The following is a 69636-nucleotide window of genomic DNA, read 5'->3' on the forward strand; positions in this document are numbered from 1 at the left end:
GGTGACATCATGAGGAGGTGACAGCATGGGCAGGTGACAGCATGGCCAGGTGACAAATGGCACAGGGAGGTGACAAACACCATGACCAGGTGACAGCATGGGGAGGTGACAGCAGCATGGGCAGGTGACAATGGCATGGGGAGATGACACCATGGGGAGTGACAAATGGCACAGGGAGGTGACAAACAGTACAGCCAGGTGACAAACAGCACAGCCAGGTGACAGCAGCATGGCCAGGTGACAGCATGAGGAGGTGACAAACAGCACAGCCAGGTGACAGCACGGGCAGGTGACAAACAGCACAGCCAGGTGCCAGCACGGGCAGAATCGGGAGCTGGCTCTGCCTCGGGCTCAGCTTTGGGTGCAGCCCTGGCACTCCCTGTTGCTGAGGAGCTGGAAGGGTTCTGTGTTTTATAAAAAAGCAGAGTTTTATTTTGTCACAAAGTTTTAATGATAGGAGGCACCAGGTGTGTCACAGCATCACTTAATTTCATTCACCCATCTGTCTATGAATTTCTCCCTTTCCTAATGTGTTTCTCTTCTCTTTATTGTTGGTTACACATTACCTTTGCTCTTTGCCTCACGAGGAACAGAAAGATAAACCTCACTTGGGTGATTTCATATTCCAGCTGGCACACAATAACTGCACCATTAGTGCAATGAGGGTCAGTGCTTTGGTGGCACTAAAATGTGAATTCCTCTATCAGCAAGTGCACAGCTTGGACAGTGCTTTACTGTAGGTAATGTTTGTCCTGAGGGACATTGGAAAAGTCTGCTAAAACCAATTTAAAATACAGAGGTGGACATCTGTCACATTAACCTCTCAGTTAAAAATACAATTCCCTCTCACTATGGTAATGTCAGAATTTATCACACTGCGGGTTCTTGTTTCTTCCCATCTATTCAATACTGAGAATTCACAGAGCAAGAGCTCTGGGTGTGTGCACTGCTGCTCTCACACAACAGCCCCAGCACAACCCAAAACTTGCTGTGAGGGGCTGTCTCACTTTTGGCACATTTAACAGTGTGTAATCCTGGCTGAGCACCCTGAAAAACCTTTTGTTTCTCTCCTTGCATAAGAGATTCTCTGAGGTGTTTTTCCCTGCACACAGAGGCTGAGGATGGGTTGTGCAGTTTAGATTGCATTTTATTGTGCAGAATGTGTGAAACTACAGCTTTGGACGTGGAGGTTGGAGCGGAATTCTGACAGAGTTAGGGCTCAGCCCTGAAGGGGAAAGCCTGCCTGAATTAATTTATTCTTTTTCACCCTTGAGAGCTGGCCTGAAAAACAGGGCAAGTTCATCCAAGCACACGGGGCTGGAGGAGTTTGTGAGTTCTGCCATTCCTGGGATGGTTTTTAGGGGTTTCTGCTCCTGGGATGGTTTTTAGGGGTTTCTGCTCCTGGGATGGTTTTTAGGGGTTTCAGTTCCTGGGATGGTTTTTTAGGGGTTTCTACTCCTGGGATGGTTTTTAGGGGTTTCAGTTCCTGGGATGGTTTCAGGAGTTGCCGTTCCTGGGATGGTTTTTTAGGGGTTTCAGTTCCTGGGATGGTTTTTAGGGGTTTCAGTTCCTGGGATGGTTTTTTAGGGGTTTCAGTTCCTGGGATGGTTTTTAGGGGTTTCTGCCATTCCTGGGATGGTTTTTAGGGATTTCTGCTCCTGGGATGGTTTTTAGGGGTTTCTGCTCCTGGGATGGTTTCAGGAGTTGTCATTCCTGGGATGGTATTTAGGGGTTTCTGCTCCTGGGATGGTTTCAGGAGTTGCCATTCCTGGGATGGTTTCAGGAGTTGCCATTCCTGGGATGGTTTTTTAGGGGTTTCAGTTCTTGGGATGGTTTTTAGGGGTTTCAGTTCCTGGGATGGTTTTTTAGGGGTTTCTGCTCCTGGGATGGTTTCAGGAGTTGCCATTCCTGGGATGGTTTTTAGGAGTTTCTGTTCAGAAACCTCCTGTGACTCAGAGGAGGGCACAGGTAGTGAGTGTAAATGCAAAATAAACTGGTATTGAAGAGAGAAGCATCACAGATCAAACTGTTCCCGCTCCTGCCATGCAATCAGAGCTGTTCCTGGTGCTCTATGTAGGTCAGCTGGGTTTGCCACTGGGAACATTGATGTTTTGAGATCTCCCTGAGTAATTCAGGTTCATGCATACCCCATATGTGCTCAGCCAGCCTGCTTGGAGAGAGCATTAAAGGCACATTTAAGAGCAAATGTTGTCTGAAAAAGAAAAAGGAAATTATAGATAGTCTCATCAGGCTTCATGGTGCCATCTGGGTTACACAAATCCAGCATTCCATGTAATGCAGGATCTCAGAGGAGCAACTCCTGGTGGGAATTTCCTGTAGAAATATTGAGAGATGTCAGTGTTGCTGGGAGTAACATCAGTAATTATCCAGAGGAGTTTGGTGGATTTGGTTCTGTCCTTCCCAGTGCTCAGAATCCAAACCTTGCTCAAACACAGAAGAGCAAGTGGAGAAATTCCCAGTGTCTGGTTTGTTCCTAAGCCTGACCCATGCAGGCAGGCACGTTGGGATCCCAGATGACAGACCCTGAGATGTGTAAAATTCCTGCAGTTCCACCCACCTAACCCAGCTCTTCCCAAAATTCCAGAGCAGCCTGGAGAGAGCTGTTTGTTCTGAAAGCCCTTCCCTGCCTGCAGGGAGAAGCTGCTCCCCTGCTCCTTAAAATATTCAGACTATAATGATCAGTGAGTTTTAGAAAAACTTCTTTCCAGAGGTTGGTGTGAGGGAAATCTAAATTCTGACAAAAATAAAATAACCTCTTCTTGTAACTTGCTCAAAATATTGTGCTTCATTAATCCTGAGGAAATGAGTCCCAGACAAGAGCAGGATTGCATCATTGATCCTGGTACCCCCCTGTTTCCTTTTTCCACCCCATTATTCCTCAGCAATACAGACTGACTGATCTGAGCAGTGCAGTGCATGATGCAGGAGTTAATAGATGCTGAAAATCCATTGTTTAATAGTTCCCTTCATTATAAAGAACTGAGAGGAAGGGAAAAGAAAATTCTGTGCACAGAAAAAAAAAAAAAATCCCAAGGTTGACAATAATTGCATCAGTTCTTGTGGAAAACATGATTTGTTCCCTTTTCCTCTCTTTTTTTCTAGTCCACTGCACTCCAAAGAGCTGAGTGCAAGGGCTGGCTGCAACCATTTACATTGTTTGGGCCATGGCAAAATTTGCAAGTTAACAGGCTGCAGCCAGAAGGCAAATGAAGGGCTGAGTCAGCTCTGAAAACAGGGATGAGAAAAGGGCCAGCAGGGATATCCACGCCCAGGACTGCTCAGTGCCATTGCTCTTACTTTAAAAAAAAATTAAAAATATAGTAATTAAACTGGGGAGGTGGGGGAAGGAACTTTTCACTCCCTCAGTGGAGTCAGGAGGAAGCAGGAGCTGCCCAAGATGAAACCCTGAGCACTGGGGTGCTTTGCTTTACCCTGCCAGGACCTGCCAGCCCCAGAGGAAACAGATGCTCACTGGAAATGTTATTGCTTCCTTTCCTTCTGTAAACACTGCAGAAAGGTGGCAACAGAGTGTGGAAATAATATTGGGGTTTTTTTAACCCAGGTGTTTTCTCCTGCTTGATTTTTTATTAATGTCAAGATGCAGTTTCTGATATGGTACAAGCTGTAATAATCCTGTTATGCAGCAATACAGATCTCATAAAGTGATCAGGGCTAAGAAATCAGATCTGAATTAAAGAAAGAACTTTTCCATGGCAGGCTAAAGTAATTCAATGTATTTTCTTGTTTTCTGTGTCTGTTTATGAAGTAGTCACTATCACTGATGATTCACAAAATCCTGTATAAAAATACTTGATCCTACTAAACTGATTAATGTAGGACCAAGTGAATTAAATCATAAAACAAATCTTATTTTGTGAGCATCTGATCCTTTAAATACCATCTGTATGTAGATGTTTTAAGGGAGAGCAAGGGGTTTATTGCAGAAGAATACTTATTTTTGAATTACAGGTACACTGATTCCAAGTGTTAACACGGGCTGATCGTGTGTATTTGAGTTTATTCTGAAGTCAGTTTACACTTAAGAGTCCAGAAGAAATGTAAATTTGAGTTTTATTTTTTATTTATTTATATATATGTTAGATCTCTGCCTCTTTATAGAGCACACCCTGAGGCCCCGAGATGCAGAGAATTGAGAAATGTTCTGTCATTGATTTTGTGCATGATAGAATGTATTTGTTTCAATTCCCATGGCTTAACTCCAGTTTGGGTGCCAGACTGGAGTCCCTGCTGAGAGATGCTCAGTGTGTGTGACCACCCAGATTCCCAATGCACATTCCCAATGCACATTCCCTTTGGGGCTCTGGGCTTTCCTCCTGCTCCCCTGACCCTTCCCCTCCTGCTCCCCTGACCCTTCCCCTCCTCCCTGAACATGGAATATTTGTGCCTGCACTCCCTGCAGTGTGGGCAATAACCCATTTTATTTTCTCTAGGTAAAATCAGACTATGCCCATCTTGGAGGAGCCCTCCTCAGGGTGAGCCAGGACCGAGATTTGGCTGTGAGGGGAAAACACCAGCTCCAAGCCAAGCTGGAGAACCTAGAGCAGGTCCTAAAGGTGTGTATAAACCCTGGATTGCATTAGTGCTGATCCCACGTGTGGGATGAGAACTCCAGGTGCTGGCAGGATCCCAACCCAGCACAGGGACATCCAGACACCTTTATCTGGCACTTTATAATTCACTGTGCTCTTAGTCAAACCAAAATGAGAAAGAGAGGATGAGTACATTAACACAGGTATTTTGCTTCAGAGAGCTGTGTCTGCCAGTCTGCAAAATATTCCTGTGGCCTTTACATTCTGTGCCTCTCACTGTTAAGAACTTCTTCAAATTTTTTCCCTTTGCTGAAACAGAGACTCTCAGGTGGGTACAGAGATCCTGGCTTTTCGTGTTCAGTGCTTTTGTGAGCTGGCAGAGCACCCTGAGCAGCCTGGGAGCCCCAGAGCTCCTTTTCAGCACCAAGCAGAGGCAGTTCATGTGTTCAGGTGTTTCATGTGTGTCCTCACATGCTCTGCCAAAATGAGTTTGGGAAAACGCCTTGCAGCTTTCCAGCCATTGCAAAAAAGTTTTGAGAAACGTTTAGCCTAGTTTCCCTGTCTGAAAAGAAGTTCAGTTTCTCTTTTGAGAAATTGAGGATGCATCAGCAGAGCAGAGGAATGGAGAAGTGCTGAGCTGGCAGTGCTGTGGTACAGAAGGGCTCTGATTTCCTGCTGTGTGCAGCAGCTCCCATTCATCCCTCGGTGCTGCCCTGCCAGCTGCAGCACAGATCCTGTCTGGGGATTGACTCTGCTCCTCCTGCAGCCCTGGGCTCAGCTCTGCTCTGGGCAATAACTGCTCCTTACAGGTCACAAATGTGCTCAACAAAACTCTCTCCTGTAGACAATAATGGATATTTTGGGCTCTTCTTGTCAGTTTTCTCCCTGCATTTGTTTTCCCAGGTGCTGATTTCCAGCAGGTCTGTGTGTAATAACTCAGTGCTGCAGATAAGGCATTGTGCCTCTGCTCTGAGGCTGCTATGGGAATAGAATGTCATTTGGAAAATGAAAATCTTTAATACCAGGCTCACCAGGGAAGAGATCAGAATCTAGAAAGAGATCTTCCTTAACTCCCATTTATTAAGGAGGTGTTTTGAAAGTTGCAGTGGTGCTGGGGGAGTAATATTAACCTGTAATGAAAAAGATTTCAATCTGCAAAGGGTGTCTTGACATTGTGCAGCTTGTGCTCTTCCCAGGAGCCTGTCTCATGCTGCTTTGAGTCATGAGCATCAAATATCCTGCAGAGGTTGTGTGTGAGCCCTGAGCAGCCCCTTCTGTCCAAACCCCCTGTGTTAGCTCTGCTCTGCTCATTTCCTGTAGATAACAGGCAGAGATCAGCAAAGGCAAGATGTTTCTTTTGGGTCAGCATTTGCAAAACAGATCTCAGCAGCACATCCTTGGTAGAGGGGCACTCAGGGACTTGGCAAGGTCATTTTTCCACGCTTTGGTTTGTCACACAGTGCTCCCAGAACTGTGCCTGCGGGGTGAAATGGGTCCTGCTCACCTGAGCATCCCCAGCGCTGATCCTGGCACTGCCAGAGCCCTGGAGCCTGCCAGGGGCTCGTGTCCTGAGCCTGAGCTGCCTTTGGCTGAATTCTGAATTCTGATTCTTCTGAATTCCAACCCCACCTGGCTCCCCTGCTCCTCTCAGGGAGGTTTTTGGGAGGGAACATCTGCACCCCTGGCCACAGCTGCCTGAGTGGGTGCAGCTGGGGCTGCTCGGTGCCCTGACAGCTCCTGTCCCTGTCCCAGCACAGTGCCCTGACAGCTCCTGTCCCTGTCCTTGTCCCTGTCCCTGTCCCAGCACAGTGCCCTGACAGCTCCTGTCCTTGTCCCTGTCCTTTTCCTTGTCCCAGCAGAGTGCCCTGACAGCTCCTTGTCCCTGTCCCTGTCCCAGCACAGTGCCTTGACAGCTCCTGTCCTTGTCTCTGTCCCTGTCCCAGCACAGTGCCCTGACATTGTCCCTGTCCCAGCACAGTGCCCTGACATTGTCCTTGTCCCTGTCCCAGCACAGTGCCTTGACATTGTCCCTGTCCCAGCACAGTGCCCTGACATTGTCCCTGTCCCTGTCCCAGCACATGCGAGAGGCTGCGGAGCGGCGGCAACAGCTGGAGCTGGAGCATGAGCAAGCCTTGGCTGTCCTCAACGCCAAACAGCAGGAGATCGAGCTGCTGCAGAAGGTAGGGGGTGGGGACAGGGATGGGGACAGGGACAGGGATGGGGATGGGACAGGGACAGTGATGGAACAGGGATGGGACGGGGACAGGAGATCGAGCTGCTGCAGAAGGTAGGGGGTGGGATGGGATGGGATGGCACAGGGATGGGACAGGGATGGGGATGGGGACAGGGACGGGATGGGGACAGGGATGGGATGGGACAGGGATGGGATGGGGAGGGGATGGGACAACGATGGGATTGATGGGGACAGGGACAGTGACAGTGACAGGGCCAGGCGGGAATGGGGCTCCTGCAGGACATGGTACTCCCAGGTACCTGGGCCAGGGCCAGGCAGGTGCAGCAGGAGCTGCAGGGACACAGCAGACACCTGGGGTCTCTCCTGGCCTGCAGGATTCCTGCTCCTGCCCTGCTGCCTCCCTGGCCCTGCTGCTGCCCTGGAACACGAGGGGGCTGGCTGTGCCCATGGATTCATAAATGAATTTATCAATTCATTGCCCTGAGCCCAGGGTACCTGAGCTCTTTTCCCAGCAGGGATGAGAGTGGCACAGCCTCATGCATTCCTGACACACCAATGTTGTGTCAGGATTTCTTTGGCCTCCTCTTCCAGACCTGCAATTCTTGCTCCCTTTCTCCTGTAAATGGGTAAAAGAAACTCTTGTCAAGGTCCTGGCACGCACAGTGGATCTTCCTTGTTTGTGTGGCAGAGTTTGGTGTCCAGCCAGCATCAGCCCACCACAGAGCCTGAGCAGTTGCTGAAACACCTCATTTCCAGGGTCATTCTCTAATCACAAAACACTTTCAGATGTTTTTTTTCACTCTGCAATTTCTCAGTATTCATTATAATACAAAAACCATGATGTTGAGTTTCAGTCTTGCCAAAGTCAGAGCTGCAATTGTCTCAGTGCTAATGTTGATTTTTCCAGTTGCTGGATGAGACTGACACACAGAAATAATGCTGCTAATGATAATTTGGTAGAGAATTGGCACAGAGGGACCTTCTCAGCAGAAGAAAAGATGTATCTAATATAGATGCTTGAAGTAGAAAGCTGTAGCTGACCAAATGAAAACTCCCAGTTAATTTTCTTTTAGTTGTTCTCAATAAGTGTGCTTAGGCACACTGCAAAATGCCACTTCTAGTTATATTCAGCTGTTATTATTAGAACTGCCTCATTAATTCTGGACTTAAATTTCCTGGCAAAGGAAAGAAATCAAAGGAAGATACAGCATTTCTTGCTAATTTTTTGTGCATTCTTGTAATAAATCCTCCTTTGGACTGGCAGGAGACGAATGTGTGAGCTGCTGCTGTCAGCCCTGTGCTGAGCTGTGGCAGGCACTGAGCTCAGCCCAGGCTGGGCTGGTATTTCACCCAAGCTCAGCAGAGAAATATTTTAAATAAACCTGTTATCTGTTATAACACATCACTGCCAGCTTTGAGAGGAGCTGCTGCTCACATTTCATCCAGAGCTGGCTCCCAATGGACACTGCATGTGTGAGTTAAATTATTTACTCCCTTTCCTTTTTTGTGGGAGTCATCTTTACTTGAGGCAGTGTTTCCAAAGGGAAGCAGAAATCCTGGGCAGTAGCAGGAGGGCATTTCCCAGCTGTTCTTGGCACATTTTGAGGTGCTGATGAACCTCCAAAATGTGCACTACAGAGCAGAGCCAGTCCCTGCTACAGCCCTGTGCACTTGCTGTCACACTTTGAATAGAAATAAAAGTTCCTTCTCTTTTTAGTACATTTTCAGCCTGGAAGGAAGGACACAATATTGTCCATCAGGGTTTGGTGGATGGTTTTTTCTTTAGGAAAACCTGAGCAGGGCAGTTTGATGTTCAGCAGAGATAGCTGTTGATGCAGGTCCTGCCATCCTTTATCCAGAGCTCAGGTTTTATTGAACCTGTCCTGATGGATGACTCGAGGCTTTGTTACCTGCTCTCATGGCTGCTGCTGCTCATGGAGCCAGCATCTCGGATTTATTGTTATTGTTTTATGGTTATTGTCCTGCTGGCAGGCAGAGGTGTGGCTGTGGCACAGGCAGGAGTGGGGCTGGGCTGGGGTCAGGGGGCTCTGGGCTGGGCTCAGGGGGCTCTGGGCTGGGGTCAGGGGGCTCTGCCACCCTGCAGGATGGGAGGGGACTGGGGTGAGCTTTGGGGATGGGTTTGGGGCTGTGGTTTGGGTCTGTGGTTTTGGGGTTTTGGTTTTGGTCTGTGGCTTTGGGTCTGTGGATTTGGGTCCAAGGTTTTGGGTCTGTGGATTAGGGTCTGTGGGTTTTGGGTCCATGGTTTTGGTCTGTGGTTTTGGTCTGTGGTTTTTGTTTTGTGGTTTTGGTCTGTATTTTTGGGTCTGTGTTTTTTGGGTCTGTGTTTTTTGGGTCTGTGTTTTTTGGGTCTGTGGTTTTTGGGTCCGTGGTTTTGGTCTGTGGTTTTTGTTTTGTGGTTTTGGTCTGTGGATTTGGGTCTGTGGTTTTGGGGTTTTGGTTTTGGGTCTGTGATTTTGGGTCAGTAGTTTTGGGTCTGTGGTTTTGGGTCCGTGGATTTGGTCCGTGGTTTTGTTCTGTGGTTTTTGTTTTGTGATTTTTGGGTCTGTGGTTTTTGGGTCTGTGGCTTTTGGGTGTGTGGTTTTGGGTCTGTGGATTAGGGTCTGGTTTTGGGTCTGTGGATTAGGGTCTGTGGTTTTGGTCTTTGGTTTTTGGTCTTTGGTTTTTGGTCTGTGGTTTTTGTTCTGTGGTTTTTGTTCTGTGGTTTTGGTCTGTGTTTTTTGTTTTGTGGTTTGGGTCAGTAGTTTTGGGTCCATGGTTTTGGTCTGTGGTTTTTGGGTCTGTGGATTTGGGTCTGTGGGTTTGGGTCTGTGATTTTGGGTCCTTGGTTTTGGGTCCATGGTTTTGGTCTATGGTTTTTGTTTTGTGGTTTGGGTCAGTAGTTTTGGGTCCATGGTTTTGGTCTGTGGATTTGTTCTGTGTCTTTATACCTGACCCAGCTCCCACTGGAGGATTGGGGCAGCCCTGAGCCAGGAGGGAGCTGAGGCTCCACAGGGCTGAGGCTCCACAGGGCTGAGGCTCCACAGGGCTGCCCCTGTGTCCATCCTGGCAGGGATGGACATGGATCCAATTTAATGTCTGGCAGGAGCGGGAGGGGTTGTGACTTTTCTCTGGTGAGGAATGTGCACAATCACACAGGGGCTGACAAAATCCGTGCTTATCTTGGGCCAGCTTCAACAAAACAGTGAAAACTCACATGGGAATAAAATGAGGATAACCCAAAGTTACTGAGTGCTGTTTATTTCTGTTTATTTGGTTTTAAGGTTTAGACTTTTCCCAGCCCAAATTTGATAGCTGAATTTCTGAGCTACATAAAATACACTTTTCTGGCCTTCTTTATTTCCTGTTTTGTCTTTGACTCAGCTGGTTGGGCCTGCAGTGTGGCACTGCCATGGAGCCTCGCTGAGATTCAGCCTCCCAAAATAAACATTTCCTTCTGAGCTGGCACAGCCACCCCTGCTGGAGGGAAGCTGGCTCTGGCTTTGTGCTGCTTTATGTGCTCACAGCACATCATATGTGCCATGACTAATTCATTTTCCTTCTTCCTCCTTCCCCCTCTTTTTTCCTTTTTCCTTTTCTCCACAAAACCCAGGCTCAGGTTGAAGCTAAGAAGGAACATGAAGGAGCAGTTCAGTTGCTAGAGGTAAGATCCTCTGGGTTCCCTGGGCAGGATGATTTACAGCACCATCACTTGTGGACATTTCAGGAATATGCAGGCACAGAGGGGTTTTTTATCTCTTCTGATATAATTGCATCCTGTAAGATTTATAATTCAGCTGGAGTGCATTAAGCTGAGCTGTTGGAAGTGATGTGTGTTTCTCTTTTCGTACCAGTTTTTGTAAAATGCTATTAAAGGGAGTGATTAATGATGAGGATTTTGATTTATTAGGCTGGAAGTACAGCAGCAAATACCAATCAGTTACCTAGGGTTCCTAATTAAATCCTGTCTAATAAACATAAAGCAACATGTTAAAGAGCCAGAAACTGTAAACCTAATGAAAGAATTGAGATGCTTCAAAAAACCCTCAAAGGGTGGAAGAGAACACTTCATTTTTCTGCCTGAGGAAAAGGCATTAAAAGGTTTTAAGTGTTAAAGTGCATATCCTAAAGAAGGTGCAAAAATATGAGTTGATAATAGCAGGTGCACTGTCAATATTTCATTTAGAAATGTGCTTTTGTCTGAAGGGAATTTCCAGTCTTTTTACCTCCCCACAGTATTTCTATATATGCACCATGCCTTGGTGACAGGTGATTTTTTAAAAAATAAAAAACTAAAGCATTTATGATTATCTGTAAATTTGAAATTCCCACAGAATGTTTTACTCAGAGGCTTCCATCACTACCATGTATGTTCAGTTTGTTTTAGCTGCAGTTATTATTTAATGCCTGTGACACAGGAGAGCAGAAACAAGGCAGGCAAGAGATTATTCACCCCCTCGAGCTCAGCACAATTCCAATTTAGCTGATTTGTCTGCAACCTCTGATTTGCATAACCCCAACAAGATTTCCAAAGCTTTTGCCTTTTGTTGCCACGAGCACATTATTTTTTAGCATTTTATTTAAAGTGCCTTTTGCAGTCTGAGCTCAGCAGCAGCGCTGGTTTCCAGTGTTGTTTGTGTCAATGCATGTTTTTACACGTGTAACTGTTCTGCTAGACTTTGCTTTGAAATGTAAAAGAGTATTCAAACCTGGTTTTATTTCTTTGTTTTATTTCACATCTCTGTGTTGACTGTCTTGTTTGGGATTTGTGGCTTTGCACCTCACCCAGAGCACCTTGGACAGCATGCAGGTACTTCAGGGCATCATCCCCTCCCTGCCCTGCTCCCTGATGAGCCCCAGAGCCCTGCCTGCCCTGCAGGGGCTGTGCCACAACCATTGCCATGCCACAACCATTGCCATGCCAGCATGCTCTGCACTCATTGCTGCCAGCTCACCAAGTCAGGATCCTCTTCTACAGAAACTCACCTTGGTTTACTGAGAGCTCGGATCCTGTTCCAATCGATTCCTCTCAGCATGCCCAGCAGGAATGGTTTGGGAGCTTCCCCACATTGTGACTTTCTGGCTGTGTGGGTTGTCTGAATTCAGAGGTTTTGTGTTCTGTGGATGTTTCCAGCTGTGAACAGCTGGGCTGTGAGGTGGAGCTGGTCACTCTCTGAATTCAGACCTGCCCTGCTGGAGCTGCTCCTCCCTCCCCTGTCCTGTGTGCACGGTGTCTGCCTGCCGGGGATGCAGTCTGCTTCGCTCTCCACCTCTGAAATTTCCAATTTCAGCAGCAGGGCTGGGTGCTGTGCGAGGAGCTTGGCAGTGCCAGGTGCCAGACACCCCATCTGCTGAGAGCAGGAAGGGCTCAGAGCCCAGCCCAGCCCAGCTGCAGGGACAGCTGGCACTGCTCTGTGCCTGTGCCACCTCTGTGCCACCTCTGTGCCACCCTGGGCACCACAGCTGCCAGGCAGGGACCAGGGCACAGGGTAGGAATTCACAGTTCTGAGAATGTGAGCACAGGTTCAATGGCAGGAATGCACAGTTCTGAGGCTCTGAGCACAGATTAAAAGCAGGAACCACAGCACAGGGCAGGAATTCACAGTTCTGAGAATGTGAGCATGGGTTCCATGGCAGGAACCACAGCACAGGGCAGGAATTCACAATTCTGAGAGTGGGAGCACAGATTGAATAGCAGGAACCATTGCACAGGGCAGGAATTCACAGTTCTGAGAGCACAGGTTCAATGGCAGGAACCACAGCACAGGGCAGGAATTCACAGTTCTGAGAATGTGAGCACAGGTTCCATGGCAGAAATTCATAATTCTGAGAATGGGAGCACAGATTGAATACAGGAACCACAGCACAGGGCAGGAATTCACAGTTCTGAGAGCACAGATTAAATGTCAGGAATCACAGGGCAGGAATTCCCAGTTCTGAGCCCCTGAGCACAGATGCAATGCAGGAACTCAGGGCAGGAATTCCCAGTTCTGAGAATGGGAGCACAGATGCAATGCAGGAACTCAGCACAGGGCAGGAATTCCCAGTTCTGAGCCTCTGAGCACGTCTTGCTCTGCAGGGTCAGACCCAAATTTGCAGTTTTCTGCAGTGAGGTGGGTCTGGCTGCTGGCAGCAGAGCAAGAACAAGGCTGGATCGAGGCACAGGGCTGAGCATGGAGATCCCTCCTGGTGGCTCCAGCGTGGCTCTCATGGCAAATTTTCTCTATAAAGTGCCAGCTTTGTGCTCACTTCTAACTCACAACCCCACCTAAACACTGCAGGAAAGGAATTTTCCTTCAGGCTCCCAACTCTCATGAGAGAATTTGAAATTTCCACGTGTTCAGAAGAAAAAACAAAGAAGGCATTTACTGCAACACAAGTAATTTTTAAGTTAATAAATAATATTGATACTTTTTCAAAAGTACTTTTAAGGCAACCTTAGCTTCCTGTTGAGGTCTGGCTTGTCATGCTTTTATTTTTTATTTAGTGCTGGAGTTCCCATAACTGCTTGTGGAAAGGTCAGTAATATTCTTAGAGAGTTGAAGAGCTCATCCTTAAGCTTTCCTTTAGAAAGTGGGGACCAAAAAACCCAAGCCAGTTTTCTCCCTTGTTTGCTTGGTGTCCTTCTGAAGCTGTGCATAGTTGCCATTTCCATGCAGCAAATTAACAAGTAGCCAAGTCTGACATTTCATGTGCTCAAAACCAGAGTGAAAAAAATGAAAGACAAAACCTCCAGGCCTTTAATGTTTGTGCAAAACTCCCACAATGTCTGATCCTTACTGTTCTTCATTCCATAATCAGATGGATACCCCGAGATTTCTTTTGCAGAAATAATTTGTGTGTCATGAATGCAAAGAAATTAAATCTTTAAAATTCACTCTAACTTTAAAAAAGTATTTGTTACAAGAAAAGGAACAAACAGTACCACCTTGTGTAGTAGAATTTTGAATTTTTGGGTTCTTCTGGGGTGCTGTATTTTCCTTTAGCTAGGACCTTTTTATAAGTGGTATGCAATATGTGTTGTCTTCCTGGGCTATAAAATGTACAGTTTTTCTTATCCAAACTGAGAATATTTTTTTTCTTTAAAGAAACCAAAACTGTTAGTTCAGTTGAATGATTTTAATTGCCATCCAGACTTCCTCTGCTAGTCCAGTTGCTAAACTCAGCACAAGAGGGGTTTTCAATGGAGGGAGGTGATGTTTGTTCCCCATAAAGCCCCAGACTGGGATACATTATTATATAATGATTATATATTATGAATATATCCTTTATAAGGATACATTATTATATCTTTGATTGAGCTGGTCCAGTGAATGTGCAGATTTGGATAAGAGGTTTCATTGTGCAGTGTTTTCTCTACTCTTGATGTGTTTGGGGTCAAACCCCCTGAGTTCCCCCTGCCCCTGGTCCCTGTTTTCAGCCAGGGACTGTGTCTGACACCCAAAATCCATCTCCCATTCTGTGTGGGCAGATTCCCAGCTCACAGCTGCTTCTCTTAGCTTCTGTTTTGTTCAGGCCTGCTGCCTCAGAATCCAAACAAAACTGTTTTATTTTGGTACCTGTCCAGGCTTGCAGAAGCTGTTAGAGGTGCCTGGAGCAGCTCAGCGTGGTTTGGCTTTACAGGGAGCAGTGCTGGATTCAAGGGCAGCTCAGCCAGGGCTGGGCTCAAATTCTGCACGAGCCACTGGGGCTTTTCTCGTTCTTGTTGGGTTTTAATCACAAATGTGAATGCAGAAATTCAGTTAATGGCAGAGGATGGGCAAACCTCAGAGGTGCAGCTGATTTCTCGAGGAGAGCACACAAAAGTGACCCTCAGATGTGTGAAAGCTGCAGGATGTCCTTGCAGGTGCTCTGGCAGTGATCTTTTAGCACTGCCAAGGTACAAGATGAGGAATTGCCCCTTTGGTGAGAGCAGAACCCCCCAGAGTTGGGGGTGTGGGGGGTTTGGAGGGAGGTGCTGGGGCTGTCCCCCTAAATCCCAAAACACCCCAAAGCAGCCCCAGGAGCTGCAGGTGTGTGCGAGCCGGGTCTGGGCTGTCCCTGCAGGCCAAGGTGAGGGAGCTGGAGGAGAAATGCCGGACGCAGAGCGAGCAGTTTAACCTGCTGGCGCGGGAGCTGGAGCGGTTCCGGCAGCAGGCGGGCAAGATCGAGCTGCTGAGCACCCCCCTGGCCCCCCCGGGACCCCCTGCCAAACCACTGGGGCAGCTGATGAACGGGATAGCCACCAACATAGGCAAAGGTGAGCGGGGATGGGCTGGGAATGGGATGGGGATGGTACTGGGGATGGTACTGGGACTGGGGCTCGTGCTGGTGCTGAGACTGGGACTGGGCTGGGAATGGGACTGGGATTGGGGCTGGGGATGGGACTGGGACAGGTACTGGGGCTGTGGATGGGACTGGTGCTGGGACTGGGGATGGGGCTCGGGATGGTACTGGGACTGGGAATGGGAATGGGGCTGGGACTGGTGCTGGTGCTGGTACTGGGACTGGTACTGGGCTGGGCTGGGGCTGTGAATGGGGCTGGGGCTGGGGATGGTGCTGGGACTGGGGCTGGGGCTGGGCTGGACTGGTGCTGGGACTGGGGATGGGACTGGTACTGGTACCGGGACTGGGACTGGGACTGGGGCTCGTACTGGGGCTGGGGCTGGTACTGGGACGGTGCTGGGACTGGTGCTGGTGCTGGGACTGGTTCTGGTACTGGTACTAGGGCTGGTAATGGGGCTGGTGCTGGTACTGTGCCGGTGCCAGTGCTGCTGGTGCTGGTACCAGGGCTGGTACTGGGGCTGGTACTGGTACTGGGACTGGGGCTGGCACTGGTACTAGTGCTGGTACTGGGGCTGGTGCTGGTACTGGTGCCGGTGCCGGTGCTGCTGGTGCTGGTACCGGGGCTGGTACTGGGACTGGGACTGGGGCTGGTACTGGTACTGCTGCCGGTGCTGGTACTGGTGGTACTGGGGCCGGTACTGGGGCTGGTGTCAGTGCTGGTACTGGAGCTGGTACTGGGGCTGGTACTGATACTGGAACTGGGACTGGGCTGGTACTGGTGCTGGTACTGCTGCTGGTGCTGGTACTGGTGCTGCTGCCGGTACTGGGGCTGGTACTGGTGCTGGTGTTGGTTCTGGTGCTGGTCTCTAAGGACAGGATTTTCAAAGCAGCAATTAATTTGAAAGGAAAGGTAATTAGGTACTGAGCTGTCCTTCAGGCAGAAGTGAAGGTCCAGCCTGTGTCACTGCGATTGATTTAATGGAAAGTGAAAATCAGCTCAGCATCTTTCAGGTACTCAGTCAGACTCTCCAAGCTAATTTATACTTATTCTTATGCTAATGGAAAAACCTTTTTAAAAGCTTCAAAACATGCCAAGCTGAAATGTCCCAAGTGAGCCTTGGTGAAAGCACAGGGAGCAGATCAGCTCTGTACCCTCTGTACCCAAGGCATTTTCTCAAAACCCCCTGATTTCTGTGGGATTGGAGTGCAGGGCTTGCAGTACTTGTGTCTAAACATCAGAGCTGCTTGTCCAACATTCATCCTCAGTGTGAATGCTCTGGCAACAATAAACTCCTGTTTGAGCAAGTGGGCAGGGTTTGTAATTACTGAAATCAGCCCTTGCTCAATAATGATGGCAGAGTACAGCAAGTTCTTCAAAGCAGGAGTGTAATTATTTTTATTATGTGTTCAAGAAAGAACACAAGAGGGAACACAGGGACAGCTTTCAAAGCAAAGCAAATGATGGAAATGAGATCAGTTTATGACCAGCTGCTTTGCCTTAATTAGGGATGTTTGAATGTATCAGGAAATGAAATAAACCTACCCAGGATGGATTAGAGCATAAAAAGTTCACTTTAAACATACAATAATGACCCAATCAGATAGAGAAGCCTTAAGATTTATTATTCATCAGTTAAGAGGCTCATTTAAATGGACTTTCTAGATAATTTAGGTGGTCCATATGGAATCAGCAATTGCAATAAATAAAATGGAGAGTCTAATTTTAATGCAAGTATGGACAGATTTAATTCTCCTGAAACATTTAAATTAGATCTGGTGCTCTTCCTTTTTCCTTGATAGGGTGTTCTTCACTCCTTAACAAATATTTGCCAGTCATAGGAAAATAAAGGCCATTTTAAGCATGTGTGGATTTAAAAATACTTCACTGACAAAATCCCTGTGGCTTTATAAGGTTCTTCTCTAGTGTTTGAAGAAAAAAATACAAAAAATCAACATTTCTAGATGCTGCTGTGTGTTCTTATGAGCTGACCTCTTGTATATTTTATTTTTAACTCTGTTTTTTTTTCCAGAGGGAAAATATAAAAGGAAAGGTGTTTTACTGTGGTTTTTGTTTGTTTTCTCTTGTGTGGGTTTGCAGTTAACAAGCTTTAGAGCAGTCTGCAGGTCTGATTGCTGCTCACTGTGCTGCTCCCAGGGCTCTCAGTGTAACTGCCCTGGGTGAAGGACAGAGCCAGGTTTATCCAGCTCTCTTTGGAGGCAGGGAGAGGCTGGTTTGAAATGCAGCCCGTGGTGTGTGCTGGGCTGCAGGGCAGTGCAGGATCAGCCCAGGGCTCCAGCTCTCTCTGCACCTCAGCTCTGCTTCGCTTTCTTGGCTTTGCAGAGGCACTGCTGATGGTGCCTGTGTTTATTCTTCAGTCCAGCTGTGGCTCTGCATACGTAGAAACACACGAATTTGCACAGAATGTTTGTCTGATAACCTTTTTAAAGGCTCCTGTGCAGAAGCCAGACTCACTGCTGGAGGGTGACAGGGCACATTTCTGGCACAAAACCCTGTTCTTCCCAGTCTGTGCTGCTGCTGCTGGATATCCCGTGCCTCTGCTGGGGCTGTGTGGAGTTATCAGCACTAATTACTGAAACCAGCCCTTTCTTAGTAGTGATTTAGAGTACAGCAGGCTCTTCAGACCAGAAATGCAATTATTTGGAGCCAGAGATGTGCCAGGCCCTTCCTGCAGCCACAGCCAGCACTCACCATCCTCTCCTGTGCTGAGGACTCAGGGTCAGTCTTAGGTGCCTTCTCTTCCATGTAAAAAATAAATACAGATCCATTTCTTCCACATCCTGATATTCTGAGTCCCTGACAATGTGTGCTCCTGTGCTGGTTGTGATCCCATATGGGTGCAGAGCAAGGGCTGCACTGCCCCAGAACCTTCCTCACATTTTGTACCCAGTAACTCAAAAACAAAGCCTGGAGAAGGCAGGAGGTCTGAGACCAACCAGGGCTTCCTTTGAATGAATAATCACAGTTGGCCCAATTATTTATAGCTTGGTGCTGACAGGCTGAAATGGCAAACACATTAACAGCAAACAGAAGGAGCTAAATTGGCTGAAGGTTCCTGAATGGGGAGGACTTCTCTGTTATGGATGTGAGAAAGGCTCCAAGAATAAAGAATGTGCCCTTTTCAGCCTGGGGATTGCTCTGTAATTAATCCTTAGTGTGGTGAGTTGTGTTTCCCTGCTGTCAATGTGCTTAAGCTGGCCTGCTGTAAATTACAGTGATGCAGAGAAAATTAATCATATTGGACTAATGAGCACACCAGAAAAACCCTCTGATGGTGTTCTTGGAGCTTTTTCTCCTCTGCAGAGTGAACAAAGAGGTTCCTCTGATAATTCTGGTGCTGTGCACTGGGGATCTTGCAATTCAGTAGCAAAACATTTCTGTCCAGACTTCTGGCAGAACAGGAGAGGAAATGCTGAACCCACACAGATTCAGGGGCTGGAAAATTAGAGCAGAGGCTCATTATGTTAATGAGAGGCAGAATGCACATCTGGATGTGTCAGCAGCTCTGCTCGTGCTGCAGGTGAGATCAGCTCAGTTAATCCCTGCTTTCCCCTGCTTGGGACTAACCTGGCAGCAAAAGGTAAAATGTACCAGGGGTTTTTACTGAGTTTTTGTGGCCTCTCCTGCAGCCTTGACAGCGTTGTCCTTGCTTTGTCAGCTCTGGTTTTCCCCTGAGTCAGGAGCAGGTCAGAGTGCACAGCACAACCTGGCTTCTTGTCTTTTCCTTTGTTCTATATTGTTTTTAAAAAGCACAGTAAAAATGCTCCAAAGGGATGTGGGATTTTTTTCCTTTTGCACAGTCTTGGCTCCCATGTTTCAGAGCTGGAGGGATGCCCTGGGGTCAGATGAATGTTTTGGGGCTGGTGTCAGGGAGGAGCTCCTGGGAAATGCAGAGCAGGTGCTGCTGGCACCGCCTGCCTGCCAAAAGTCAAAAACTTCACAGCAGAATGATGTCCTGCCAGGTGGGCCCTTGGCATTCCAGGCTCTTTTTGGGAAGACAAATGTGTGACTTGATTCTGATCTCCAGTGCATGACAGAGTCCCCAGAAGAAAGGGAGGTTCCCTCAGCAGCTCAGTGCTGCTGGGTTGTCAGAAATTCCCCAGAGGGGCTCAGAACACAGGGGGCTCCTTTGCACTGGGGGAACATCACTGTGAATTCCTGGGTTCAAATCCTTCACTCTCTGTGTTGGGTTGTGTTGCAGCAGGTGGTTTGGGCAGGGTCTGGGAGCTGGCTGAGCTCCTCCTGTGCTCTGCCCCTCCTGGAAAGGAGAATCAGGCTGTGCCTGCTGGGCTGACCCCTGCTGTGTCCCTGCTGGGCTGACCCCTGCTGTGTCCCTGCTGGGCTGACCCCTGCCGTGTCCCTGCTGGGCTGACCCCTGCTGTGTCCCTGCTGGGCTGACCCCTGCCCTGTCCCTGCTGGGCTGACCCCTGCTGTGTCCCTGCTGGGCTGACCCCTGCCCTGTCCCTGCTGGGCTGACCCCTGCCCTGTCCCTGCTGGGCTGACCCCTGCCCTGTCCCTGCTGGGCTGACCCCTGCCCTGTCCCTGCTGGGCTGACCCCTGCCCTGTCCCTGCTGGGCTAACCCCTGCCCTGTCCCTGCTGGGCTAACCCCTGCTGGGCTGACCCCTGCTGGGCTGACCCCTGCTGGGCTGACCCCTGCTCTGTCCCTGCAGGTCACGAAAGCCCTGCCCTGTCCCTGCTGGGCTGACCCCTGCCCTGTCCCTGCTGGGCTGACCCCTGCTGTGTCCCTGCTGGGCTGACCCCTGCCGTGTCCCTGCTGGGCTGACCCCTGCTGTGTCCCTGCTGGGCTGACCCCTGCCCTGTCCCTGCTGGGCTGACCCCTGCTGTGTCCCTGCTGGGCTGACCCCTGCCCTGTCCCTGCTGGGCTGACCCCTGCCCTGTCCCTGCTGGGCTGACCCCTGCCCTGTCCCTGCTGGGCTGACCCCTGCCCTGTCCCTGCTGGGCTGACCCCTGCCCTGTCCCTGCTGGGCTAACCCCTGCCCTGTCCCTGCTGGGCTAACCCCTGCTGGGCTGACCCCTGCTGGGCTGACCCCTGCTGGGCTGACCCCTGCTCTGTCCCTGCAGGTCACGAAAGCCCTGCCCTGTCCCTGCTGGGCTGACCCCTGCCCTGTCCCTGCTGGGCTGACCCCTGGGCTGACCCCTGCCCTGTCCCTGCCGGGATGACCCCTGCCCTGTCCCTGCCGGGCTGACCCCTGCCCTGTCCCTGCTGGGCTGACCCCTGCTGTGTCCCTGCAGGTCACGAGAGCCCCACTGTGTCCCTGCTGGGCTGACCCCTGCCCTGTCCCTGCTGGGCTGACCCGTGCCCTGTCCCTGCTGGGCTGACCCCTGCCCTGTCTGACCCCTGCCCTGTCCCCGCAGGTCACGAGAGCCCTGCTGTGTCCCTGCTGGGCTGACCCCTGCTGTGTCCCTGCAGGTCACTAAAGCCCTGCCCTGTCCCTGCTGGGCTGACCCCTGCCCTGTCCCTGCCGGGCTGACCCCTGCCCTGTCCCTGCTGGGCTGACCCCTGCTGTGTCCCTGCTGGGCTGACCCCTGCCCTGTCCCTGCTGGGCTGACCCCTGCTGTGTCCCTGCTGGGCTGACCCCTGCTGTGTCCCTGCAGGGCTGACCCCTGCTGTGTCCCTGCTGGGCTGACCCCTGCCCTGTCCCTGCTGGGCTGACCCCTGCTGGGCTGACCCCTGCCCTGTCCCTGCTGGGCTGACCCCTGCCCTGTCCCCGCAGGTCACGAGAGCCCTGCCCTGTCCCTGCTGGGCTGACCCCTGCCCTGTCCCTGCCGGGCTGACCCCTGCCCTGTCCCTGCTGGGCTGACCCCTGCCCTGTCCCCTGCAGGTCACGAAAGCCCTGCCCTGTCCCTGCTGGGCTGACCCCTGCCCTGTCTGACCCCTGCTGTGTCCCTGCTGGGCTGACCCCTGCCCTGTCTGACCCCTGCTGTGTCCCTGCTGGGCTGACCCCTGCCCTGTCCCTGCCGGGCTGACCCCTGCCCTGTCCCTGCCGGGCTGACCCCTGCCCTGTCTGACCCCTGCCCTGTCCCCGCAGGTCACTAAAGCCCTGCCCTGTCCCTGCAGGTCACGAGAGCCCTGCTGGCGGTCGCTGTGTGATCTCCGAGTTCATCCGGCCCCTGCAGGTCTCTGCAGACAAACCAGAGCAGCTCTCTGTCAAACCCACGCTCCTGGCCAAGGCGAGAGCTGCCACCCCAAGATGCAGATTTGATTCAGACGTGAGTCCTTCTGAGTTTTATACTGGAAAACTGATTTGGGACAAAATGTTGGGTTCTTGTACAGTGGGAGTTCCATGGGCTATCTGAGGATTATCCACAGGAAATGTTTGTGTATGTTTGTGCAGCACCATCGCTGAAAAGTGGGAACATTCACTGCTTTTTGAAGAGGGCACAGGAAAAGCAGCTTAGCAAGGAGACTTGGGGAGGCAGAGCTGACAGCAAGGAGCAGGAGAAGCACACGTCACATTTAATTCCCCTTTTCTATTATTTCTGAGTTATCTCTCACTGAGAATGTCAAGCTCTCTGTTGCAGAACTGTTCATTTTGTGCCTTCCACAGAGCAATTATGTGATCCACTCTCACACTATGCAAGCTCACAGAAATGGAGCTCCACTCCTTTTTAGAGACACCCAGACCCAAGGGGGGGTGTATGAACTAAATCTAAAAGGTGGAGCATAATGCTGGGGAAACTGAAATAAATAAACAAACCAATAAATCAGTGACACTCTGCAAAAAATGTACCTGCAGCTGCCCTGAAAAATCCTATGAAAAATCCTTCCAGAGCCATTGCTGCTCAGTGAGGTGCCCATATAAAGGTGTCAGGGGATAATCCTGGCAGCTTGTCCTGGATCCCCAGTGATCCATGGGGATTCCCTGGGAGCTGCAGTTCAGTGTTTGCTCTGTCTGAATTGTAAAATTTTTCTAGTTTTTGGACAATTTCTTTTATTTGATCCCACTCTTAACCCAATATTTCTACCTTAATCAAAGTTCTCTCAGGCTCAGGGAGAAAGTTGGTCATTTTTTCTGAAATGGCTCACAGCAAGCTGTACTGTAAGTGGAGGGAAGTTCATCCCTCACTTCAAACCCTCTAAGAAAGAGATAAATGGGCAGAGTCTGTGTTGATGTTCCATGTTAGAATTTAATTTTATTTTCCTTGATATTGTGTGCTCACTGATTTATCTCACCTGTCAGGAAAACTGTTCATTCTTCTTTTTTGTAATCTTTTCTCTCCCCTCCCTCTGCAGATGGATAATGATCAGAATTCCAATACCTCAAAGCAGAGATATTCTGGGAAAGTCCATCTTTGCATTGCCCGTTACAGGTAAAATCCCATTTAATTGCAGGTGCAATAAATACACAGCTGGAATATTCACCATCAGCTTTGGCTTCCCCTCCTCTGTGCCCTGGTGGTTGGAATGGATGTTCTGGCAGAGCCTGAGCTGTTTGCTGAGCTGAGCCCAGCCTGGCTAAATCAGTGCTAAACCAGATTAAATGGGAGCCTCCTGCCCTGGAGAGCAGCTCTCACTCTGTTCTTGGCAATCACTCTTTGTAGCAAGGAAAGATTGGGAGTCCATCACTTCACACATTAAAATTTCAGGCATGAAGAAGTGTCATGATAAAAATTTCAGTGACTAGCTGTTTCAGGGTGGATATAGGTTTGTACTTTTTGTCTCTCAGTGGCTTCTCAGAGATGTGGCTCACTGGTTTTGTCTAATTTTACCTTGCCTCTGTAGCAGTTTGTAAAAGGAACATATAATTGAACACAGTGACTGGAAAAGACCCCCACATCTGGGTTTGCTTGAATTCACTCTAAAAGTTACAGATAATTTTGGTTTTTCAAGAGCCCTGAGTGAGAAGTGTCTGAGCAAATCCTGCAGGCAGGGAGGTGGCTTTGGGGGCAGATCCCCCCGAGGGGCTGCATCCCTGTCCTGAGCATCCCCTGCTGTCCCCACAGCTACAACCCCTTCGATGGACCCAACGAGAACCCGGAGGCTGAGCTCCCTCTCACGGCAGGAAAATACCTGTATGTGTACGGGGACATGGACGAGGACGGCTTCTACGAAGGTATTTCTGCTTGATCCTGAATTCATGCTAATTCATGCAGGCTGAAATCATTCCCCTGTCAGACACGCTCCAAATCCTTCCCTGCGTCTGCTCCCAAATCGGCTGCTAAAATTAGCTTTATCACCCTGCTGTTAATTAAAAGAGTTTCTGCACCAGCAAAGCCGCTCCTTGCAGGCAGAGCTAATTATAAGATATTTTATAGTGTCAGCTTTTCTTACTGGCAAGATTTAAGCTGACAAAAAAGCTTGCTGGCAGTTCTGGGTTTCCCTTAACCAGCCCCTCTGTTCCCAAACTGGGGATGTTGTTTGTGTGCTCCCCTTACCCCTGCCCCTCATCCTGCCCTCTGCCATGGCAGAGCTGTTCTCCTTCCTTGGATACTGCTGGGAGCCAGGCAAGCAGGCTCAGATTTTTCTCAGGCTCCTCAAGGACAACACGAGAGAGAAAATTACTGCAAAGATTAAACACCTGCTGGCTCTGTGAGGGACACGTTGTTTGCACAAAAGCTTGTTTACAGGGGTGTTCCCTTCCTTGCACCAACCAGATCACACCTCTGCTGGCTCCACGAGCCACTCTATAAAACTGGAGTGTTCCTTTGAATAAAGGGCTTTTTGCTTCTCCTCTGCACAGAGGAACTTGTTGCTGTAAGAGCTGGACAGAGAGATGGAGACTTCAGCTGGCTCTGAAGATGGTGTTTATTGCACAGAGGAGGTTCCAGCAGCTGTGGGTTGTGGCTGAGCCTAGAGCTGGCTCTGAAGATGCTGATTATTGCACAGAGGAGGTTCCAGCAGCTGTGGGTTGTGGCTGAGCCTAGAGCTGGCTCTCAAGGTGCTGTTTATTGCAGAGAGGAGGTTCCAGCAGCTGTGGGTTGTGGCTGAGCCTAGAGCTGGCTCTCAAGGTGCTGTTTATTGCATATAAGAGGTTCCAGCAGCTGTGGTTGTGGCTGAGCCTAGAGCTGCTGGCTGTAGCAAGCCCTGTGTCCTGAGGCTCTGTTCCATTCATGTTACAAAGCATTGTATTTCTTTCTTTGCTGTGCATCTTATTACATAACAACCACTCAACACCTTTACTATCACCTACAGCCTATCCTAGCTACTGACATTACCATATTCATGTTACTATTTTCCAATCACTAAAGGTTAGTACGTTACAGTTTAAGCTAGAAGTTGTTTTTCAGTTTTCTTGCGGTGGAAAATTCTGAGATCTTTCCTCTGCTTGTGACATTGGTTTTCTTATTTGCCTGTGAAAATCTTTTTGCTTGGTAAAAACATCTTTTGTTTGAGGTGGATTTATCCTTTCCTCCAAGTCATAAAAGTTACTTCCCACTCACTTGCCCTTTGCTTTCTTAGATACCCAATAAGACCGGCTCAGCAATTCTTTTCTTCTATATCAAAACTTGCTGTCATTTCTATTCCTTCTTCAGATTGTACAGGTGTTTGTGTTACCCACCCACACCTGTGAGACTCTGCTGTCCCATCCTGGTCCCTCCCAGCATTGCTCTGTTCCCTCCTGCCCCCATACCCACATTCTGACGGCGTTGCTCTTTCCCACAGGAGAGCTGCTGGACGGACAGAGAGGACTGGTCCCTTCCAACTTCGTGGACTTTGTTCAGGACAACGACTCGCGGCTGCTGGGCAGCGAGCAGGAGCAGAAGGTGCTGAGCCGCGCGGGGCCGGCGCTGGAGGGGGACGTGCTGGACATCAGCCCCCCCGGGCACGGCCAGCCCGCGCTCAGCAACGGCGCCCTGGACGTCAACATCGACGAGATCGGAGAAGACATCGTGCCTTACCCCAGGAGAATCACCCTCATCAAACAACTCGCCAAAAGTGTCATTGTGGGCTGGGAGCCGCCCCTGGTGCCGCCGGGCTGGGGCACCGTCAGCAGCTACAACGTGCTGGTGGACAGGGAGATCAGGATGAACGTGGCCCTGGGCAGCAGGACCAAAGCGCTCATTGAGAAGCTCAACATCTCCAGCTGCACGTACAGGATCTCCATCCAGAGCATCACCAGCAAGGGCAGCTCCGACGAGCTGCAGTGCACCTTGCTGGTGGGCAAGGACGTCATCGTGGCCCCCTCCAACCTGCGCGTGGACAACATCACCCAGATCTCTGCGGAGCTCTCCTGGCTCCCCACCAACAGCAACTACAGCCACGTCATCTTCCTCAACGAGGAGGAGTTTGACATTGTCAAGGCTGCTAGCTACAAGTACCATTTTTTTAATTTGAAGCCCAACATGGCCTACAAGGTGAAGGTCATGGCAAAGCCCCACCAGATGCCCTGGCAGCTTCCCTTGGAGCAGCGAGAGAAAAAGGAAGCCTTTGTGGAATTTTCTACGTTGCCAGCAGGTTTGGTACTTTCCTCCCTACCCCAAAACTCTGCAGCTGAATTTCTCTGAAAACACTAGATAAAATACTTTCACCACCACAGCGTTTAGGAGATGTAAATGCATTCTGGTTGTGAAGCTGTAATTAACTTCTTTGTACAATTTGAATTTGTAAAGTCAACAGATTTGTTGTGTTTTGGGAAGTCTGAGGTTTTTTCCCACCTGCTTTTGCATTAGGACTGTTGGTAAGTGCTGTCAGTCATTTGCCATTATTCAAGAATATTGAGTATTGTTGAAAACTAGAGAAGGAATGATGCAGTGAATTTGAAGGATAATCTCATCATTTTGGGGGTGTGTGGCAGCACCTGAAAAAATGTGAGTGTCTTACAGATTCACCCACACAGGGTCATCTAATGGCCAAATGGGAGAGCCCTTAAATGTTCCGTGTTTTGGGTCCCTGGGTGCCTCTGAAGGGACACTCAGGTGCAGGTGGTGAGTGAACGTCAACAGTGTGTTCTGAGCTGGGCTTTGCTCACTCCCTGCTGGGTTTGGTTCCAGAGAGGGGCAGGAGTTCATTCTGCTCTCCTCCCTGGCCCTTTCCTCGTGGCTTTTATGAAAGGAGACGTGGAGGGGGCAGTGCTGGTTGAGTGCAGGGGAGGAGAAGCTCCTGTGCCTCCAGTTGTGATGCCAGCAGAGCTTCAGTGGAGCTCCCAGCTCACAGATTGATTTCAGTCTGCAGTCACTGCAGGGCTGGGGGTGCTGCTGTGCCCTGTGCTGGGAGGGGGAATTTCAGAGCTGGGCTGTGTCCTGGGAGGCACTGCCTGCAGGCTTGAACTCATTTCACCTTTCTGTTAGGAGTGAGGGCTGTTCCAGGGCAGACATTCCCATGCTGTATCTCCCTCTAGTGTGAGCTCTGAAATGCAGTGAAGCCTCAGCTTTTAGAGCCAGAGATCCCAGAACCTTCCCCATGGCTTCCTTTCACTGGGAGCACTTCTGCAGAAACCAGGAGCTTTTCACTGCTGTGTAGGGAAAACAAAACAGCTCTGTTGAGGTGATTGGAGGCTGATGCCTGATTTCAGAGCCTTTGGGGCAAAGGAAAAGGATGAATTTGGAGTCACTGATGGGAGTTACCATCGTGGTGTGTCATGCCATTGAATTCATCTTGATTCATCAAAGCAATGGAATTGCCTAAATAAAAACAGAAGTGTTCCTCTCTTGGCCACTCAGATCAAAAAATAGAAATAAGTACAGGAGCAGGAGCAATGGTGCTGCTGTTGATTTGGAACTAATTTATGTTAAAAAAAAAAAAAAAGAAAAACAAAAACATGAGGAGCAAAGTGTAGCAGAATTGCCAAACAAACATTTATGTTGATGACCAAGACCATCGAAAATCATCAGGAATAATTTCCCAGTTAATGATGGGAGGAAATAGAAGCCATGCTGAGCCTCAGGCACTGCAGTTCATGAAACCCATCTCTGAACAGCCTGTGAAGGTCGGGACAGACGCCCTGGGGATGGCTCAGTTTAGGGACAGTGAAGGGAAGGTGACTTCTCCTGCAGGAGCAGGTGAATGGCATTGCATTGGCAAGATGCTGCCTTGGATCAGATGCATTGTCTCCTGTAAGCTGAGCTGCTGAATTGGGAATGCTGGCTGGCAGTAAAACAGGGTGATCAGGAAAGCTGAAATTCAATCCTGAACCAGAATCTCTCTTGGCCAAGAATAGTGTTATGTTAATTTGCATACTCTCAACCTGCAGGGCAAAAATACTTTATAGATGGTACAGGCAAAAACTTCCTGCTGTGCCTGTCCTGTCCTGAACATCACCTGATTTTATTTCCTTGTCCACTAGAGGATGAAACTCAGTGGCAGCAAACCAGTGACATGCACTGGCAGTTTGCAGTGGTCCTGTGTGATATTGGCACGTGTATCATGCACCCAGTTAAAGTGTTTGGAGCCTTTTTGGTGGATGAACAGGAGCTGGTTGTGTTCAGTTCACTGGGAGAAGCAATGCCACAGCAGCAAGGTCTGTGCCTGCTCCTGACACCTCTGACACAGACTCTGCCCAGGGCTGGATGGTTAAACTAACAACAGGATGCTTGAAAAATGTGTGAACCAATAATCTGATGTTTTTACTTTGGCTTCCTGGCCAAGTAGAGCTATTTATAGTGGGTGATGCCTTTTACTGAAGGAGGCATTAGGTGTGCTGCTACATGGCACACTCAGTGCCTGAAGAGGTTACTGGGAGCAGTTTGGATCCAGAGCAGAGAGTCAGACCTGCTGTCCTTCACTGAGCTGGAGAACGCTGCAGTCTGAGCCTGCAGCCCACCTGAGGCTCGGGGTGACCAGTGCCATCTCTCCTAGGTCCTCCAGCTCCTCCCCAGGACGTGTCTGTGCGGGCGGGCTCCGCGCCAGGGACCCTCCAGGTGTGCTGGAAGCCCCCAGCCCTGTCGGCCACAGGGACATCCCACGGTGCCAGCGTCACAGGCTACGGGGTGTATGCCAAAGGGCAGCGGGTGAGTCCTCCTGCCACGGCACTCTGCTGGGGGACAGTGGCACAGCCCTGCAGGGAGAGGTGGCACAGCCCTGCAGGGAGAGGTGGCACAGCCCTGCAGGGAGAGGTGGCACAGCCCTGCGGGGAGAGGTGGCACAGCCCTGCAGGGAGAGGTGGCACAGCCCTGCAGGGAGAGGTGGCACAGCCCTGCAGGGAGAGGTGGCACAGCCCTGCAGGGACAGGTGGCACAGCCCTGCAGGGACAGGTGGCACAGCCCTGCAGGGAGAGGTGGCACAGCCCTGCAGGGCTCCTGAGCTGCCAGGGCAGCCTGGCCTGTGCTTGGGCACAGCTTGCTCCCTTCCTAGGAGCCCTTTGGGCCAGAGGGGTCAGAAGGACAAGAGCCAGCTGCTGTAAGAGCTGTGGAGCCTGGTGGGGTCTCCGTGCTGGCAGCAGCTCACTCTGGGAAGGCTCTGGCGGCTCTTGAGTGGGGCTGAGGGCAGCATGCAGGGCTTGGTGCTCACAGGTGGGTGCTCTGTGCCCAGGTGGCACAGATGGGGCTGAGAGGAGGTTTTGGGGGTTTAGTGCTCACAGGGCAGGTTCCAGGGGTCAGTGCTCACAGTGCCTGATCTGCTCTGTACCCAGGTGGTGCAGATGGGGCTGAGAGGAGGTTTCAGGGGTTTGGTGTTCACAGGGCAGGTTCCAGGGGTTGTGCCCATTGTACCTGCTCTGTGCAGGTGGCAGAGGGGAGGTTGCAGGGCTCAGTTCTCACTGTACCTGCTCTGCTCTGTGCCCAGGTGACACAGAGCAGATTCCAGCGATCAGTTCTCACTGTGCCTGCTCTGCTCTGTACAGGTGGCAGAGGTGGGGCTGGCAGGAGGTTTCAAGGGTTGGTGCTCACAGGGGAGGTTGCAGGGCTCAGTTCTCACTGTACCTGCTCTGCTCTGTGCAGGTGGCAGAGGTGGGGCTGACAGAAGGTTTCAGGGGTTGGTACTCACAGGGCAGGTTCCAGGGCTGAGTTCTCACTGTACCTGCTCTGTGCCCAGGTGACACAGGGCAGGTTCCAGGGCTCAGTTCTCACTGTGCCTGCTCTGCTCTGTGCAGGTGGCAGAGGTGAGGCTGACTGGAGGTTTCAGGGGTTGGTGCTCACAGGGGAGGTTCCAGGGGTCAGTTCTCACAGTGACAGTGCCTGCTCTGCACTGTACAGGTGGCAGAGGTGATGTTCCCAGCAGCAGAGGGCTCGCCGCTGGAGCTGCTGAGGCTGCGCAGCCTGGACGCCCGGGAGGTGACGGTCCGGACGCTGTCTGCACAGGGGGAGTCCCTGGACTCTGCTGCTGCTGCCATTCCACCCGACCTCCTGGTGCCTCCAACCCCTCACCCCAGAACTGCTCCCAAATCTAAGCCATTAGCAAGTGCCGGAGCCGCAGAAACCAAAGAAGAACATTTAGGCCCCCAGCTGAAAAGGGATGAGTCGTGGGAGCAGACTCGTTCGGTGTCCCCCATCCACGGACACATGCTGGAACCCCCCAGCTTCCACGGCCCTCTGCAGGGCAGGAGATCTCCATCCCCCAACAGGATCCTGCCCCAGCCCCAGGGCGCTCCAGTCCCCAACACCGTCGCTAAAGCCATGGCGAGAGAAGCTGCACAGAGAGTGGCAGAGAGCAACAGGGTAAAGGCAAGCTCCTTCCTGGGGCTTTGTGGGTGGGCTGGTCATTGTGACTCGTGCCAGCAAAGGGTTTTCATCATGTGCAGGGAGCAGGGGGTCCCGTGGGGTGCAGGGGTCCCATATCTCTGTGCTCTGTTCTGGAGCAGGGGGTCCCAAATGGAGCAGGGGTCCCAAATGGAGCAGGGGTCCCACATGTCTCTGCTCTGTCCTGGAACAGGGGGTCCCATGGGGTGCAGGGGTCCCATATCTCTCTGCTCTGTTCCTGGAGCAGGGGTCCCATGGGGTGCAGGGGTCCCAAATGGAGCAGGGGTCCCAAATGGAGCAGGGGTCCCATGGGGTGCAGGGGTCCCAAATGGAGCAGGGGGTCCCACAAGTCTCTGCTCTGTTCCTGGAGCAGGGGTCCCAAATGGAGCAGGGATCCCAAATGGAGCAGGGGTCCCACATGTCTCTGCTCTGTTCCTGGAGCAGGGGTCCCAAATGGAGCAGGGGTCCCATAGGGAGCAGGGGTCCCACACGTCTCTGCTCTGTCCTGGAGCAGGGGGTCCCAAGGGGTGCAGGGGGTCCCATAGGGAGCAGGGGTCCCACAGGGAGCAGGGACACCCACCCTCTCTCTGTCCTGGCAGATGGAGAGGAGGAGCGTGTTCAGCGACAGGAGCGGCGTGGCCCCGTACTCTGATGAGGAGGAGGATGGCTACGACTCCCCCAAGGTCAAGAGAAGGGGAGCCTCGGTGGATGATTTCCTCAAAGAGTCAGAACTTGGGAAGCAAGTGAGTAGCCTGGCTTTGTTGTTGTCCCAGGGTGTTCTGAGGCTCAGCTCTGTCACTGCTGTGGCTGTGCTGGTGGCACCGGGCTGAGCCGATGTTCCTGCTGGGCATCCTCCCTTCCAGCAGCCCCAGGCACTGGAAACATGAAGATGGAAAAGAATATTTTTTTTTTCTTCCCCTATAGAAAATGGGGCTGGAGTGGTGCTGCTGCTGCCTGTGAGAGCCTGCTGTGGGGAAGGGCAGGTGGGGAGGGCTCCTGAGTGCCAGAAAGGCACCAAAAACCTCATGGCAGGAAACAATCCTGCCATGGCATTGACTGCAAGGCATGGAAAGATGTTGCCAGAAGGATTTCCACAACTGCACAGCTTTTAGTCTGATCCCACTGAAAACAAATATTAAATAATTTATTATGCTGCTTTCAAGAGAGGTGTAAGTTCTAGAAAAGAGATGTTTTCTTATGTCTTGGCATAATTTAAAACACTTTAGTAAAAGACCTGACCTCCTGTGTTGAGGGCCCACAATGCTGTAAGAACGAAATGCTGATCACTTTTAAATTATAATGTGATGTAACAGACAGCTGCGAAGAACAGATGATATGTGAATTATCCTAAGGCTTTTACAATTCGGTCAGCAAGTCCATTGAGGCATGAAGGACCTCTTTAATAAGGGGAATTTAATCAAGACTGAAACTAGATTTGATGCTGTGAGTGGAGATATCCTTTTTGTATCACCTGGGACTGAGGTTGGACTTCTTGAATTATGATCATAAATGGTTAAAACGAAATTTCCACATGATGTCTCCACTAGAGCAGAGCCCAAACCTGGTGATGTAGCTCCCTGTGGATGCCAGTGTGCCAGTCCAGCCCAGGGCCAGGACTACCAGCTTTAAACTCCCTGGGGATGCCAGTGTGGCACCCCAGCCCAGGCAGTGCTTTCCAGGACTATCAGCTCTAGCAGCAGGAAGGTTTTCAGTAAGGCTTTCAGGAAGGTTTTCAGAGATGTTTCTCAGTGAGGTTCCTCAGTGAGGTTTCTCAGTAAGGTTTTCAGTAGGATTTCTCAGTAAGGTTTCCCAGTTTCTCAGTAATGTTTCTCAGTAAGGTCTCTTAATGTTTTCAGTAAGATTTTCAGTAAGGTTTTCAGTAAGATTTTTCAGTAATGTTTCTCAATATGGTTTGTAGTAAGGTTTCTCTCTCTGTGTCAGGTTCACTATTGCCCTGGGGATGAGTTTCTCTGTTTCTGAGTTTCTCTGTTTCTGAGTTTCTCTGTTTCTGAGTTTCTCAGTAAGGTTTCCCTCTCTGTGCCAGGCTCACTACTGCCCTGGGGATGAGTTTCTCAGTTTCTCAGTAAGGTTTCTCAGTAAGGTTTCTCAATATGGTTTGTAGTAAGGTTTCTCTCTCTGTGCCAGGCTCACTACTGCCCTGGGGATGAGTTTCTCAGTTTCTCAGTAAGGTTTCTCAGTAAGGTTTCTCAATATGGTTTGTAGTAAGGTTTCTCTCTCTGTGCCAGGCTCACTACTGCCCTGGGGATGAGTTTCTCAGTAATGTTTCTCAGTATGGTTTGCAGTAAGATTTCCCTCTCTGTGTCAGGCTCACTGCTGCCCTGGGGATGAGTTTCTCAGTAAGGTTTCTCAGTAAGGTTTCTCTCTCTGTGCCAGGCTCTCTATTGCCCTGGGGATGAGTTTCTGAGTTCCTCAGTTTCTGAGTTCCTCAGTTTCTGAGTTTCTCAGTAAGGTTTCTCAGTAATGTTTCTCAGTATGGTTTGCAGTAAGGTTTCCCTCTCTGTGCCAGGCTCACTACTGCCCTGGGGATGAGTTTCTCAGTAAGGTTTCTCAGTAAGGTTTATCAGTAAGGTTTCTCTCTCTGTGCCAGGCTCACTACTGCCCTGGGGATGAGTTTCTCCGTTTCTCAGTTTCTCAGTATGGTTTCTCAGTAAGGTTTCTCAGTAAGGTTTCCCTCTCTGTGCCAGGCTCACTACTGCCCTGGGGACGAGTACCACACGGAGAGCAGCCGTGGCTCGGACCTGTCGGACATCCTGGAGGAGGATGAGGAGGAGCTGTACTCGGAGATGCTGGAGGAGGGCGGCCGGCGGCGCCTCAGCCTCACCTCGCACGGCGCGCTCAAGGTGAGGGCTGGGGGCTCCCACCTGGGGGGCAGAGCTTCCTGCAGCCAGCCACAGCTCTGCACACATTCACACTCAGTCTGGCATAGACAGCTAGAACTTGCTTTATTTTTATCGTTATTTGGTGGATTAACTGTTAACTGACTGAGTGTTTTCCTAGATGCGATCCTTGCAGTTCCTGCTCTGCAGCTGGGGACCTTCCCCGTGTCTCTGTTGAGATTTACTGCATGTACTACCCTGAAAATGAGTTGTTTCTGAGCAAGGAGATTTGTAAAAATTTATAAAACAGCTTCTGTTTTTCCTGTCTGAGTGATTTGTTCAAGTACCCAGTGCTAGTCCCATCCCTGCCACAGCCTTAAAGCTCTCCTGTAGGAAAGGGAGTTGTTCTAACTTTGTTTGATCAATGCTTTATCAGAACTCCTTGTGCTCTGAACTTTAGAGAATCACCAGAGAGAGCAGGAGATGCATTTCAGAAATATTGCTTTAATTCAGGAATGCTCACCATGAAAGACAACTTCAGTATAACAACTGAAGTACATGCAGAACACTAAATGCAGAATACTGAATATGTATCTGCCATCGTATATGTGCACATGTAAATGGTATTTGCTTCTTTATGTGTGTAGTAATGACACAAACTGTGTTTTCTTAGAAAGCACAAACCCACAGGTTAACATTTGTTTCAGTAGATTGTTAATTAACTTAAATCAGTGCTATTTTCTCGTGCACACAAGAATCCTGACCATTCTTGTGATGGCTTTCATGTGCTGTAAATTCAGTTCTTTTATTCTGATACTGCCTGCACTGAGACAGGTACTTTTTCACAAGAAGAAATTATCATGGTTTCTCTTACTGCACCAGCATTAAGCTGAAACCCAAATCCTTCTGCATGCTCCCTCTATCCCCTTCCCCTGTCAAAAAGAATAATCCCCAGACTGTTCTTGTTCTTTATGCATCAGAAAGTGTATTTGCTTCTTGGATTTAAGTCAGTATTATCAGTGCTGATATTGAGAAGGTTCCAGAACCTTAACTGGTGTAGGAAATAATTTTTGACCTGCTAAGGTTTGCAGGTTTCTCTTGATGTATCAAACTGATAGCTCGTGCTTACTGATCTTTTTGCCATTTCTGTGGCTTTATCTCAAGTTTCACAGGTGTTACACACATTTTAACAGCAAAGGGGAATAGATGAAACAGTCCTGCTCCCTTCCCTGCTCCCAGAGCCCAGCCAGGACTCAGGCAGGATTCTCTCTCAGTCCAGCCTGTGCTCTGTGCAAATGGAATAGGAAAATTACAAATTATATCTGCATTACACAATGCTTATTTTACCCAGGCTGGGAGAGTTTTTACCTGCTCCTGGCACAAACAGAGACTTTCACTTCTGCTCAGGGGCTGCTTTTCCAACACTGGTTTTGTGAGGCAGGTGCAGAGATCTGATGGCAGCGCAGACCAAGGGACAGCAGGGAGCAGCCCGGTGTCCCTGGGGCTGTCCCTGGGAGCCAAGCTTTAAAAATGGTGCAGGTTTTGGAGCTTTAGAAAGGAAACCAGAACTGCTCTAGTGATGGCTGTGGAGCAGCTCCCCTCTGACAGGAGACTGAGGATAGTTACTCCTTATACAGGAAGCTTTAAGAGAGGCAAAGAAAGAAAGCTTGGCAGGGCAGAGCTGTCGTTCCCAGATGTGGGTTCTGGTCACAAAGAAAGTCAGGTGGCAGTTTGGCATGGGGCAAGGAAGGAGTTTAAATGCATTTCCATTCACCATGCTGGAACCTGTATGTGGCTTTCATTACCCCGTTTCAAATGAATGAGTTTATTCTTGTTAAGAGCATGACTCAGTTGTTTGTGCTGACCTCTCACGTTCATCTGCACCCAGCAACTTCTTAATCATGTCTTTATTTTTCACAGATCCTCATTCAAAGCATGACATCCCTTTCACTATATAAGCTGCATGTCTTATGTTTGCCATTGCTCTAAAACTAATTCTGTCTTTATTTTTCTTTTCTCCCTTTTCCCTCCCATTTTATTTTTGTCACACGCTCTTTGTTCCCTGTCTGGTTTTTAACATTACATAATCTTAAGGAGTACAATAAGAATAAGACCACTGAAGCCCCTTTTTGGGAACAGCCTGACTTTCCCCAGCAGCCCCACCACAGTAAAAGGCTTTTCAGTATCCCAGAAGTGGCTGAAGAGGACGGTGAACACTCTGAGCTGCTGCACAAGCAGGGTTTAGGTACGGCCCATAGAAAGAACCCCAGAGTAGCGAGAGGCTGCAGAGCTCGCAGGCGCTGCAGGCAGGAGCAGCAGCACAGCCCCAGGCACCCAGCCAGGGCCAGGGCAGGGCCAGGGACCCAGGAGTTTGTGCTGGATGAGAGAGGAGGCAAATCCAGACAGTCCCGGAGCCCCGACAGCGGGCTGGACTGCGGCAGCGAGGAGGAGGAACCACGGCTTGGGGTGAGACCCCAATGGGGCAGAGAGGAGCAGGAACCACGGCTTGGGGTCAGACATCAGTGGGGCAGAGAGGAGCAGGAACCACGGCTTGGGGAGAGACATCAACGGGGCAGAGAGGAGCAGGAACCACGGCTTGGGGAGAGACATCAATGGGGCAGAGAGGAGCAGGAACCACGGCTTGGGGTGAGACCCCAACGGGGCAGAGAGGAGCAGGAACCACGGCTTGGGGAGAGACATCAATGGGGCAGAGAGGAGCAGGAACCACGGCTTGGGGTGAGACCCCAACGGGGCAGAGAGGAGCAGGAACCCTGGCACAATTCCAGACCCCAATGGGGCAGTGAGGAAGAGGAGCCCTGGCACAATTCCAGACCCCAATGGGGCAGTGAGGAAGAGGAGCCCTGGCACAATTCCAGACCCCAATGGGGCAGAGAGGAAGAGGAGCCACAGTTCAGTGTCAGACGCACACGGGGCCATAAGGAAGGAGAACATCTCTGGCACGGTTTCAGACACACTCCTGGCAGCGAGGAGCAGCCCTGGCACAACTTCAGACACACTCCTGGCAGCGAGGATGGGCAGTGCCAGCGTGGTTCCAGACACCGGTGGGGCACCGAGGAAGAGGAGTCACGGCTTGGTGTCAGACCCCAAAGGGACCCCGAGGAACAGCCCTGGCACAGCCCCAGGCCCCAAAGAGACCCTGAGGAAGAGGAGCAGCCCTGGCACAGCCCCAGGCCCCAGAGGGACCCCGAGGAACAGCCCTGGCACAGCCCCAGGCCCCAGAGGGACCCCGAGGAACAGCCCTGGCACAATTCCAGGCCCCAAAGGGACCGTGAGGAAGAGGAACAACCCTGGCACAGCCCCAGGCCCCGCGGCCGCCCCCAGCCCCGCGGTTGCCGCAGCGGCTCCAGGCCGGCGCTGGCCCGCAGGAGAGCCCTGACGCGGCAGAGCAGCATCGAGGAGGATTTCCAGGAGGATTTCCAGGAGGATTTCCAGGAGGATTTCCAGGAGGATTCCGGGGAGCTGGGGCAGGGCCCCCGGGGGGGCTGCAGGAGCCGGCCCGGCCCCGCGGGGCCCAGGGCGGCACAGCCACCCCTCAGAGATGCACAGCGCTCTCCGGTGTGTGAACTCTCTTCCTAATAACACCTGCTTGCCAAATCACTCTGTTTTCTTATTATCATTAATTTTTGTTCTTTTTTTTTGTTGTTATTTTTTCTTCTTTTTTTTTTTTTCCCAAAATTGATTTTTAAAGTCCATCCTTTGGACCCATCTGCTACATTTCCCCCATTTTTTTTTTTCTTCCCCATTCGTTTTTGTTTATTACTCTGCATTTTGGTTTATGGTCCTCTTTTGTGTCATGCTGAAATCAGATTAATTTGCTTTGCAATGATTTTCACCCAGAACAAATTACAATAATGGCTGCTTTTATTAAAGGACAACTGAATCTAAATTTTAATTAAGGGTTAGCTGAACTATAATTTTTCCAAAAGATTGCTTTTCTTTATTTTGCCCATCTGAATGTTGCTTTAAAAAAAAAAAAAAGGCAAAAAGCTGCATTTTTTAACTGGAGAAATGTTTCATTGGTATTTTTATTTTTTTTTATTTTATTATTATTGTCAAGGAATTCATTTCATCATGTTGTTTTTATTCATCTCATTCCCAGAATTTTCAGGATATGCTCTCTATCATGGAACATGCAAGACAAGAATGAAGATTCTCCCGCAGTGTGACAGTGACCCAGATCTGTGGAGTCACAGCTTCACCATTTCCATTTTCTGCCTTATCTCTGCTGTCACTCCTTTGCTGTCCTTTTTGGACCATCTCTTCTTGCCTTTGAAGTTGCAGACTGCATCTCTGCAGGAGAATGCAGGCACAGAGCTGCTTCCAAAGGAGCCCAGGGCTGCTCCGTCCTGCGCGGACGCTCTGCACACCTCTCCTGTTTGCACTGCTGCCATCCGTGCCCAGAGGAGCTGCAGGGCTGGGGCTGCACCCCAGGGCCAGAGCCCTTCGCCTGTGCCTGCAGCAGCCCAGACAGCAACCACGGGGACACCTCAGGGAGCAGAGATCAGCTGCAGCTCAGGCTGGAAGGATCCTCCGAACGCTGCAGCACAGCTGGTGCCAGGCTGGGCTGGAGCCGGGGCAGGACGAGGCTGGGCAGGGAGGCAGCAGCCAGGGCTGCAGGGTTGCAGGTGTTCAGAGGCTGCAGGGCTGCAGGTTTTCAGGATTGCAGGTGTTGCAGGGCTGCAGGTTTTCAGAGGTTGCAGGGTTGCAGGTTTTCAGATAATGCGGTGATGCAGGATAGCAGGTTTTCAGATGTTGCAGGTTTTCAGGGTTGCAGATTTTCAGAGGTTGCAAGGTTGCAGGTTTTCAGAGGTTGCAGGTTTTCAGAGGTTGCAGAGGTTGCAAGGTTGCAGGTTTTCAGGGTTGCAGATTTTCAGAGGTTGCAGGTTTTCAGGAGTTGCAGGTTTTCAGAGGTTGCAGGGTCGCAGGTTTTCAGGGTTGCACTGAGCACAGCCAGCTGTGCCCACAAGCAGTGTCTGCATCCCTGCTGCACCTCCGCAGCCTGCCCAGGCTGTGCCCAGAGGCTGTGCCAAACCCAGAGTGCTCAGAGCCGCCAGGATGCCCCAGCTGCCCCGCAGGGCTGGGCACTGCACAGCTCCCAACCCGCCCCTGCCACTCTCCAGGACACTCAGATGTCACCCTAGAGCAACGACAAAGGCAAAAGAATATTTCAAAAATTATTCTTTTCTTTTCTTTTTGTTCTGACGTGTGACTGCCGGTTACAAAACTCTGCCACGATCAGGAAACCATTTTGTTTTCCTTTTGCAGGTTTGCCAGGCAGCAGCACTCACTTCAGCTAACCTTTCAGTTAAAAACTTAAGTTTAGTTGCCTTTAGAGCTTGTGCTTCCAAATGTTATTGAGCTGATCAATGTCCAGCCGTGTGCCACGATGTTGCCATGCCTGGAGCTGACCCCTGCTCTCTCTGTTGTTGTTTTTTAGCTTTTGGGTAACCCAGCCTCTGCAGGACGGCCCGACAGGGTGGAGCACAGGCGAAGGTCCTCGGTGCCACCAAGGGCTCGGGCGCTGCTGGTCCCTTCCATCGGTCAGTTGGACACCCCTGCACTTCTGTCCAGGGCTGGGGGGGAAATCCTGACACAGCAGCAGATGCTTGTGTGCAGCCAGGCTGCCCTGGCTGGAGTGGGGCAATGGTTGAGCTTTGCTGCAGGGATGAGCTGGGGCTGGAGGGGCAGAGCCAGCCCTGCCTGCCCTGCTGGAGCCTGGCATTGCTCTGGGGCTTGGACACTGGGTAAACTGGCTTGGACAACCTGGATGTCACTGGGGAGAAATGTGCTGGCAGGTTGTTCATGGTCAGTGAAACCCATGTGCCCGTTCAGCATCCACCCAGCATCAGCCTGCCATTCACCAGCATCACCTTGTATTCCCTTGCCAGTCTCTTGGCTACTTCTGTCATTAATTTATGAACTTTAATTAATTTATTAACTCTTGCAAGGCTAACAAAAATGGCTTTCCTGTGTGAGGAGGGCAAACGTCAGTGTGGTACAGGAAATCAGCCCAACTTCCAGTGCAGGTTCTATACACTTTATTTAAAACATAACAGCTTCCTAATTAAAAGAAAAACAAACAAAACAAAACAAACAAAAAATAAAAAAAACCCAAAAAAAACCCCAACAAAAACCAAAAACAAACTAAAAACCAAAAAAACCGCAAAAAAACCAAAAAAAACCCACCAAAAAAAACCCAAACCCAACCCAAACCAAACCTACCACTTAATCTTTATAGGACATGCAGTGAGGTTTGGGGTTTTTCTCACAGAAATGCCAAACATGTCTCAAGTATTAACTGGGATATTTGGATGAGGCCAGCTTGTGTTGCTGAATTGTTCTTTTCTGAACTTGCTTTCACAGATGGCTACGGTGGTCATGACCATCTTTCTCCAGATATTTATGAAGAATCTGAAACAGATCCTGGCACAGAAGATCTCTCTACTCGAATATTTGTTGCACTTTTTGACTACGACCCGCTGACCATGTCCCCGAACCCCGATGCTGCAGAGGAGGAGCTGCCCTTCAAGGAAGGACAGATCATTAAGGTGAGACTGAAAAACACAAAACAAATGGCAAATGACAAATGGCAATGACAGCAGGGTCTGCTTTGTGCTCTGGGACAAAGCTGCCTGTGTGATCACATCCTGGTAATTAATATCTAGTGCTAATGGCTTAAAAACAATCACAAAACGGGCAAAAATCTCCAAGTTGCTGTAGAGTTAGGGCCAGTCTTAATTAAAGATTTAGGTTGAGTCCAGAATTGTGACTCTGAAGCTCCCTGTGTGCATTGCCACCACCCTCACATGTTACATAGTTTATGCCAAGGAAAGAACTTGTTGAAGAGTTTCTTTTCCTCTGCAAGAATCTGCATTTTGTTCAGGTATTTTTTTATACCTTAAGTCATGTTTTGAAATTAAATCAAAAGACAATAACAGAGCTTAAGTACATTATGTATGAGATAAGCATTTTTGATCATATAAAAGTTGCTTGAATCAAAATAATAACATTTTGGTACAATTTTGCAAATGTTTCATTTTGAATATAGTGTCACAATAATTCCATAAACATCTGGCTCAGCACAGGGAGAAACTGATGGCTTTTGATGCACTTTTTGTGCCTTTCACTGCTAACAAAGAAAAAAAGAAGTCCAAATTCTCTTTATGTGTCTGAAGTCACTATTCCAATAAATAAAATAAATATAACAATTCCAGTTTTGTAACCTAAGTAGAGTGGTCCAAATGAACATAATTCCACACCTAAACTGCAGTTGTCATCTATGCTTTGGTAACCCTTACCCTGCACTAAAACTCTGAAATGCTCCAAGCTCTTTGCCAATGTTCTCTCTTTGCACATCAGGTTTATGGGGACAAGGATGCTGATGGGTTCTACCGTGGAGAAACCTGCGCAAGGATTGGCCTTATCCCATGCAACATGGTCTCTGAGATACAAGCAGATGATGAGGAGATGATGGAGCAGCTTCTGAAACAAGGTTTCCTTCCTTTGAACACCCCAATTGAGAAAATCGGTGAGCAAATGCAGAAAATTTCATTTCAGACCCCTGGCTCTGCTCCCTTGGCTGCAGCCACTTCTGCTCTGTTTTGTAAGAACCTTCTGCATCCTGCCCTCGTGCACTGCCCCAGGGAGGCACCCTGGGTCTCTCTAGGTGGCTTTTTGCAGCTAATATTTAACCCAGGAGACAGCATTTGCTGCAAATGGGGACCTGCACTGGTTACTTTCTTTTCTGATTTAAAAAAAAATAAGTAAAAAAATGGGTTTTGTCTCCTGCAATATTTCTGGGCACAGAACACAATTCCTGAGCTGAGGATTCTGTGCCTTAGGATAAAGAGAGCCAGAGCACAGTGGTTTATATTATTATTATTATTATTATTATTATTATTATTATTATTATTATTATTATTATTATTACTGAGCCATGGGTGGTCGCACAGCCTCTGTCTGTGCCTGGGGCTGCTCCTGCTCCTCTGTCACTGTCACCCCTGTGCCAGAGCAGTGCCCACACTGCTCCTGCTCTGCTGGGAAGGTGAGAGGAGCAGCTGCAGCAGGACTGGAGAGGGACTGAGACAGAAATAATTGGAAATAATTGGAAATAATTGGAAATAATTAGAAAAAATTGGAAATAAATGAAAATAGATGGAAATAATTGGAAATAAATTGAAATAATTGGAAATAACTGGAAATAATTGGAAATAATCAGAAATAATTGTCAATAATTGCCAATCATTGTCACTAATTGTCAGTAACTGTCAGTAATTGTCACTCACTGTCAATAACTTTCAGTAATTGTCAATAATTGCCAATAACTGTCAGTAACTGTCAGTAACTGACACACACTGTCAATAATTTTCCATAACTGTCACTAACTATCAGTAATTGTCAATAGCTGTCAATAACTGTCAGTAATTGTCAATAACTGTCAATAATTGTCAGTAACTGTCCATAATTGTCAGTAATTTTCAATCATTGTCAATAATTGCCAATAACTGTCAATAATTGTCACTAACTGTCAATAATTGTCACTAACTGTCACTCACTGTCAGTAACTGTCAATAATTGTCAACAGCTGTCAGTAATTGTCAATAACTGTCAGTAACTGCCAATAATTGTCAGTAACTGTCCATAACTGTCAGTAATTTTCAATAATTTTCAATAACTGTCAATAATTGTCACTAACTGTCAGTAACTGTCACTAACTGTCAATAATTGTCAATAGCTGTCAATAACTGTCAGTAATTGTCAATAATTGTCACTAACTGTCAATAATTGTCTCTCCCTGTCCCTCCCTCCCTCCCTGCCCGTGTCAGAGCGGGGCCGGCGCGGTGGCCGCCCGCAGCCCGTGAGCACCAGGAGGATGGTGGCCCTCTATGACTACGACCCCAGGGAGAGCTCCCCCAACGTGGACGTGGAGGTAGGGGCAGGGCTGGGCCCGTGGGGCTGGGCAGGGCTGGGCTCAGGGCCCTCGGTGCCCTTTAAATGTTCTTTTGCTCGGTTTTTAACTGGGGAGTTGTAGAACACTCTGGAATTTATTCAAAGGAGAAAGTGAATTTTGAAAAGTGTGGGACTTGGTGTTTTAAAACACAGCCAGGGTTGTTTTCTGCTCCTTATGGAACCAAATCTTTTTTCTAAATTATGGTGTTTCAAAGTCTTTTGGCCAACAAATCAAACAAATTGTGCTGATGCATTGCAAAGATTTTGTTTGTTCTCTCTCCCACAACCACAATAAATTTAAAATAATTTTAAAACCTTGCCCTGATTATATTTAAGCCACAGACAATTAAGAAGAGCCCGTGCACTGTTTGCTGGTCAGAGGGGAGCTGCCCCTGTGCAGGTTTCACTGAGGAGCATCCAGGACAGCTCCAGGGGTTGGGCTGGCTGATGTCCCTGGGTGCTGCTGCTGGGCACTGCAGCTCTCTGAGCCCTTCTGTGCTGGAGCTCTCACGGTCCCACCCCTGAGCTGCTCCTCCAAGGCTCGCCCAGGCTGTTCAGGGCCTGAATTTTGGCTGTTGGCCACAGGGAGCCCCGTGGGTGCCCACGCACACCGGGAGAGCTGCCAGGATGAGCAAGCTGAGGAAAAATCCCCAAGGGGAAAAAAAAAAAAGAGGTTTGGCTCTGAAAGAACAATTTGGTGTCACCAGTGCCTTAACTTGAAGGGATGGGGAGAAATGAGAATGGATTTTCTTTGGCTGAAGGGAAGGTTTTGATCGTTGCTGTCCCGCTGCTCCCTGCAGGCCGAGCTGACGTTCTGCACTGGGGACATCATCACTGTCTTTGGTGAGATCGATGAAGATGGATTTTACTACGTAAGTTGGGTCTGCTGGGGCACCCAGCCTGCTCCCAGCCTCACCAAACACCAGCCTGGGGAGGGGACGTGCAAATCATAAAATGTGTGAGCCCTCAGCCTGCCCAGGGACCTCAGACGGGAATTTCCTCTCCCTCGGCAGCTTGAGAAGGGCAGGAATATTTCCCTGCCTGCCTGGGATGGGATGAGGCTTCTCACTGGGGCTTCCCTCTGCTCACAGGGGGAGCTCAATGGACAGAAGGGGCTGGTTCCTTCCAACTTCCTAGAAGAAGTGCCTGATGATGTTGAAGTCTTTCTCTCCGACGCACCCTCGCGCTACGCCCAGGACACCCCCACGCGCTCCAAGGCAAAAAGGGTAAGCACCCCCGAGACACTCCTCAGCCTTCATTCACCATTCCACTCTGTCTCATCTATCATTTAGGCACTACTTTTAACATTACTTTTAAATTCATTTGCCCATTTAAAATTACCTTTCCAATCTATAAAATAAAACAGGAGGAGAAATGACTTTAGCCTTCGCTGGCTCGTTACGTTTGTAAATGGAGAAACGGAATGGACTGGTTCAGTCACTGCAGTACCAGCCATCAGAATCTGAGTTTAGGCAGCTCTTTCCTGGTGACAGTTATTTCCCAAAGCTTCTAAATTGCTCTTACTAAAAAAGCACACAAGGCTGGTACCAGTGTTCCTCCAAATACAAACTGTAACTGCAGCTGGTGGACTGACAGTGGTCCTCTCCTAATCCTCACATCTTCCTGTTCCAACTGGCACTAATTAATTGCTCAGAGACTTCTCTTTTATGAAAGAACTAATCATGTTTAGAGTATCTCATTTTTGGTTTTGTTTCATCACTGCAATACTTTTATATATTATATATTTTATATATATTTTTATTTCTTTGCTCATCTGCTTGGAAACAGAAGAAGAGTGTTCATTTCACACCTTAATAAGGCAATGTAGCCTTCACGTAAGTGAGCAACTGAAGATACCAATAGAGATTTCAATTTAAGCTACCTGGCTATCTAATGCAAGTCTTGAAACTTAACTGTGGGGAACAGAAAAGAAATATGTCTCCAAACCCCTTGGCCACAGAAGAACGGGCTGTATGCCTTTGCTGTACCCAGGCAAATCCACTCCTTGCTTAGGAGCCAAATCCTTAAACCAGGAACCTGAAATGCATCCCACCTCCCTTGGTGCAGGTCAGCGTTTGGAACATATTTCTTCCCGAGCTCCATGTTTATGTTTACATAGAGAGGAGAGTTTGATGTCTAACTGCCCTACGAGCAAAGCTGCATATTGCATTGCTAGCCAAGCTGGGATGTAAAAATTCCAAGCTCTGTGTGCAGAGAGAAGCACAACAGCTGCAGCCCTGCAGGAACAGCAGTGCCCTGGCACGGTAGTTTACACGGATAGTTGGTTCTGAAACTCACTGCACTCAAACACAGCTTCTGCAATTGCCTGCCTTAAATTGTGCTTTCCACAGTCGATTATACCCCAGTCTGCCTGAGACCAACTATCCAACACTTCTGAAAAAAGCCCCTCCCTGTGTACAATGTACTGGGATTTCCTAGGAGTGTAATTTGCAATTATTAACTGTTTGGTTTACCAATGCAATAAAAGTCTCGACCTGAACCATGCAGCTCACTGAATGAATGCATTAGACTCGAGATCTGGTATCTTCAGGTGTACGTTGGGGTGCTTTACCAAGTTGTTTTGGTTTTTGTTTTTTTGGTTTTTTCATTAGAATTAGACCTTGATTTAAAATCAAAGTAGGCTTGAAGCCCCTTTGCTTAACTCTCTGTTGCACAACAAGCCAGTAAATTGCTGATGTTTTAACTTGAACTGCAAGCTAGCAGCCTCCCTACAGCATGGATTCTGCTGTGAAAATATCATCTCAATTGATTGCAACCATTTTGCCAGCTGGGCACTGTAGTTAGGATAGGCTGAGTATATGTAATTTTAGCATTTTCATCCAAGTGCTTTTGATGACTGAAAAAAAAAATATTTAGGAATGCTGTCATCTAACAACCTCATAGCTGCAGCATACACATCAAGCACTCAGGGCCTTTAAGCTTTCTTTGATTGCAATTAAGGTTCATTTTAGCTTTTTCTTTTTCCTTTTTTTTTTTTTTAAGCCAGTGTGCCATCTTCTCTAATCTGTACATAAAGTTTGCTAGCCAATTTTAAAGAAAAGGCATTTAAAGGACATTAAAAAGTAAGTGATCATGTAGCATTTTAAGTAATTTCTTCTGAAAAGAGTTTGGCTTCTATAGATTGCTAATCTGTAGTAATTAACACGTTTATTTTTCTTAAATCTATAGCTAAAAGTATCCCTCTCCATTTTGGTACTATCAGAGTACTGAAATGAAAAACAAAGCCAGTTTTGTGGCTTTTGTGGCCAGAATTCTGGCAAAGCAAGTGTATCCAATTTTTCCTTTAAAAAGGTGTAACCAAAACTGGGCTTTATGGGTGGGGTTTTCTATTTCTATAATTTTTTTCTCTAAATTGATGCATTTTCCACAAGCCCAGGCAGTATTTGAAGGCAGAGAGCAGAAAGAAACCAGCCCTTTTGTTTAAGTGGGGAATGGGACAAGTGATGTTGCCAAGTTTCTTGCTGCTGATGGCTTTGAAGCTTTCAAAGATTGAATAAATGATAACAATGTACCTTAGGTTCCTCCTGAGAATACAGGTACAGCCCGGAGAGCAGCATCCCCCCCAGCTCATCTCCACCCCGGGTCACCTCCGTCACCTCTCGGGGGCTCCGGGAGTCCCGGGAGAGGCAGGGACTTGGCCTCGAAAAAGAAAAAGGGGCTGCTTTCCAAAGGCAAGAAACTGCTGAAAAAGCTTGGTGCAGTGAAATGAGTCATGTGCTCCTGGACAACTTGTAAAGCTTCCAGTCTGTGTACTTTTTTTTTTTTTTTTAAACTCAAAACTAGGGCTTTCATGACTATGCAGTACTTTACCAGACCTTTGCATTTTTAACTGACATCAATAGAATCATGTGAATTGCTTAATCGAAACAGCAAGAAAAAAAAAAAAGGAAGTGGATTTGTTGTTGCAAAAACATTTTTTAAAAAGTAAAAAAAAAAAAAAAAAAAAGTTGTGGGATTAAGACCAGAAGAACATGGTTTTATTTGAAGTCAACTCAACACGTGCAACTCCATTGGAAAAATCTCAGCCTTTAGTCTGCTTTAAGCAGGAGTGGGGAGAAAACTCTTCCCTGATTGCTGGTTCAGAGAGATCACCCCACTGCACCCAATCATTCTCATTAACAAAAATGGTCTTGAAACTCCTAGTTGAATCAGCCTTGATGTTCTGCCTTATTAATGCACAATGATTTGTACTGTCTAATAAATATGCAGCGTATACTTTGTATGTACTGTGTATCAGCTGTCTCCATCTCCCTCCATGTAATTCCAGGTGAGAGCTCTGTTACTGCCCCTGTCCCGTGTCTGATGAGTTCCTGGGAGTGTGCAAGTGCTGTGTAAACGCTTCATTTCATTTCTGCTCCCCAGTGAACCCCAGCCCCGCTGCTGGTCTGTGCTCCCTGCCCCGAGTCGGGCAGTGTAAGGCACCCAGAACTCCCCAGTCCCACCCCTCCCTGCCCCAGGTTTTGGGTTCCTGCTCCTGTTCTGGGCAAACCCGAGTGCACCCCGAGCCCTCAGCCCCAGGTTGTGTCTGTGGGGCTCAGTGCTGGGCTCAAGGCGTTTCCCTGCTGCTGTCAGGGCACAGGGAAAGGACAAAGCGTGTTCCAGCACAGCAAATCCAACTGCACTATTGGCATTTCACAAAAACAACCCCACTCCCCGATGGCAGTCATTGGCTGTTACTATTTTGTAATTCTTGTCCATTTGTAAATTGTTTTTACTGTTTATACATACTTTTCAGACTGCCTTTCTTTTTGTAATTTACGGAAGGTTTATAAATGAATGATCAAAGCTTCCCCATTGTGTCTTCAGATAACAATGTAAATTACTGTAAAATACTGTGTGCTAGATTATAACATTTAATTAAAGAAAATAACTGGCCTACAGTTGTGGTAAAGTACTGTGTGGGTGTGTGCATGTGTACAATCATTGTGTATTATATTTTATATAAATAAATAATTTGATATTTTGTAGAGTGCAGTATGTTTCATAAATCAGCTTCTGGCTTCTTGTGTCAGCCTTTTTTCAGAACTGTCCCTGGCTGCCCAAGTTTGCTGCAGATTAAGAAAGGCTCCTCCATCTGCAGGAGCTTCCTGAGGTAAAAAAGGGGTGTAAAGTTACTCCAGCAACTGTCCCATCTGTGCCCACACCCCGTGGGGAAGTACAAAATACACAGAGCAGGCTCAAACAAGCAAGGATTACAGCAACAACTTTATTTAAATTCACAAAGAAAAGCAACAAGGTTCACAAGGTGGTTAAGAAAACCAGCACTACTCTGAATTTCTCCACAGGCAGCAGATTGACTCTGCTACTGCAAAAATGTGAAATCAAACTGGGCTGCAGAACAGTGACCAATGTAAACCTCAGACAAGAACAAACCAGGGCTGCTTCCCACTGCTTGGAACTGCAAACCCAAACCCCCAAACCTGCCAGGGCACTGGTATTCCTTGCTGGGAATTGTGGAAGCAGCTGTGTTTGGAGAGGCCCAGCCCAGCCCAGCTCCTCTCAGTGCTGGAGCTGCTGTGGGCTCAAGGCCTCTCCTCCCCAGCAGGGGCTGGAGCTGCAGCACAAAGCCAGAGAGGGCCCAGGCTCAGCCCCCCTCACTGCCCCCCAGTTTGTGGCTGGTTTGCAAACCCCTCACAAAGACAACTGTGAAATCCCTTCCAGAGGTTCTGCATCACTGCACAGCCTTAAAACAAAGCCTTGGTAACCAAGAGCATCTGGGCACCTCCCTTAAAGGTAAGAAACAGTTCAGCAGACAAATCTGGCCCTCATTTTAACAGCCAAGAAAAACAAGGAATCAACAATACTGAAGCATTTTGAAAATCAGAAGGGTAAAGTACTAGCTGGAAGAGTCTGGATTCTGCTCTGCATAACTCTCTCTCTCTCTCTCTCTCATGCCAGAAGAAATTCTGTGTAAGACTCCTCAAAATGTAAAGAAGAACAACCAATAAACTTCTGGAAAGAATCACAGAAAAACTTTAGTAAATAAGTATCAAAAGTCATAAAAATTTGTGTAGTTGTTCTAGCAAGCAGACACCTGTTCAGAATGCAAATCAGCCATCTCAAGCTTTTCCTGGTACAATGAAAAGAAAATTATTTTCACAACTGCACATCTCCTGTGCACATCTCTTATGAAAAGCCAAAACTAAACCAAAAGACAATTCTACATTTCCTAAAGAAGAACTACACTCCTGCTGGTATTCAGCTTCAAAGGTAGTACAGTCTGTCTGACAGCATCAGGTTTGGTTCTCTGTGAATACTCTGACCAACAAGGAAAGCCAGTTTATGAGCGTACTGGCAAGGAGCAGGCACTCTGATAATACCCTGCAGAAAGGGGAAAAAAGAAAAAGATAATTATTTTCAAGTAATTTAAATAAACATGCAGTCACTGTAACAAAGACCTCTGGACCTCCAAAGTCTGCAAACTTGTAAAATTTGTATTCCCTGTTGTTTATGCTGATTTGTGAAAATAACTTTATGTACACCAAACAGAACATAAGAACAGAAACTTCCCAACTGCAGTGCCCTCCTGCCACCTCCTTCCCAGGTTTCAGTCAGTGCTGGGCCTTGCAGAAGGTGGGGCATGGGCTCAGCCCTGGCTGATTTTTCTGCCTGCTGAAGTGCCAAAGCTGCAGCACCCCCAGGGATGGGCTGATTGTGTGCTGAGCTGGGTGTGCTGAGCTGGGTGTGCAACAGAAGCCTCAGTGGACACTTCCACCTCCAATGAAGTAGGTATTTCTGCAGGTAAGAAAATTAGTTTTTCTTCTGGCACAGAATCTGGGAGCAACACTCACAACAGGGAGAATAAAGCTTGCTGAGCGATCGGGTGACTAAAGCAGGCAGTGCCCAAAGCCCTGCAGGTGCTCCCTGGGGCTGTGGAGCTGTGCCTGCAGCAGCACTCACCGACCAGTTGTAGTACATGTGGCACAGCTTGTAGGTGAGGCGCTGCACGTGGTCGGGTTTCAGCTGGCTGGTGTCGTACACCACGTTGTAGTGGGTGGGCGCCACGCAGCCGTTCTTCACCGTCTGGCTCACGATGAAGAAATCGTACCTGCAGGAGGGCAAACCCCACTGTCACACAGGGGCTCTGCCCTGGAAAGGTCCAGCTCCCCAGGGACTTGGCTTGTTGTCTTCCAGCCACTGTTTGATTATTGAGCAAACCCCAGGCTTTGGCCACAAAAGGTTCCTGTGATCCTGCAGCCATGGAATTCTGGATACATTTCCTTCAGGCCAGGCTGCTGGCAAGGGCAGCAAGTGTTACCTGAGCAGTAACTCACCACTCTGGTCTGGTCACCACTGTATCAACAACAGTCCCTGGGGGTGGGTTTCTGAGTCCTCCACCAATCTCTGCGAAGAACCTGGCACCCACTCGTTTCTTCACCACAATCACAGTCAGTCTTGGGCTGAAAAAAAGGAAAAGGCAAAAAACTGCACTAAGAGTTTTTCAGGAGAAGATCTGCTGGAGTTCCAGGACATTAAATTCACATATAAGTCTTTACTGACTCAGGTTAAACAAGACATTGTTCACAACACTGTTACAACACTCATTTTTTTTCACCAATCCAGCTTTCCTTTACCTTCACTGACAATTGGAAAATGGACCAAAAGAGGATCTTCTAAATAAAGATTAGACTTCTACTCTCTACCCCATTGTTTCCTATACAGAACACTGTGTCTTAACAGTATTTTTGGTAAAGCCATTAACAAAAGCTAAACAGAAGAACTGAGCACTTCAATTGCTCTGTTTGCCTGCAGTGTAAGGAAATATTTTTATTTTTCAGAGTAGATTAAGTCACTGCAGTTGGTACATTTCAAAGCAGAATGCTGAAAATGTAAGAGACTGAACAATTCCTTTAAGAAATGGAAAGAAAAGAATGGCCTTACCAGACACATAACAGTCAGGCTATGATCAACCAGTGGGACAAAAAGAAATTATCACATCCATCAAGAATGCCCAAAGAGTGGATGTGCACACATGTGTATGTGGTGCATGTACTAAGAATTGTCCTATTGTATTCAAGTATCTGGAATCAGATAAATAATAATCAGAAAAGCAGTTATCTGAGCCCAGGTGAAAATCAGTAAGGATGGGAAGACAACACAAGTCTTCATCCAGTGCCTCATTTTGTATCCCAGTGTTTCCTTCTCTGCAGTGTAAAGAGGGCTGGCAGAAACAGATTTACCTGTAGTCAGTGCCAATACTCTTCAAGCAATCCAGAAACTGAGGCACTTCATAATTAACCAAAGTGTTGAGCTGTCCATCTCCAACACCATCGCGATACACAAAAATACGGGAGGGCAAACACTTATTCCACTTGGACCAGTTCCTCAGAGCAGCTTAAAAAACAGTAAAAGCCATTATGAGAATTCATTCCAGAACAACAATGCATTTTTATTCCTAGAAAAACAGCACTAAGTTGGAGAGCTCAGTCCTTCAGGAAGGTGAAATGGTCAGCACTGTGCTACACAAACACACCTGCAGGAAGAGCTCTGGCCTGCCTGTGCACCACACAAACAGAAAGCACCCAAGGACACACCTGCTCTGCTGACTCCCCTAGCAGGAGCTGCCCTCCTAGAAATCACACTCCCCCAAGCATTCTTGGAAGTGCACTAAGCAGTTTTGAACTATTGCAAAGAGGTGTGGGAATCAGTGAAATGTTCACACAAAATGCTGCTCATTTTCAGCAGGATTTATAACAGAACATTTCATCGGGTGTTATCCAAGTGCAGGTAACACCTCCCCTCAGGGCAGCAGGGGAGGAGGGTTTTGAGGAAGTTGAATTGTCAGTTCTTAGATCAGGCTCCACAAGAGCAGAGCTCCTTCTCTTCCCTTACTTTGCAAGCAGGCTTTGATTCCATCCACAAGTTCTTGCCCACGGCTCTGAACAACACAGCGGGAGAACCACCTGGGAAGAACAAAATGAGAGACCTTCAAAGCACTTCCCAGGCTCACTGCAATGAAGTTATTTTTTAAATGCCCATGACCAGTTAGTCTTTCTGGTGTTGTGGGTCAATGCAGCCAAGGAGGAGTTGGGGTTCTAGGAGAATATTCCCCCTGTGTCAAAGTGCTGTAGCATGACTTGAGATTCTTTTCAAGCAAGGAAAGCCTTTCTCACAAGCCAACTCAAAAGGGGAAGGACCCATCACCCTGATGCCCTCTGTTCATCCCAGCCCTGTCCCCACCACCTGACCCCTCTCTCAAGCAATGTGGGAAAAGGGCCACTCTTCAAGGGATGCAGTGGCCAATATCACAATACATTTCTTATTAACCATTACAGCAAACCAACTGTGAGTTTTCCTGACAGACCACCTTGGAGCTGCTCCTCAGTAAAGGAAAGGTTGTTTGTTTACTGCTCTGGGTTTTTTGCCTTTGGCACTCTGCTCTTACCGTGTCACTGGCTGGTTGAGGCTGGCCACGAAGCCGGCGATGGACTGCTTCCCAGAGACGGTGTCATGGTAACAGTCAATGCCCACAATCATCACCTGCTTCAGCTGCAAGGCAAGCACCACAGCATGGCTCCACCTGCACACAGGGCTGCCTTTGCCAGCAAAGCCCAGCAAAGAGGAGCTGCCATTTAGAACAAATCACTTACTGGGATCTCAACGCTCCAGAGCTCTCCACCCATTTTACAGTTCATTTGCAAAGCAATTTTTGTGGCTACCGTCATGATGGTCTGTGGTTTGCTCAAGGTGCGAGCCAGCACACACTGGCTGGGGATGGGACAGTCTGTACACAAGTATTTCTTGATGGCATCGTACTTATCCTTTCGGGAGCTAGACAAAATACAAACTACCTTCGAAGAAAAAAGAATCTTTGTAAGAAGCTGCGTTCTCAGAGTTATACAGCACTTAGAGTTCTTTAGGAAAAGCTGCTCATGCTCAAGAGAAACATTCAGGTGTTCAGAGTGAAAGAAAGAACTGCAAGGTGTCAGTTTGTACTTCAGAGCCAAAGGCTCTTACTCAGGATACCCATGGTCAGTGTTAGGTTTGCACAGGAGGATGAGCAAGGGGATTCTCAGAAGCCCAGAGCTGCATTTCTGAGAGCAAACACCACTAAACACCAAGTAAAGAGATAAACAGGACTTGAAGTTATGGATTCAAATACATACTATGTTTGTGTCAGGGGTAACGCTGTGCTGTAAAACCCTTAAATAAGTTTCTGTTCTGTCATCTACTTCAATCCTGAAAAGAAATAGAGAAAATGCTTACAGAAAAAAAAACAACAGCTATTGAAACTTCAGCAAAAGCATAAAAGCTCACTATGCATCAACAGTGTATGAAATGTCATTTACAGCTATTAGCAAACATACAACTTGCACACATCTCAAGATTAAAAGGAATCACCTCCAAACTTAGGCTTCCAAACACAATGAAATTCTAAATTAAAGGCAAGTACAGGTACTCAAGGGAGGATATTTGCAAGAACAGATCAGACAGAACCAGAATACATCCTAAGTCAGCAGAAAATAACCTCAGAGAAGGCTTTGCTCAATGACTGTCTGTCTAACACCCTCTCCTCACCGAGCAGCCTCCCATGGCAGGGAGTCCCTGCACACACTCACATGTTGGGCTTGCTCATGCGGATGCCCATGGACGGGGTGACCTTGAAGAGGCTCTGCAGCAGCGTGTTGGCCACGTCGTAGTTGCGGCGGGTGTAGATGAGCAGCCAGCTGTCCATGGGCACGGCGCGGATCAGCGGCACGCCCCGCGTCTCCTTGGTCCAGTCAGCAAACTGGGGATTGTAATCGAACTGCAGGCAAACACACTGCCCTCAGCAGGAGCTCACTGCATCCAGAACATTCCATGTTCACAGCAGGAGCTCACTGCATCCAGAACATTCCATGTTCACAGCAGGAGCTCACTGCATTCAGTGTCCTGTGCCCTCAGCAGGAGCTCACTGCATCCAGAACATTCCATGTTCACAGCAGGAGCTCACTGCATTCCCAGTGCTCTGTGCCCTCAGCAGGAGCTCACTGCATCCCAAACATTCCATGTCCACAGCAAGCTCTGACTTCATTCAAACCCACGTTATTCATTCGGATCACCCTACTGTGACTGAACATACACTGTCTGTGCTCTAGCTGCTGAACTGAAACCATTCATGCTTTTTGTCTGAAAGTCTTGGTACCTTAATAGGTGGAAACTCATGAGAAACATCTCTGGTCTCCTAGTCTGTGTATCTGACCAGGACTGTTCTGCAAGGACACCACTACTGTAATTGAGTGCCTTCAAGGGTTTCCAACCACAACTCGGCAGCAGTTTACAAAATGTACAGGTCTCCACTTGGACAAAAACTCGTGTGTAATGTTTTCACTCTTTATCCTTCACTTACCAACCAAAAAGTACTGTTTCCTTCCTTAAGAACTTGTTTCATTACTGAGATACCCAGAAGATTTTAGAAGTTGATTTACTATTTACCATGGTTCCTGATTGAAAGATCTTTTCTCCTTGAACAACTCTTCCTGTAAAGGACACTGATTTATAATCAAAGCTCAAACCCCAGTTTCGGAGTTCCTTCTGAACGTTGTCATCCCTGTTTAAAAACAAGATTTAAATTAAAAACGTAAGGATTTTGTTCCTGCTGACTTTTTTAACACTGGTAAGATTTCAGAAGTTTTGCTGCCACAGGTTTGTCACACAGATCTTTCAGGAGGTGCCTTACTTTTGGATGTAGGTCAGCAGCCTGCCGAGCTCGCGCTGCCGCTGCTCGGGTGGCAGCCGTGTGTGGATGGCCAGGTCCTTCATCATATTGAAATCACTGCGCATCTTGTCAGTCAGTCCTGCCAACAGCAAAGCCTCTGTCAGCCTAAGAGAGTGCTAAGGACTAGGAGAATTCAACCTGCAGCTCGTGCAGATGCAAGTCCTGCAGGCACAGAAGTGGTGGCAGCAGTAGCCAAAGTTTTCAGTTGCTTCCTGCACATACATCCCCACTGGCATAGAAAAGAAATCCTGGAGTGTTACCCTTGAGAGGAAACCACACAAGGCACTGCAGCTCTTGAGTTCTGTTTTCAAACCAAACCAAAACACTGCTGAGGTGGACAGGTACTGCTAGTGCAAAGTGAGTATCTCAGAGCAACACATGCTTTTATGTATCTTACAAAATCATCATCAATTTCTACTGAATTGCTCTCTTTCAACAGAAGTTCTACCACCAAAACTCTTACAAGTTATCAGTGCTGATGCTGAACACCACACCCAAACAAACCCCCTGGAACTTTCCAGTCCCATTTAAACATCCAATCTCTTAGCTACAAAATGTGTTCCTAAAATGTGTTCACATTCATACACCAAACCAGCTCTCCTGGACTTGCAGAAAGCTGCTGCTAGAATACCTCTTTCAGCAGGTATTATGGTTTGACAGATGCTTTGGTACAGAAAAATACTACAGTACCTGTAAGGGAGCACAGCTCTGGAATCAGAGCCACAGGTCCTTGGATGTTTCCTCTCTTCCTCTTCATCTGGCTGATCAGGACAGGCTGCATCCAATCACTAATTTCTATGTTATATTGCTGTATCAGAAATACAGACTGCATGTTCATTTACTCATCACAAACAAGTTACTCGTAACAAACATTATTATTTCTGAATAATAATGCTCACTTTAAAAAACCAGTATTGTTCCTAAAAGAAACAAAGCCAAAAGCAAGTAGTAACTTTTTTCAGTTAGCACATCTCAGAAGAACTGGGTTTGGCAGAAAGGCCGGGCAGGGAAGCACTGTTCTCTCAGCTCTCTTCACATCAAACTACTGGGGTGTAAGAGACAAGAGAAACAAAGCTTGTGCCTGGCTTGAGGCATGATCACCTGGGGCATCTAACTCAATATTGGGATGCTCCTTCCAGTTCAGCAATGGACAGAGCAATTTCAGAAATCACAAGAATCAAACAAGACTGCCAAGTTTCTGAACTGTAACCTTCCCCTAACCTTCCATCCTGTTTCAGTTGACCCTGGTATACATAAAGACCTGGCAGTTACAGGGGAGCCTCAATGGTCAGGCTATGGCAGACACACCCAATTCCAGAGATTTTGGCTTTCCCCACCTCAGCTCTGCATGCTGTGACAATGTATCTGTGCTCCTCCCACATCACCTGTCCCTGCCTCCACCTTCCCCCTGCTTCCTTTTTGAGTTTCCCCAGAGCTCCTTGCTCATCCTCCTCCTCCTGCAGCCTCCTGGCCTCTCTGTCTGCTCATGGATGGACTCCCACCAAAGCATGCTGTGCAGCTTAGACACTGATCTCACACTACACGCTGCCCTTTAAACAAAGTTGTTAAAATACTATGAATTACAAATCCATGCATCTGAAGTAAACCTGTAACAATGACTGAACATTCCAACTTAAAGCATAAAACACACAGTGCAGTTTCCATACCTTTTTGTAGTACTCCACAAAGCTCATCTCAGAACCGTCTGATTTTCTAAAGGTGCCTTTTGGATTGTTATCCCAGTCAATGTCATCAATTCTGTATGTTCTGTTATTGTACCTACATAAACATTTCATCACTTTCTGTTTAAATCTTAACTCAAACAGAAAAGAAATACAACTGTGGAACGACAAAGTTAATACTCATGCAAGCTACAAGTTTTTTACTCCTTTCAGAAGTAATAACTTCAAGTTTTCAATTGTAATAGGCTCTCAATTCTACCAAAAGCTGAACTGTAATAAAACCAAAAGAAAACCAGTGTGTACTTCCTGCTTTTGCAAATGCTGTCCCCTTGGTCAGTTTGCTAGCTTGACAGTGACAGTATTCCCAGGCTTTCTGATGCTTTACTGCATACTTGAGGGCATGGAGCGTAACGAGCTCTCCAAGACAACAAGAATCCAAAGAGACTTACTTTGTGAGGACAATTAAACCAATCAGCTCTTTAGCACAGGTGTCTCTAAACCTCTCCTCTCCAACCTGGGAGTGGATGCTGTGCATGGTGTCCAGCACTGTCTCCTCTCGGAGAACCTTGTGGCTCACGTCTGCACACAGCATGATGTTCTCCTCGTACTGCAGGATGGAACTGGTGAAGCCCAGCCATACCATCAGCCTGCCAAAGGAGAGCACACAGAACCTCAGTGTGCTTGGAGTACCCTTATCCTCACCCCTCATTCCTGCCCACTTTCACAGACACCAGAGAGCAGTGATGGCACAAAAAAACCATTATCCAAATATAAACAAGCTTTTGAAGGTGAACAAAGTCAGAAATACTTCACAGGTGGCTATCTTTAGTCAGCTAAGGAATCCATTTCATGCTGTTAGGTATCTCACAGAAAGTGTGTAGGTATTCAGGGCCCTTTGAAAAGAAAAGGAGCAGCAGTTTATCCAGCAGGACACTGCCCAGCTCCTTGCACCAACCAGGCTGCACAGGTCAGATTAATGGCAGGGAGTGCACCACAGCCACTTGATGGCCCCAGGCAAACTCCAGGGGACAGGGACACCCCTGGCAGCCAGCAGCCCCTACCCCAGCACCCTCTGAAATCCAAGGACTTCTGCCTAACCTGTGATTAGGGATGCTGACTGGATCACTGGGGTTGTAATAATTACGTCCAATCTGCTGCAAATTCAGCATCTTCAAAAGCCTAGAAATTGAAAAATGGATGTAGTTGAGCAATATTACTTTTATTATTATTATCATCATCACACCGTGCATGGTCCAATCCCTAGGCACAAACTCACCAGGTAAAACATGAACTTCTCATTAAACTCAATCTATAAAGGTCATGGACATTTGTTAATAACAACCAGTGAGAAGTTCACATCCACCCCCACCCTTCCCCAGCCAGCTGAAGGTAGCAGCCCACACAGGCTACATCTCATGTGAACCACAGTCCAGGCACCAAGGTTAAGAGGAAAGACTACAGCCACAAAGGAGGAAACTGCCAGTTCAATGTCCTGCTCTATTATTTGCTTTAGGAGGCAAACCCCCACACACAAAGGAGGGGAGGGTGATGTAACTGCCTACAACAGCATGAACTCCCTTCACTCTAACTCAGCCAGAAACACAACTGCACGTTACAGCATTGCCTGATGTGGCTGGCCCCACAGAACAGAGCCAGAAAGGCTTAAAAAATTATACTTGTAATATTTATTTGTTGTTCCTCAGAATGGAAAAACTTAAGTCAGATATTTTTAGAATGACTTCTTATAAAGACATAACTTGTACAGCAAACCTTCTAAAGATGATGTTGTAAAACTGCAGACAAGTAGGTGAAGTAGGTGGCAACTCATTAGTGAGTGTGACTGTTATCTTCACATCCTCCCCATTTCGAGTCCTGCTGAACAGTTCAGTGACCTGGGAAAGTGAAATGAGGTTAACAAAACCAGAGCAAACAGGGCTGGCTCAGCATTTTGCAGCAGTAATACCAAACTGGACTTGGCTATTTTTATTCTAAGTAATAATTCAAGACTAACTGAAATGTGGATTTGATCCCATGACAACCTGCACGACTCTGCTCATCAGGTGCAGACAGCTCATGGGGTACAATGGGGCTCTCCCCAGAGCAGCTGAACTCCTGCTGAAGGCAGGGACATCACTTACCAATCACCATGACAGGAAAAAGACCCAGCTTGAGGAAATAAACTTAACACATTGCCAACTAATATATATTTAACTACTGATTCAGGTACTGGGAAGCAAAAAGACAAAGATTAGCACACACAGCGAAATCATCTTCCCCCTTTTTCCAAACTCAGCTTCACTCTGCACTCCTGTGGCCCCTCAGTGAACAGCACTGGCTACACTCGGTCCCTGCAGTGGAGCAAGGAGTGGCACAAGGCACACAAGGCAGGGATTACCACCAGCACTCTGGTGCTCCTTTCTTCTCTGATTTTTGTTTGCTCTGCAATTTTTCCCTGCTTTTTAAATACACAGAGGTGCCAACAGCTTTGCTGATGGGCTCAGCTTTGCCCTTTGATGGGTCCATTCTGAAGCTGGCTGGCAAGGCCTGTGTACAACACAGGGCTGACCCTGACCCCTTCCCACAGGAGCCACCCCAAAACCTCACCACATACACCCAACTCATCCCCCCTCCAATTCTGTGGGGTGTTAAATACAGAAGGTATGAAAAGGATGTAAGCGCAAAGGAAACTAAAGGAGAAATGCTGCCTGTACTATCACTTCTGTGCAGAGGATGACTCCAGCCTGCAGAAATTAAGCATTAGAACCAGAAGTTTATTCCCAAATTTCTCTACACAAACAAATTAGCTTATACTGATGTATTCAATCCAAGTAAACGCTGCTCGTGGGACGTCAATTTGCCAACTTCACTCCAGCTGACAAGAAACAAGAACAAAGCACAAGCCATGGTACCAAACGAAGCAGCACGCTGGTGTCTGACCTTGCTGTCCAGTTTCTTGGGCAGGAAGAGGATGCAGCCGTCGAAGGCGTGGGTCCTGCCGATGGTCTCCTCGTGCTGGAAGAGCAGGGCGGAGCGCAGGCGCCGCGCCTCCATCTCGGGGCTGTAGCCCACGTGGTACTGGTACAGAGCCCACTGCGGCCGCGACGTCAGCCGGAAGTGGTTGGTGGTCAGCTTGATCATCTTCCCTGAAAATCCTGAAATGGAGCCGAACGGGAAACAGTTACTAAATGTTACACTCCAGTCATTCAGTGCTGAGTGTTTCTGTGAGTGCTGGCAGTCACACAAACATCGGTGGTCAGTGTGTTCTGCACCCATTCTAGCAGCTCGCTGTTATCACCCACCCACCCACCCAGTGCAGCCCTCTGCAAAGCCTTCAGCTGCCAGGACAACCCTCCACACTCCTCTTCAGCTACCAGCAACACCTCAACTTCTAATACACTCTAAAGACTTTTTTTTCCTTGGCTCATTAGGGGAGACTGCGAGCAGAAATAAAGAGAACTGTCTTTCATTCCCAGCTGCTGGTTGGTCTGGACTCGAACTGGAACGTACCAGTTTTGGATTCCTGAACGTGCACCATGGCTTGCCGAGTATTCACCCCAAGGTCATGGAAATCCCTGCGACGCCCACCTCTGTCTCTTAGGGACAAATCCTGGAGCCCTGAGGAAACCTGCAATCCTATTGTTTAAAATTCAAGGGAGAACCACAATCAAGTAATAAACAACATATATACTATCATATATTAACAAGCAAAAATATATAATGCAAACAAGTCTTGAAAGGCATTAAGAGAAATTTAAGAGTAATCACAAAATATTAAGTTTCAGCTTTTACTATGTAGCAAACATCTTTCAAATCTTAGTAATAAATCTCATTTTGAAAACAAAAAAGAGAAACAGAGTCTAAAGGATGTCTTAATGTATTCTCTTGAAAACAAAGTGTGAACACTGAATTTCCCAACCTTTCTGACCTTCTGGCCTCCTCTCCTGCAGGACGCCCTCATAGCCACGCAGGTGCCCCTGGCCCCCGGGCTCCTGGGACTGTGCTGGAGGGACATGGAGCTGCTGGAGCTGCTGGGGCTGCTGCTGGAGCTGCTGGGGCTGCTGGGGCTGCTGCTGGAGCTGCTGGGGCTGCTGGGGCTGCGGCTGGAGCTGCTGGGGCTGCTGGGGCTGGCGCCGGCCGCGCAGCTGGCCCGGCACGCCCTGCTGGACCTGCCATGTGGGAACAGACAGCCACGTCAACAGTGCTCACTGAGGAGAGAACATTCACACACTAGGGCAAGTTACCTACACTTAAATCCTCGTTTTTCTATACCAAGTAGCAGAGTTTTTATTCTACACTTGAAACTTACAATTACTGGAGTGCGAAAACCTTTTAAGTTATTATTCATTTAACTAATTGCTAATGCAAATCTGCTCTTTCCAATCTCTAACTAAAATTTCCTATAGTCCCTCTGATACCTCAAGTAACTGACTAGTTATTCTATAAAAACAACTTTTGTAATTTAGTAATATTAAAAAATGTCATGGCTGGAAGAATGGCAACCTTACACCACGAACAACCCCACATTTCAGAGTTTCATGTCACTGGAAACTTAATAAAATGTCCTTAATAAAACACAGCTATACTAACTGTACACCCAACAGAATATACGCATGAACACATGCAACGCATAACGCATCTGCCTGATATTAAAACAGGAAGTGGGTCAGGTATGACACCTCAAATCCTGGTTGCACTCATTAAGAAGAAAACCAACTTACAGGTGCATCTGCTACAGCAGGAAGAGCTTGTGCCTGTCTGGGAGGTCTTCCTCTGGCTCTGGCCCTTCCTGTCATCTTCTAAAACGAGGAATCCACAGCATTAGTGATCCATCTTCTGCTCCCCACCCTTAGCCCAATAAACACTATGAGTAGCACTGTTGCATTTGCCCTGCTTTAACAGGCCCAGTAAAGCACACGGATCCCTGCAGAACCGGCAGCTCGGGGATCTCCACTCGGACAGAGCCCTTTCAGCCAGCTCTGCAGGGAGTGCCACAGGCCCTTCCTTCTGCTGTCCCTTTCGGGTTCCACTGCACACTCGATTCAGCCGAATGTGTCACCTCACACCGGGAGCAGCGCCGGCGCTGCGGCCTGCTCAGTCCGGCCCAGCCCTGCCCGGGCCCTGCACCCACAGCCAGGGCCTGGTCCGAGCTACAGCCGCCAGGGCCTGGTCCGAGCTACAGCCCCCAGGGCCCGGCCCGAGCTACAGCCGCCGTCCCCGGCCCGAGCTACAGCCGCTGTCCCCGGCCCGAGCTTCGCCGCTGGCTCCGAGCGCTCTGCGGAGCCAAAACCCCCAACCAGAGCCGCCCCTTTCCCGCAGCCGCGCCCATCCACCAGCTCTCGGCCTTACCTCAGCCTGCCCTCGGGCCGCACGGGGACACTGCTCCTACCCGCCCGCACACAGCACGCCGCCCCCCGCAAGCCCCCGCACGGTTCCGGCCCAGCTGGAGCCGCCACCCCGCTCGCAGGCCGGGCCCGGGCCAGCCCCGGCTCCGCCGCGCCCTCAGCACGGAGCCGCACGGCACGCGACAGCGGAGCGAGGCGGGAAGGCGCCCGCCGCGCCGATTGGCTGCCGAGCGCTGCCGAGCGCTGCCGGACATTGCCGAAGGGAGCCGAAGGGCGGCGCTTGCCCCGCTCTCACGGCACCGCCCCTTGCAGCGGGACCCGGGATAGCGGGGAGCGAGCCCGGGACAGACCGGGATAGCGGGGACTGAGCCCGGGATAGCGGGGAGCGAGCCCGGGACCGACCGGGATAGCGGGGACTGAGCCCGGGATAGCGGGGAGCGAGCCCGGGACCGACCGGGATAGCGGGGAGCGAGCCCGGGACACTCGGGGATAGCGGGGAGCGAGCCCGGGACACTCGGGGATAGCGGGGAGCGAGCCCGGGACCGACCGGGCTAGTGGGTAGCGAGCCCGGGACACTCGGGATAGCACGGTTCCATCCCGGGACACTCGGGGATGGCACGGTTCTATCCCGGGACACTCGGGGATAGCACGGTGCCATCCCGGGACACTCGGGGATAGCACTGTTCCATCCCGGGACACTCGGGGATGGCACGGTTCCATCCCGGGACACTCGGGGATGGCGGTGGTTCTATCCCGGGACACTCAGGGATAGCACGGTTCCATCCCCGGACACTCGGGGATAGCACGGTTCCATCCCGGGACACTCGGGGATAGCGGGGTTCCGTCCCGGGACACTCGGGGATAGCACGGTTCCATCCCGGGACACTCGAGGATAGCACGGCTCCATCCCGGGACACTCCGGGGCTGTCCCCGCCGTTCCGTGTCCCACGGGATTAGCCCGAGCAGAAAGTTCTGCTAGCAGCGATCTGCTCCTCTCGCAGCCTGCTCTGAACAATAAATCTCATTTCACCAGGAGGTGGAGCAGTCAAACCAGGAATAGACCCCGGTGTTGAGCCAAGGGCAGGTCAGAGCCAGGGCTGCGCTTCTCACACCCTCCCGAAACTGCCCGCTGACCTTTCCATCAGCCCCGAATTCCCTTCTGTTCATAGTATCTACATTTACCAAATCAATATATTTTGGGAAATTTAAAATCAGTCAGATGCGGTGCATGAAAATCCATTGATAACGTTTAGAATATTTCCAAGTGCTTCCAATGAATGCACGTAACATGCAGGTGTTTAATGCTCTGTATCTCACATCAATAAAATAAATATCGGTGTTCAGAAATTATGAGTTCTTAACTGACTAATCAGACTGACATGGAACTATGAAACCATGAAACACAACCCTTACCACAAAAAGATCTATTAAAACACTTGTTCTCTGCTGTCCCAGGTAGAAGCGGGTGACACTGTTAACATTAATGCTTAAATAATGGGGATATCTCTTTTTGTTTCATTTATTTTGTCAGTCTGTCCTCAAAGCCAGTTTTCTTGTGCTTTCCATGTCAGCACAGCCACCCACGGGGGAAGCCAGATTCTCTTTCAGAAGTTAAAAAGAAGAGCTTTCAAACTGTGAAAGTGTGGCTGCTGCTGCTCTAAGACAGCTGAAGTACTTTCAGCATGTGATTTCCATTATTCACATATAAATCTGGATAAATATTTAACAAACTCGGTGCATGCACTTAGATGTGGCGTGTTCAGTGCTTTTAAGAGCAGTGATTACTCCTTGCCATGGGCTCTTCACCCACAGTGGCAACTTTTACTGCTCTGTAGCCTGCAGAACTCTCCAGTAGGTCAGAGGTTTGAAGCTGCAGAAACACAATATGCAGATTTTTTTTGGCTCAGCATTATTTTAAGATAAACAGCACATAAAGATGTTGTCAGAGTCATTTGCGTTATGTAAATCATGAGAAAGCAGAATGTGTGTGTTGGAAAGAGTTATGTTTGTTTATTCATTTAAAGTATCTGCCTGCTTAATGGTTTTCTTAATGCCAAATTCCTTACATTTCACTGCAGAACTTAATTATCTTTAGAAGGGAGTTTTTGAAAGTACTTAATCAGGCTGGCTACCTACAGCAACTCCTTATTAAAGTGAAAATAAACATCAGCAATAAGCTCTCTAATTTTTATACGTGGGCTGGCAGACAGTTAATTAGCAGTTAGTGAAAGATAGGTTCCAGTTTGGTTCAGAGTCTTTCAGACCTGCTCTTTTCAAACAATTCACCCAGTTAGACCTGGCTGTGCAGGTGGCCTTGGAGGATTTTCAGTCAGAGGGAATGTGGAACAGGCAGCAGGTCCATCCTGTCCTTAGCCAGGGCTGCTTCACAGAAACACCAGGACAAACAAGGTTTGGAAAGTGGGAACTGTTTGCACTTTATTTTTTGTGTTGCCAAAAGCCTTCCCAAACTGGACTTCAACACGTCAAAATATCACATATGATTTTTTTTCCCCCAGCTCTTTGGCTTGGGCTGTCTTTGATGTTTGCTTTGCCCGTGATGCAATTGTTTTTGCCTTCTGTCTCCTGTTGCTACAATGAGCCATTTCCCATCCATGTCATCTCCAAAGGGGGAAAGACCGCATGGAAACAGAACAAAGAGCACGGAACAAAAGAAAAGCAGGGATTTTTCCAAAGGCCCATTTGATGTACAAGTATAAACAGGAAAAAGATGCCTGAGGAGGTAGGAGGCAGGAACTGCAGCGGCAGACAGCTGTGAGCTTGTGGAGAGAGCAGCACTTGGGGATCCTGGCTGGTAAATAAACAGGGGACTGCAGTGCACGGTGAGGGAAGCACTGCCCTGCCTTTGGTGTCGTGTGTAAAGTGCTGGACATGCCTCTCAGTGAAGGCAGAGCTCTTACCTCGTGTATTCCGTGTATTCCATCAGCAGGTATCCCCAGCCCTCTGGCTCTAACCCCAGAACAGGCACTACCCAGACACAGCACAATAAACCCCATTACTGCTGTGCCAAAGCAAGAGCAAACAAGGAATCCTGCAGAAATGATCTCAGTAACTCCCAGGCAGAGCTGGGTTCTTAGAAGCCCAGCTTGCTCCTGAATCTCACTAAATATTTGCTGAGAAATTTTCAGATGGGAATTTCTCAAAGCCAAGCATTGGAATTCATGTTCCTGTGGTAGGTATTAACTAGTTGTGAGTCTGGACCACAGCATTTTTACACTCTTAATTAGTGTTTTCCTAAAGTGAGAGAGGCAAAGTTTTGGGGACTGTGGTGTCTGAAACTGTCTCATGGGCTGACAGCCTTGCTTCTTCCCAGGGCAAGCTTTGAGTTTGCTGTAGTGGAGCCTGGGACAGAGGAACTGATGTGCCTGATTTACTGCCCTGGCTGCAGTGTGGGGCATTATTTACATCCCAAAACAGAAAGCAAAAGGCATGTGATGGAAAAAAAAAATGCACTAAGGAGATAACACACAACTGCATAACAAATACAGGGAAACACTTTGTCCCAGGAAAAAAGAAAATAAATGTGCCAGCTTGTATTCCCTGGTGATCTCAAGGCTACTCCTTCTGTTTCCCTAATTTCTGTACTTTTCCTTCAGATTCTCACTCCTTTTGTCTGAGCCCTCATTCTTTGTGTCCCTTCCCTTGCTGAAGTGATTTCTCGATGACAGCTGTATTAAATGGAGAGGTCACATTATACAGATGGAACAAGGCCTCCAGAAGTTAATACTGCAAACAGATTTGTGAACCATATTCAATAAATAACATTAAATTCTGCAAGGTGTGTATTCTGTAAGATGTCCTTTATTACCTATAATTTATCTAGCCAGAGGAGATGGAGAGTTAGTGTATGCAGTGTGTTAGAACAGTGTTAATTCAGATATTATACAGTAAAATGGGAATATTTCAGGAGAGAGACTAACAAGAATTCTCAGGTTTAGATAGATTGATTTCAGCTCATTTGGCAACCCAGTTTGATCTAATTGTCTTTTTATTGCTGTGAACATTCCTGAATTATGCAGAGGATTTGGGTTATGTGATTTAGTGTTGGATTAAAAAATGTCACAGCTTAACTTTCTTTAAAATAGTGCAGAACTTTGTTCACAGTCAACGAAGTTCATTATTTTTTTGTTCAAAGCCCAGCTGCAGGCCTGGAGCATTTCTCATAAATATCAGGAAGTACCCGAAGCCACAGTCAGGATTAAAGGGTTGATCTGAACCTTAGATCTCAGCTTTAAAGCTGTAATGTACAGTGAATTTGGTTTCATGGCAAAGGAAATGGTAATTGCTGAAGTATGTTTTCTTAAGTTGCAAAATCATTTTTGAAATGTTTTCGTGGGAATCCGTCAGTGCCGTGCACGAGGCTGAGTGGGCAGTGAGGTGGGCACAGATTTGTGCCAGGGGCAGAGGTTTGTGTCAGGGGCAGAGGTTTGTGTCAGGGGCACAGGTTTATGTCAGAGCCACAGGTTTGTGTCAGGGGAAGAGCTTTGTGTCAGGGGCACAGGTTTGTGTCAGGGGCACAGGTTTGTGTCAGGGGCACAGGTTTATGTCAGACCTACAGTTTTGTGCCAGACCCACAGCTTTGTGTCAGACCCAGAGCCAGCACCAGAGCTGGGCAATCCACAGAGTGGGCAGTGAGGTGGGCACAGATTTGTGTCAGGGGCACAGCTTTGTGTCAGGGGCAGAGGTTTGTGTCAGGGGCACAGCTTTGTGTCAGGGGCAGAGGTTTGTGTCAGGAGCACAGATTTGTGTCAGGGGCACAACTTTGTGTCAGAGCCACAGGTTTGTGTCAGACCCACAGGTTTGTGTCAGGGGCACAGGTTTGTGTCAGGGGCACAGGTTTGTGTCAGGGGCAGAGCTTTGTGTCAGGGGCAGAGGTTTGTGTCAGAGCCACAGCTTTGTGCCAGACCCAGAGCCAGCACCAGAGCTGGGCAATCCACAGAGTGGGCACTGAGGTGGGCACAGATTTGTGCCAGGGGCACAGGTTTGTGTCAGACCCACAGGTTTGTGTCAGACCCACAGGTTTGTGTCAGAGCCACAGCTTTGTGTCAGAGCCACAGTTTTGTGTCAGGGGCACAGCTTTGTGTCAGGGGCACAGGTTTGTGTCAGAGGCACAGCTTTGTGCCAGACCCACAGGTTTATGTCAGACCCACAGTTTTGTGTCAGACCCACAGCTTTGTGTCACACACACAGCTTTGTGTCAGGGGCACAGGTTTATGTCAGACCCACAGCTTTGTGTCAGGGGCACAGGTTTGTGTCACACCCACAGCTTTGTGTCAGGGGCACAGGTTTGTGTCAGACCCAAACCTTTGTGTCAGAGCCACAGCCAGCACCAGAGCTGGGCAATCCACAGAGTGGGCAGTGAGGTGGGCACAGCTTTGTGTCAGCCCCACAGCTTTGTGCCAGACCCACAGCTTTGTGTCAGACCCACAGCTTTGTGTCAGCCCCACAGCTTTGTGCCAGACCCACAGGTTTGTGTCACACCCACAGGTTTGTGTCACACCCACAGCTTTGTGCCAGACCCACAGCTTTGTGTCAGCCCCACAGCTTTGTGCCAGCCCCACAGCTTTGTGTCAGACTCACAGCCAGCACAGAGCAGGGCAATCCACAGGGTCAGTGCTCCCAGAGCTTCTGAGAGATGGGTGAGCTCGTGGATGCCTGACAGGCACACACCTTGGCATCAGCAGGAGTGGAGTCTGCAGTACAGCAGGCAGAGGGAGTTCCTCTGCAGCACTGAGGTGTCACACAAAGCACTTTGCTCCCTGGGAGGGTGGAAGAGCCAGACTCAGACAGGTTCCTGCTTGCTGTGTACACCTGGCTACCTGCACCCACCAAACCACACACCCTCGGCTCTGTTTCCATGGCAGCTTCTTTAATCTGGGTGTTTTATTGCACGGAGGCAACTGGGTTTGTGTTTAGGAGGAAAATAAAATCCCAGCATTTGGGGCTCCCTGACCTTTCCCAAAGGAATATTCATTTGAACCTGTCACACTGCAGACACAGCACACTCCTGTGTCACACTGCAGGCTGTCCCAGGCTGCCTATAAAATGTGAGTTTTTAATTCAGGTACCTGTGGATTCCTTGTGAATACAATGACACAGAGACATTTTAGGGATGAACACTGAATTCCCTGCTGACCCACCCTCAGTTCTGTGGGATTCCAGGCTGCTGGATGCTCTCAGACCCCAGCCAGCAGTTGCAGATGTTCTTTGGGGGCTCAGAGCTTTCAGAGGCTTTGCTGCAGTGTGTCAAAACCATTCAAAAGTTTCTCATTTCTCCCTCCTATAGACTTGAAGTCACATTTGTCATCTTGTATTGCCCTGAACTGATACCAGGCTGGTGCTGGAATCTCCTGCTCAGATGCTCTCTATTCTTGAAGGTGCCCAATTTCAAATGCACTGAACTTTTTGATTATAGATTTCCTCAGGCACTCCACGTTACTCTTCTATATTTTTCCAGGACAAAAACTGTCTTGACAAAACTCCTCAGGTCCTTTGCACCAGAGGCTGCTTAGGAGCCAGTAATTGTCTCCAAGCTGGGTGCACGAGGTCTGTGGGTACATCCAGGACAATATGGGCAAGGTATGCAAAGCCCCATAAAGAATGAGTGGCAATCAGAATAAGCTGTAGTCACTGTTAAAATATTTGCCTACTGACAAACAAGTTTTTGTGTGCTCTCAAATTTGGCCTGAGCAAAAGATACGTGGGCTACATGAATGATTCCAACAGGGGCAGCCTGATCTCAGCTACTCCTCATCTTGGGCATCTTTTGAGTATGCAGTGCCTCATTTGCATGGATGACTTGTGAACTGAATGCACAGCGAGTCCAGCCAAGAAATCAGAGAGCAGGAGAGGAGAGGGGCCGTGAGCATCAGCTCTGCCTTTGAAAAATCTGCATGACTTGGATGATCAAAAAGGATGGACAGCACTGTTTGAAGACAAGAGCTGCAGGGCATTCACTTGAGAGAGGGTTCAAGTGGAGTCTAAGTGGATGACAGTAGGCTCTTGGAGCCCTGAATAAGGGCAGGAAATCATTTCTGAGAGTGGTGGAAGCAAGGCTGGAGCCAGTGCAGGCTCAGGAGCTGCTGCTGCTCTGCAGAGCCTCCCTGGCAGTGCCAGCCTGGATCCAGCCAGGCTGGGATGGGCACAGAGGGGTTCCAGCCAGGCTGGGGTGGACACAGAGGGATTCCAGCCAGGCTGGGATGGGCACAGAGGGATTCCAGCCAGGCTGGGATGGACACAGAGGGATTTCAGCCAGGCTGGGATGGGACAGAGGGATTCCAGCCAGGCTGGGATGGGCACAGAGGGATTCCAGCCAGGCTGGGATGGGCACAGAGGGATTCCAGCCAGGCTGGGGTGGGCACAGAGGGATTCCAGCCAGGCTGGGATGGGCACAGAGGGATTCCAGCCAGGCTGGGGTGGGCACAGAGGGATTCCAGCCAGGCTGGGATGGGCACAGAGGGATTCCAGCCAGGCTGGGGTGGGCACAGAGGGATTCCAGCCAGGCTGGGATGGGCACAGAGGGATTCCAGCCAGGCTGGGGTGGACACAGAGGGATTCCAGCCAGGCTGGGATGGGCACAGAGGGATTCCAGCCAGGCTGGGATAGACACAGAGGGATTCCAGCCAGGCTGGGATGGGCACAGAGGGATTCCAGCCAGGATGGGGTGGGCACAGAGGGATTCCAGCCAGGCTGGGATGGGCACAGAGGGATTCCAGCACTGCAGGATGTTCACTGAGCCTGGGACTCCTCCTGGGTCATTGACTGTGCAGGGCAGCTCAGTCAGCTTTATGACTCAGTCATCTTTATTCCACTGACACCCTACACTGGGGTGCACAGTTTGTGATTCTGGGTTAGCTCTACTGCAGCTCTGAACTGCTGAAGTGTTTTTTTCCATGACAGAAGAGCTGTGCAGCAGGCAGGTGTGCAGGAGTGTCTCTGGGATGATGGGGGAACCTCTGTGACCAGCTCTGGAGGGTGCTGGGGTGCACAGATCCCTCCCCAGCAGGAGGATTCAGCTTTGCTGTGAGCTCTGCACACACAGTTCCCAAGTGCAGCTCAGAAATGCCCACTGCATTCAGATTTCTGTCCTGTCACCCCTCCTGAGCTGCAGACAAGATGGGAGATGTCAAACTGTTTGCTTGCTGGGACCCATGAACAGAACTGCACTGAAGAAAAAATACAGACACAGATGAAATCCCATTTTTCCTTTCTCCTGGCCTGCCTTTCCACCCTGCATCCCACCAGGGGACTGCTGGTGCCTTTTGGAGCAGGGCTTACCTGGGTGCTCCCTGGAGCTGGTTTTAGCTCCAAGCTGTTTTGGCAGGTCCATTTTGGTGGCTGCACTGCTGTTCCTGACAAGCTGTTCCATTCCAGCCTGGACAAATGCTAATGCTCCATCTGATCTGGGATCTGTAGATCAGGGCAGATGCAATGTCCTTCGGGAACAAAGGACCTGCCCCGTGGTTTTGGAAGCAGACAAGAAATAAGACATGTCACATCTCAGCCAAATAAAAAGATGCAAGTGGGGCATTAGCCCAACACTTCTGGATTGTGCATTTCAAAGTTTGCACCCAGTGGGTGGGGCGAAAATAAATCAAGGCCTCCTGTAGTGAAAATGTATTTGGGATTCAAGCATCTCAAATGTGACCCCATCTTCTGCTGCTGGGCTTGTCAGCTGCCTCAGGGGTCATCTGATATACACCTCCTTTTCTCACTTCTGAGAATTTTTAGCTTGGAGTGTGTTTGAAAACACTTCAGAAAAAGGGTGGAAAACACAGAGTGCCTGCTTTGAAATACACTCCTTTGTTAAATTCCTTTCCCAAGGGTAAAGAGACTCTCAAACACCTGAGGGCAACAAATGACTCTATTCAGACCTCTCACAAATGACCTAATAAACTCCCAAAGGGTTACAATAGCTTATTTGTCATCATTCCTTGTCAGCTATTTATAGCATCAATGTAAATTGTAGCAAAACAGTAAATACCTGAGTTATTTTCTTTATTTTGAACATTCTTTAAAGCACAAATGGTGCTTTATAATTTTAAACCTCCAATAATTAATTTTGCAATTGAGTTTAAATCATTCTCACACATTTTATGTTGTGCTGCAGTTTGTATTTGCCTACATGCAGAATATCTGTCACCTTTCTTTTTGCTTGCTTCCCTTGGAATATTTGTGGATAATGATTTTAAAAATTCTGTTCTGTTTAACTTCTGAAATTCAAATTGGCCCATGTTACAAACGATCCTGCTGGATGGGTTTTCACATGGACTCCTGTGAGAGGGTGGTGGCTGTGGTGGAGATCCTGGGGTCAGGGACAGTAACCCCAAGATGTAATAACTGCATTTTATTTAAAATCTGTTCTGGCCTGAATTCTGAGCCGTGCTGCTGCCCTGGCACGTGCCAGCCATAGGTGTGCTACCAGATATACTGAATATTGCAGTTCCT

General features: G+C 48.7%; 2 protein-coding genes across 4 annotated transcripts; one reads left to right on the forward strand and one right to left on the reverse strand.

Annotated features, from left to right (window-relative positions):
- The first annotated feature begins 4511 nt into the window (after positions 1–4511).
- RIMBP2 (RIMS binding protein 2) lies at positions 4512–46416 on the forward strand. 3 transcript variants are annotated; one of them, XM_033075616.2, is made up of 22 exons: positions 4512–4595; positions 6647–6751; positions 10376–10426; positions 14809–15001; positions 21127–21278; positions 22303–22379; positions 23013–23122; positions 24673–25464; positions 27805–27956; positions 29139–29600; positions 30221–30364; positions 32327–32482; positions 34553–35021; positions 35247–35572; positions 35615–36034; positions 37917–38019; positions 38843–39027; positions 39839–40007; positions 41305–41408; positions 42229–42300; positions 42520–42654; positions 44967–46416. In XM_033075616.2, the coding sequence occupies exons 2-22, from the start codon at positions 6650–6652 to the stop codon at positions 45156–45158; spliced, it is 4566 nt and encodes a 1521-aa protein (XP_032931507.1). In that variant the 5' UTR covers positions 4512–4595; positions 6647–6649; the 3' UTR covers positions 45159–46416. The 3 variants fall into 3 exon arrangements, with proteins under 3 accessions (XP_032931507.1, XP_032931508.1, XP_032931509.1); XM_033075617.2 differs by lacking the exons at positions 34553–35021; positions 35247–35572; positions 35615–36034; XM_033075618.1 differs by lacking the exons at positions 34553–35021; positions 35247–35572; positions 35615–36034; positions 44967–46416 and adding an exon at positions 43217–43645.
- A 219-nt stretch (positions 46417–46635) lies between these two features.
- Positions 46636–60264, reverse strand: PIWIL1 (piwi like RNA-mediated gene silencing 1). The gene is made up of 22 exons (XM_033075381.1): positions 60176–60264; positions 59548–59625; positions 58943–58995; positions 58755–58843; positions 58337–58462; positions 57767–57981; positions 56600–56721; positions 55928–56008; positions 55279–55476; positions 54815–54926; positions 53838–53955; positions 53109–53226; positions 52865–52979; positions 52009–52196; positions 51556–51628; positions 51040–51240; positions 50835–50938; positions 50282–50352; positions 49630–49783; positions 48724–48849; positions 48350–48497; positions 46636–47770 (listed from the first exon to the last, which is right to left on the reverse strand). The coding sequence occupies exons 2-22, from the start codon at positions 59620–59622 to the stop codon at positions 47654–47656; spliced, it is 2604 nt and encodes an 867-aa protein (XP_032931272.1). The 5' UTR covers positions 59623–59625; positions 60176–60264; the 3' UTR covers positions 46636–47653.
- Between the last annotated feature and the right edge of the window lie 9372 nt (positions 60265–69636).

Source organism: Catharus ustulatus, chromosome 18 (assembly GCF_009819885.2).
Source record: "Catharus ustulatus isolate bCatUst1 chromosome 18, bCatUst1.pri.v2, whole genome shotgun sequence".
Lineage (NCBI taxonomy): Eukaryota > Metazoa > Chordata > Aves > Passeriformes > Turdidae > Catharus > Catharus ustulatus.

Coding starts and splice junctions, on each gene's coding strand:
- RIMBP2 (XM_033075616.2), top strand. CDS start 6,650: ATGCGAGAGGCTGCGGAGCGGCGGCAACAGCTGGAGCTGGAGCATGAG. Junction 25,465..27,804: donor ATTTTCTACGTTGCCAGCAG/GTTTGGTACTTT, acceptor CATCTCTCCTAG/GTCCTCCAGCTCCTCCCCAG. Junction 38,020..38,842: donor GCTGCTGGTCCCTTCCATCG/GTCAGTTGGACA, acceptor TTGCTTTCACAG/ATGGCTACGGTGGTCATGAC.
- PIWIL1 (XM_033075381.1), bottom strand. CDS start 59,622: ATGACAGGAAGGGCCAGAGCCAGAGGAAGACCTCCCAGACAGGCACAA. Junction 55,477..55,927: donor GTCAGCATCCCTAATCACAG/GTTAGGCAGAAG, acceptor CTCCTTTGGCAG/GCTGATGGTATGGCTGGGCT. Junction 52,980..53,108: donor CTGCTGACCTACATCCAAAA/GTAAGGCACCTC, acceptor GTTTTTAAACAG/GGATGACAACGTTCAGAAGG.